General features: G+C 41.3%; 1 protein-coding gene and 1 pseudogene across 2 annotated transcripts; one reads left to right on the plus strand and one right to left on the minus strand.

Annotated features, from left to right (window-relative positions):
- Positions 1–357: 357 nt before the first annotated feature.
- Positions 358–47,861, minus strand: SMAP2 (small ArfGAP2). Of its 2 annotated transcripts, none has more exons than XM_027108966.1 (10): positions 47,392–47,861; positions 17,800–17,933; positions 16,466–16,551; positions 15,416–15,494; positions 8,965–9,051; positions 7,840–7,921; positions 6,685–6,794; positions 5,508–5,664; positions 4,734–5,050; positions 358–1,692 (listed from the first exon to the last, which is right to left on the minus strand). In XM_027108966.1, exons 1-10 carry the CDS (start codon positions 47,492–47,494, stop codon positions 1,567–1,569), a joined length of 1,281 nt encoding a protein of 426 aa, XP_026964767.1. In that variant the 5' UTR covers positions 47,495–47,861; the 3' UTR covers positions 358–1,566. The 2 variants fall into 2 exon arrangements, with proteins under 2 accessions (XP_026964767.1, XP_026964768.1); XM_027108967.1 differs by lacking the exon at positions 47,392–47,861 and adding an exon at positions 40,691–40,795 and having other exon boundaries at positions 1,480–1,692.
- On the plus strand, positions 9,126–11,990 carry LOC113622357 (polypeptide N-acetylgalactosaminyltransferase 1 pseudogene; annotated as a pseudogene).
- Positions 47,862–72,089: the final 24,228 nt, after the last annotated feature.

Here is a 72,089-nt window from a genome sequence, read left to right on the forward strand (position 1 = left end):
GTACAGAAATCCAGAGTTCCCTCCCTCACAACTCTAGACACCCCTGGAGAAAGGCCCCCTTTCTGACTGCCTGGGCCTGGTCCTGGCCCCTGGGTATGTTCTGTACAAAGTTTTTTGTTTTTTAATGGAAACACAGTTGACTTACAATGTTGTGCTAATCTCTGCTGTATAGCAAAGTGACTCAGTTATATACATATATACATTCTTTTTTTATATTCTTTTCCATTATGTTGCTTATCCATCCTAAATGTAATAGTTTTCAAAAATACGGAAAGTGAGGGAACTGCCCCTGGAAAGCAGAAAACCTGCGTGGAACTCACCCTCCTCCAAGAGGGACACAGTGAGAGCAAGCGAGCGGTCCTTCCCTGCAATATTTATTAAGGAATTTACACATACACAGGAGAAAGGCAACCAGGAGTTGTGATTCCCAAAGATGAAATCTTTTAAGCAAAGTTTTCTTGTTTTAATTTTCAAGTAGGGTGAACGATGACTAAGAGGAAAGCTGCCCAGGCACTCTGCCTCATACACCTGGACAGGTGGGGACACAGAGCAGCCTGGACACACCGGCAGGAGAGAGCAACTGGCAGGGCGGAGAGGGGAAAGGAGGATGGGAGCTACCAATGAGATTGTACCTTTTTTTAACTAAAGAAAAACTGGCAACAGTTTTAGGCTGTTGATAAATTAACTCCTCTCTGTTGCAAACCTAAAACTAAAAAAACAAAACCAAAAATACCCAGAGCAGATGGGGAGGGAGTGGGAGGTGGAATACACACACACACACACACACACACACACACACACACAAGCAGTACACATGTTAAGCTCTGCATTCCCACGGGAGGGGTTGGTCCTCCAGCCACAAAGTCAGATCCTACTGAAGGCAGGATGGAGGCAGGGAAATGGGTGTGTGTTTTTGTGGGGAACCTTCGTAGAGTCTTTGGTGTTAATAAAGGCTGGCCGAAGCAGCAAGTCCTGAAGCCTCAGATCCAGAAAGCAATTCAGGGCAAAGTAGAGTCATAGTTTTGCTCGTCCTCGTAGGAGGGCGTTTGCCTCATGCCAGGGCTAGGGCCAACCTGCTCTAAGACTCAAGGAATATTTAATTTGATTTCATTACTTTCTTCATTCCCGTAAGTCAGGGGAGCATGATGCCTCTGTTTTCACCTCAAATTTAAACATATGGAAATAGCTTATCAGACCTTTCTGAGTCTGATAGGAGGTTTCACCTGGTGGGAAAGGTGCTCAAAGGTGTGCACATTGATCCTGCTCTAAGTGCCTTCTGCCAACAGTTGCTAAGGTGCTGGTACCAGGAGAGGACCAGGGCTGAGGCTGGGGAGGGAGTCAGGAGAGCTAGGGGACAGGCATGACAGAAAACAACAGAGAGGTCCGCGTGTTTGGGATGTGGCTGGGCTGGGCAGAATGCCAAGTCCCAAGTGACGGATTGAGCAGTTTCTAAACCAAACAGAGAGAGGTAGGAAAGGGGATGGGGGTGGGGGAGCAGCTGGGGAAAGAGGAAACACGGGGAGAGAGGCGGCTGAGGAGAGTGGTAGTCATCCAGGTGCGTTGTGTTTATTTCCACATCTGAGGGCTGAGAGTCTGATTTGCTGCCTGTCCGTTCCCGCCGTTCATGGACTGTCCATAGCTCAGCATGCCGTTGGCGCCACAGAAGTTCATCCCAGCCATCTGCTGGGTCATCTGAAAGGGAGAGAGGAGACTCTCAGACCAGGCTGTGGGCCTGTGGCCAATTAGAGCAACAGGCAGGGAAGGAGTCCTTCCGCCTGCGGGGAGGGGAGAGTGAGACAAAGGGGAGCTCTGTCGTGGTACATAACTGCCCTGAACCCTCTTGGATCATTCCGAGGATACCAGACCACGAAGATGAAGGCCTTTCCAGAAGGGAGATGTTGTCTGAGACTAGTGCTCAGTAAGGGGAAGGGGGAATCCTGGAGCGAGTCAACAAAAAAGCGGCATGGGAGGTTAGTCTCTCTCTCTTTTCCAATCTCTCATCCTGAAAAGAAGGGGCCTGTTGTGAACTGGCCGTGGCCAACCCTGAGAGTATAAAGAGAAGCCTCCACGCTGGTGCTCCTGTCTTATCTCCAGCAGAGTCATTACTGACAGTGTCAGGGAAAGTACTCCAGCAGAGAGAAGAAGAAGAAAAGGAAACTGGACGATTCAGAATGAACAAAGGAAGGCAAAAAAAAAAAAAAAAAAAAAAAAAGACCAACATGTCTTCAGGACTTCAGTGTATGAGAAGGGAAATTGCTGGGAGAAAAGAGTCGGTGGCATCAGGCCTGGGTGGGGTTGGGGCCTCTTTATGAATTCAATTGAAAGCCTGGGCTCTGGCAGTGAACAGAAGAAGCTATTTCTCGAAGAAAAATGCCTTAAATTTCCCAAGCCTGGTCCATTTTCTGTTTAAGTTCTTTTCCTTTAGGAGAAGGTATAACTATTTTCCTTCCGCCAGCTTTTAAAGAAAATTTCAAATTTACAGAAAGGTTGAAAGAATAGTACAATGAAACCCATATATCGCTCCTTAAATTCACCAATTGTTAACATTTTTGCCTTATTCTCTCTCTGATATATACATATGTGTCAGCTTTTTAAAATTTTTGATGGGCACTGAAAATTGCACATATCGTGACATTTCACCCCTTAATAAGTCAGGAGTCATCTCATAAGAAAGAATACTTTCCTAGAACCACATTACAACTAATATGTCCAAGATGTTTAATATTAACACTATATTCTAATATACATTACGTTTCAATTTTACATCTCTTTAGTCTCCTTTAATCTAGAAGAGTTCCCCCTCCATTTTTCCCTGACACTGTTTTAAGAGTCCAGGTTGGTTATTTTACAGAAAATACTTCAATTTAGATTTATCTCATGTTTTCTTATGACTGGATCCAAGTTAAATATTTTGGGCAAAACTTCTATGTAAGTGATAATGTGTCCTTCTTAGTATAAGATACCAGGAAGCACATGAAATTAATGTGCCCCACTGTTGATAATTCTATGTTTGATCACTTATCTAAGGTTGTATCCATCATATGTTCTTTCACTGTACTTAATAAGTAATCTGAAGGGTATTTCTTTGAGAATGTGTGAATACCCTGTTCTTTCTACAATTATTAGTTGTCACTCTTCAGCAAAGAAGGCTTTCCCTCCTTCTATCCCACACCCACTTTTAAAAAATATCACTATGGACTCATGGATTTTTTTTCTTGTCTACAGAGTCTAAAAGTTTACTGGGATATGTTAGAGTTGACCATTCTGAGTCAATTTTTCCAGATACACAGTGGGTTCTTTCAATACTATATTCAAGTCTTTTATTTCTAAGAATGGTTTGTATTATAGTTTTAAATATATTAATTCTGTTCCACTATTTTGTCTTTTTCTTTGGGAGTCTCCAAATATATTTATGTTAGGTCTTCTTTGCCTAACTTCTGCATTACTTTCTCTCTGATTCTTATTACAGCTCTCTATATTTAGTTCTCTTCTCTGAGCTGTTTCATGCCTTTCCTCAATGCCAAATATATTTTCAGTTGAATCTATTCTCCTTTGACTAACTTGTAATTCAGTCTATTTCTAAAATAATTGTGTCATTTTTCAATTTGTTTCCTGAGTTCAGTGAACTTTCACTTCACAACTTCCACTTTTTGTCCATTTTGCTTGTAAGTTTTTAAATTTCTGATTCAGGCTGTTTTGTCTTATCTGCAAGTGTTTGTTATAGGACATTTAATTCAGATTGGTGGATTGTGTAACAGTTTTCTTCTACTTCGTGACTGCTTTTGGGGAAGAATTTCCACTTCCTGAAATGTTTTGATTTTTCATTTTCTTCTCATGGTAGTTTTGTACGAATGTCATCTGCCACTTTCTGTTTAGTTTGTAGTGCTCTGTTTTTCCAAATCAGCAATAATACAGACAAGTGAGAGGGTCTGGGCAGACTACTAGATTTGTTAGTACAAGAGCGCCCTCTTCTGTTAGTATAGTGAAATGATTATTTGGTGTGAAGGAGAATGGTGGATCTTCTGATTTTGTGATTCTCTTTTCCACTTCTCATTTCTTACTTCCCCTTCGCCACCAGGTCTCCAAAGAGCACCCCCTCCTTCTAGGTCATCCCCATCTCTCCTAGACACATGCTTTTCCGAAGCTACCACCCATAAACCTATATATTTCAAGTCCCTTGTTTTTGATTCTCCAAGTAACCAGAGTTCTACTCCACCACGTATCAGACCTCTTCTCAGCATGTCTCTAATCAGGACAGGGCCTTCCCTTTCTAGGGGGTGATTTTATCTATGCTCTGTCACCTCTAGCCCCCTGCTCCCTCTCCTCTTTTCACATGGTCTCTCTGTGATGCTGGCTCTGCTGGATTTCGGTGTTTATGTGCCTACTGTCATGTAGTTTGAGGTTTGTAGTATTCTATTAGATGCGGTAGTCGTGAGTTATGGGTGCTTTTATCTGCACTCATTGTTTCTCTGTATAGGTTGTTTTGATGAATGTGTGGAGAGTTTTAGAATTAGGCAGTTACCCTTATTCTACAGGAACCCAAAATGCCTTAGAAAGTCTGAGGTTAGACAGATCTTCTGTTAAAAAAATAAATAAATGAAGCAAACCCGAGAATGTCTCTGGCAATATCTCATTTACACTGTAAGGATTCAAAGGGTAAGGGAGAGACACTAAGTGAGACAGACTTGAGGGAGGCTCAAAACTCTTGTGCTGAGTGAAATGGAGCCGCTTACCTGAGTAAGGTTCCACTGCAGCTGCTGAGCTGGCTGAACCCCATACATAGTCTGGGGCATAGCTGCCATGCCTGCCATGTAGCCAGCCTGCTGGGTGGTCATCATTCCGTTTGGCACACCCATCATGGATGCCTGCATGCCACCCATATAGCCTGCAGGCATGGCCATGGGGGCAACCATACCAGAAGCTCCTGGCTGAGCTACCATGCCTACTGGTGGGGGCATCATGCTCCCCATTAGGCTGTTAGGAGGTGTAACCCCAGGGAAGCTGGGGTAGGCTGTGGGATATGCCATCTGAGCAGGAGCCATGAACATTGCTGCCAAGAAAACATACATACAGATCTGTTAAAGAGGAACGCGTACAAGGTGAGTCCAAACTCTCACCGGCTGCTCCTTTCCAGCTAGAATTCCTCAGGATTACTCAACTCAGAATGCTCTTTTACACAGCACAACGGTTGGACAGAGCCCCTACAGGACTTGCTATGGCTTCCAGCGGGCTGCTGACCCAGCCACTTCCCCTTTAGGGTCCAGATCCGGACCCTGGGTCAGACCCCACAGAGCTGTGATGCCAGACCCCACAGAAGTATGGCTCTGAGTTACGTTAACCTCTATCTCCTGATACTTGGTAGCTTCACAAGGAATGTCATGTTCAGGTTTGTTTGGAGTGTGATGTCCTGGCCCCCAGAGCAACTGCCCCTGTCACAACAAATGATTCCTGCATGTAAGGCCTCACGTCTCTGTCCGGCACATTGCCATGACCCCCATGAACTCTACCTTGGGCAGGCATCTGAGGCGTCTGGGATCCATACAGTGAAAGGATGGAGTCTTTAGAGAGCTGCTTCTTGCCTGTTTCTTCTGATTTGCTCCCTGGCTCTGGAAACAGGTTTAGGTTTTCGGGAACACTCCCCGCGGTTGGCATGGAACCTACAACCTTAGGGCAAAGAGGGAGGGGGGTGGGGATTGGAATGGTCCTCATGGGGGGTCTCTGTAAGGACCTCCCGCATCTCTCTGTCGCTTCTAACATTTGCAAAAGAATTTGTGGCTCGAGTTAATAGCTTCCTGACACTTTTACCATACAAATATCTGGAAACACCTGATAGTTAAGCTCTGGTACAATTCTTTGTTCTTTAGCAAAACAATGTGATTTGGTGGAAAACTAACACATAAACAAAGAAAAATGACCTACAACCGATGCATCCAGAGAGAACTGAACTAAGATCCCAGTGCCACCACTTACTAGTTGTGCAACAAGAAACTAGTCACATTAACTTTTCTGAACTAACATGTCCTCATCTATAAAAGATCCATTTTGCAGGGCTGTGGTGAGTATTTTAGTCTTTTTTTTTTTTGCGGTACGCGGGCCTCTCACTGCTGTGGCCTCTCCCGTTGCGGAGCACAGGCTGCAGACGCGCAAGCTCAGCGGCCATGGCTCACGGGCCCAGCCGCTCCGCGGCATGTGGGATCTTCCCGGACCAGGGCACGAACCCGTGTCCCCTGCATCGGCAGGCGGACTCTCAACCACTGCGCCACCAGGGAAGCCCTGTGGTGAGTGTTTTAAATCATAAATGAAATATACAAAATGAGACACAAAATCACCTAGCACTGTGCCTGTTGTACACAGCAGGTATTCCACAAACGGTAGCCATTAAAGGTTTCAAGTCTTTCCTACTTACAAACTCTCTGGCAATAACTCAGGCTGAGGAGCTGACCTACAGGATCAGCCTTTACAATCTGACACACCTTCAACAGAAGTCCACTCAAAGGGCCCACTCTTTTGGGGCAGGAGACAACATGGAATGAATAGTAATCTTAGGCTGTAACAGAGATGATAGCGTTAAGGGAAGAATCAAGAAAACCAAAGTCCAATTCCACCAAGGAAGCATGACTTGGTTCCATGATTAAGTTATCAAAATCACCCTTTCCAGAATGCCCTTTAACCCACAAGACTCACCTTTCTGGAAACCGAAGAAGAGGGAGATGGAACAGAGGCCAAAAGATCTAAATCCTTCTCTAGGGTATTACTGGTCTTACTATTTGCAATGGAGCAGGACACAGGAGCATCTGGAAAGACAGATCAAAGTTAAAACGTAGCACTGCTCGTGAAGCCCATTCCTTCCTTCTATTCTAGACACAAAGCAGCGAAGGCCCACATGCTCCATCGTGGACCCAGAAATCTATGCTCTGGAACCACCCAGCTTGGATGGGGCATCTCACAAGAGGCCTCACCCCACATTCCCCAGAACAGTCTGGAGAAGCCTGTAGCCCAGCTTTCAGGCAAAGGACAGCAGAAACCCAGGCTTGAAGGCTACGTTAGCACCACCACAAGGGGGCTGGCTGGCTCCTTTCGGGCTATTTGAGGAGCAAAGCTGTGTAGGACTCATTTTCAGAGAGAAATGAAAAGTACAGACATTAGAAGCCGAAGTAGCCAATAACCTAAATCAGCAGGAATGGACTGAAACAAAGTACAGCCATCAGTACTGTGAAAGGTAAGAACAGGCTCTTATTTCTGAAAGGGGTAGAACCACTAGCTCAGGGTTTCAAAAGTTTGGAGGAAAATCATGATCACAAGGTAATGGGCCGTCTCAGAAACAGGATGCACCTGGAAAATGAGAGCGATGGGGGCAGGGCTCACAGGTGCTGGTTTAGTGAAACTTGCTAACGTTTAATGAATGCTTAGTTTGTGCTGGGCAAGGAGCTAAGAGTTTTAGAGGCATCATCTCTTTTAACCCTTCCAACATCATCTTTGAAGTAGACTCGTATCATCCTTACTACATAGGTTAGGAAAGTAATGTTTAGAGGCTGAGTAAGCTACCCAAGGTCACATAGATAGTAAGTGGCAGAGCTGGGACTTTGGCTTCAAAGGCCATGCTCCACCACTACTGTACTTAACCACTACTCTATCACTGTACATTTTTCACAGTACAGTGAAAAATGAAACACCTCTTAGAACAACTGCTCAGATGTCAAACAACAGGAAGAACACGAGGGAACAATCTTAGTGACGAAGCCACCAACTGAAGAGTCCCATCTCTACCTATCTTCCCAGGATCACAGAGAATTCATCAAAATTTGTATGATTATGGGAGTGGAAAAGTCTAACTCTTACCAAGGCCCAACAAATCCATGACAGGTGCTGTGGATTTCGGGGAACATTTCCGAGGTAGCTGTAGATCTTCTTTTTTCTGTGGCTAAGGTGAAAATACGTTACAGAAAAAAATAAGCAGGTGTTTTTGAACCTTCTATTCTCCTCTCTACTGTAAAGCCACAGGGATTCTTGTGGCATGGTTGCTGTTATTCAAAGAGAGTTACCAAAGAAACACAACTCAGGAAGTATCGTGTGAAGAAATCAAGTCAGCAGGCACAGGGCAGAAATCAAAGCTAAAGTGAAAACCAAAGCTGTCATCTGTGCTTATTTGGCTTTCTGGAGAGACAGACCTTTCTGAAACCAAGACAACCACAGATCAGGGTATCCAACAGGAGCAGCAGTTTCTGGTCCCAGGAAAAGCCAAGAATAAAGGCAGGTGTCTGACGGTACAAGAGCCAGCACATCTCCCAGTGATTAGAAAACCTTTAATACCGAAAAGGAGCTCAGTTAAAGGTTACCTAATTCACTCTGCCAGTATCACTAAGGAATGTGTTCTGCAGACAGTGCAATTCAGAATGATGATAAAAGACTCTTCCTTAAGCAAACAGTAAAAAGTCCTCTTTCCCAAGAATCTAAACTCCTATAGTGGAGCATCTACTACCACTGCCACAATATGTCCTGTGGGAAAAGAAAGGTGTCTACTTCCATATGACAGAGAAAGAATACAAGAAGGGATGGTTTAAAATGGATGAGGATAGCCTGGCTTCTGGACTGTCCTTAACCACAACAGGAAAACGAGGTAAAGAAGGTCTAAGGAGAGAAGGACTAATGTAGCCTCTGCTCAGAAGGTGTCACAGAGCCTTGGCATTCTGCCATGAAACGTGGCTCTTGCTCAGATGGGACAGATGCATTTCCTAAGCTCCCATCTGGACCCCAAAAGAAGTGTTACAGAGCAGATCAGGCAGCAACAAGGCAATGAGAAAGCAGCAGAAATGTCAGCGGGTGATCTAACCCAAACGTGGCCCCCCTTTAGTCCCAGGTGCAACGGTGCGATATGCTATCAACACCACCCCACCTGTCCCCTCCACATGTGAACACGCCATGTGAACAAGGCCGTCCACACAGTGCACATACTTCCCCACTTACCATTTTAACTTTCTCAAAAACAACAGGTTCCATTTTTTTCTCCGGAGCTGGTTCGCTCCCTCTTTTCCACTTGTCATCTTTTTCTTTCTATGATGATTTAACAAAACAAGACAAAGAACAGGCCCCATGGTGACTAACAGTTCAACAAATTATAACCTCAAATGGCCCAAAAGGACACAAATATCCCTACTGAATCTGATGTAGGAGTCTGACAAACTCGGGGTTTCTTGGTGTGGGGCATGAGGGTTAGCCTCTTCCACCCTGGCCTCAAGACTGCAAGAGGCATCTTTCAAATTTCTTAAGCACCTCCCTCCTTGTTCTGTCTAACACACTTATGACCGCTAGTGTGCAGATGGGGTTATCTACAGGGGTTAAACCATTTCACCGGTTTTGCTGCCCCCTTTTGACCCTAGTTTAACTTGCTCAACTTGGCACAGGGGTGAATACTGTTCATCTTACTCGGCATACAGCCTTTGTGATTTTCTAACTTCCATCAGAAGTTTTCTCCCACTTCATCTCCTTTTTTAAAAATAAGAAAATAAACCAAGCTTAAAGATTAGAAAAACAAAAACCAAGAAAATAAGGCAAAAATGAGTAAAAGGATTCAAGTATCCCTTTTAGGGTGTCCTGAATGCATCATCTGTATAAAACCAAAAAGCACATCAAAACCAGAATATTAGAAAGTCTTTCTCAGTTTTTGTTACTTTCAGAGGCAGTTTCATAATACTTTCACAGATTATACCGTTACTGGTCACATTTTTATCATCAAATCTCAATGCATAACAGAGCCACAAAGTAAACAAGAACACAGGCATATAAAAGGAAGTAGAGGCGGCGGAGGCGGGGCTCGCGTCGGGCGAGCCGCAGGCAGTGGTCGAGGAGGCGAAGCGGCGGACGGCAGCCCGACAAATAGCGCCCGCGCTGCGGCCCACGGGACCGCGCCGCGACCTCCCGGGCCGGCGCCGAGGAGCGCCCGCCGCCGCCGCGCGCGTACCAAGGTTATGAACGTGATTTCTGATGAAACTGGATTGGAATAATTTTCATGATTTTTGTGTATTTATATATATTTTAAAATTTTGCATTTGACTTAAAGTGCCGTGAGAAAATCTGCGTGTTGCAAGGTGGTGCTAGCCACCTCCTTGATTTGGGTGCTCTTGGATGTGTTCCTGCTGCGTTACTTCAGTGAATGCAACAACTGTGATGAAAAATAGAGAGAGGACTTCCTGCTGGGGATGTTCTAGAGCCAGTACAAAAGCCTCATGAAAGTCCTGGAGAAATAGGGAAACCAGTCGTCATTCCTACTAAAGAGGGTCAAGAAAAGATGAAAGACATGTTTAAAATCTATCAGTTCAATTTAACGGCAAGTGAGATGACTGCACTCAACAGATCTTTACCAGATGTTAGGTTAGAAGGGTGTAAAACAAAGGTGGATCCAGATAATATTCCTGAATACAAGGAATATTATCACAACAAGTGTGGTGATTGTTTCCCACAATGAGGCTTGGAGCACACTTCTGCGAACTGTCCATAGTGTCATTAATCGCTCACCAAGACACATGCGAGATGAAATTGTTCTAGTAGATGAGGCCAGTGAAAGAGACTTTTTGAAAAGACCTCTAGAGAGTTATGTGAAAAAATTAAATTACCAGTTCATGTCATTCGAATGAAGCCATGCTCTGGATTGATCAGAGCTAGGTTAAAAGGAGCTGCAGTGTCTAAAGGCCAAGTGATCACCTTTTAAGATGCTCACTGTGAGTGTACAGTGGGGTGGCTGGAGCCTCTCTTAGCCAGGATCAAACATGACAGGAAGACAGTGGACTATCCTATCATTGATGTGACCAGTGATGATACTTTTGAGTACAAGGCGGGTTCTGACATGACCTATGGCGGATTCAACTGGAAGCTTAATTTTCGCTGGTATCCTGTTCCCCAAAGAGAAATGGACAGAAGGAAAGGTGATGGAATTCTTCCTGTGAGAACACCTACAATGGCAGGAGGCCTTTTTTCAATAGACAGAGATTACTTTCAGGAAATTGGCATATGATGCTGGAATGGATATTTGGGGAGGAGAAAACCTAGAAATTTCCTTTAGGATTTGGCAGTGTGGAGGAACTTTGGAGATTGTTACTTGCTCACATGTTGGACATGTGTTTCAGAAAGCTACACCCTACACGTTTCCAGGAGGCACAGGGCAGATTATCAATAAAAATAACAGATGACTTGCAGAAGTGTGTATGGATGAATTCAAGCATTTCTTCTATATAATTTATCCAGGTGTTACAAAGGTAGATTATGGAGATATAGCACCAAGACTTGGTCTAAGACGCAAACCCCAATGCAGACCTTTCTTTTGGTACCTAGAGAATATTTATGCAGATTCTCAGATTCCACATCACTATTTCTCTTTGGGAGAGATACGAAATGTGGAAACAAATCAGTGTCTGGATAACATGGCTATAAAAGAGAATGAAAAAGTTGGAATTTTTAACTGTCATGGTATGGGAGGTAATCAGGTTTTCTCTTACACTGCCAACAAAGAAATTAGAACAGATGACCTTTGCTTGGGTGTCTCCAAACTTAATGGCCCAGTCACAATGCTCAAATGCTACCACCTAAAAGGCAACCAACTTTGGGAGTATGACCTGGTGAAATTAACCCTGCAGCGTGTGAACAGTAATCAGTGCCTAGATAAAGCCACAGAAGAGGATAGCCAGGTGCCCAGCATTAGAGACTGCAATGGAAGCCAGTCCTAGCAGTGGCTTCTTCGAAATGTCACCCTTCCAGAATTCTGAGACCAAATTTACAAAGAAAGAAAACAATAAGGATTGACGGGGCTACCTCAGCACCCATTTCTGCCACATTCTTAAGTAGCAAAAAAGGAAAAGTGCTTTCCTCCTGTAGGATGTAGGGTTTATCAGCCATTAAAACTTAGACTGCTCTCGCTTTCACTAGCTGTGAACCGGCCCTCCTGTCGAAGGACATGAAACTACGTAGTAGCAAGACTGTGCACACTGATGTTTACAAGATTGGAAGAGTCTTCCATCAAGAATCATTGTAAAGAATATTCAGACTGAAACAATCTACGCAATGTGATTTCCAGAGAGCTGTACCTTTTATGGTTTGCTTGCACATCAGTAATTTCTGCTGAATATGCTGTTATAATGAAGAGATGTCCAAGATTTTTTTTCTGATTAGAACTGGTAGCCAGTGTATTAAATATTGATATAAAAAAATGAAAAAGAACTGGAACCAGATTCAGAATCATGAAAACATTTTTATAACAATTAAAAAAACTGTATTAAACAGGGTTTAAAGGAAATTAAAACAGAACTATGAGAAGTACAATTTGTTATAGTATCAAATTTCTATATAGATTTTATACCTCAGTGGGGAAAAATAACTGATTCTGATGACATTCATTCTGTTTTCACCTGTGATAGTCATGGATGCTTTTCTTTTCCCTTGGGGTGCTGAAATTGAGCTGAAAAAGTGGCTCTTTGAACATAGTTTTAATGCTTTCTACAGTTTTTTTAATTTAGTTTGTGGGCTGTTGGAATTGTAATTTTTAATTGCCTTCAAAATATGGAGATTTAAAATAACGTCTGGTCTCACTGAACAAGTTTGATATCTCAGTTGCTCTTGGGTCAACTGGCTTATAGACCTTCTCTCATACACACAAATTTCTTATTAGATTTTCAACTTCCTAACTTGATTCAACTGATTATGCTTAATACCCAAGATTCATACTACTGTACTACAGATTTTTCGCAATAAATCTTCTGTTCTTTGTTTATGATTCCACTCAACAAAAGGCCTGTAGAAGTGATTTATTATTTGGGTATTTGGAGATGATACATTTGATGTTTTTTGGAAAACTTTTTTCACTCCATACTCAGATGTGCTTCATTGTCAAGTGCATATTTACATTAGGTTCTTGAATTGTAATGTTGATCCGCTGCTTTTTTAAAAAATAAAATTTGACTAAAAACAAAAGGAAGTATAGCATACACATGAAAAATGGTCAGCCCTGCTAATGATCGAAAAGTGAAATTTAAAATTCATTTTGGGGGGAATTCCCTGGAGGTCCAGTGGTTAGAACTCTGTGCTTAACATTGCTGAGGGCCCATGTTCAATCCCTGGTTGGGGAGCTAAGATCCCTCAAGCTGCAAGGCATAGCCAAAAAAAAAAAAAAAAAAAAAGCACTTTTTGAGGGAGAAAAATCTTAATGATAATATCTAATATTGGTAGGGATTGAGTAAAACTACCACTCTTACCCAATGCTGAGAAGACAGTATAAAATAGCACAACTTCTAGAAAGTATATTGGTAAAAGTACAAAGAGACAAATACTGAAACCCTTTACCCTAGATAATACAGTATTTTGTAATGTATCTTAAGAAAATAATCCAAAACATGGAAAAGGTTATATACACCAAGAACTTCATCCCAGAATTTTATATGCTGAAGAAAAACTTAACCTTTATGCCACAGGGGAGAATAGTAAAATAAACTGTGATCTAGTTACTCACTGAATAAGATTCAACAATTACAAGTTGTGAAAATTAACAAGTAACGTTACAAAAAAAATGATCTGTTAAGTCGAGTGAAAGCAGGAGACATTCTATATAACTGTATTATAATTACGCCTCCAAAAAGTAGGAGAAAATGGGGGAACACACCAAAACGATAATCATTAGTAAAGATAAGAGTAGGCATGGATTTTCCACTTTAACTTTCATATTATCTATAAAGTGGTATTATAATCATGAAGAACACATGCAGCTATGTCTGTTTCATGCATAGTGTAATGCTTTAATACAGAACACTATTTCTTGAAGTTAAAAATGTCTTATCTGTCCATTTAAAAAGAATACCCTTTAATTAACAAAGCCAGTTTCTTTTAGATTTGATAATAAATGCCTTCACTTAGCAAATATTAATTCTTGGCATATAAATCTTTGCAAGAGTATTTTTTAAAAATCTAAGTACATCAAATAAAAAAGTTTGAAATAGCTCTTTGGCACATAGGAAATATTTCCTTCCTAAATGAAAACATTCAGTGAGTAAAACAGGCTGCTTTCATGGGTACGGTACACCAGCAACCTAATTACGAATGAACACTATCTATCTCCATATAGCTACTCTTTCCTCTTCTCCCACCTTCTGAATTATCTCAGATACCTTTTTCTGACCTTGTCTGATTTCATATGGTCTGGTACAATGAATAGAGCTAAGGAAACAGACCATAGTTTTCTACAAGTGAAAGGAAACGTTTGTGCTTTGGTTTCAAACTCTTTTTGATGATGCCATCCAAGCCATAGCTGTGCACTGGGTTAATTCTTTCTTGGGACAGTTACAATAACTTCCAGGTCCCTTTTCTGGATGACTGTGAGGTAAGAGTCCTTCATACAAAGTTGAGAAGGAATTATCTTTACCTAACTACACGTATTACCCTGCACTTGCCTACATTGAAATTCACCTCCCAGTTAGTGTCCCTTTTCACACAAGCTCAAAAGATCAGTCTGGAGCTGATTCCAATTAGCTTGACTTTAAATTACCTGGAAGGGCTTAGAGCCCTGTGTAAACTTAATGATTTCACTGGCTAGTACATCTTCCATTAAAATAAATAACAGATAGAAGATAGAGGATAGCTAGATAGGTCCTTGGCTAGAACTGGAGAATCCCATATTCTCCATACTTCCTTGGTTAGAGAAACAGTTAATTATTCCAAGGCAAATTTACTATAGAGTCTTGTCAAAGGCTTTTTGAAGGTCTAAATAGTCATATTGATTGGTTCCACTCTAGTTGTCATTAGTCAGGCATATTTTCTTCTTCCAGAAACCGTGTTGTATTTCCTCCCGTATGTTATACTTGTCCAGTTATCATCACTGTATTTCAGATTCTAACTACACGCCTAGGATGAAAAGTGTACTTGGCAACTGGGAGTCTCCTAAAACCCCCTCTCAAGAACAAGGGTCCCATTGGCAGTCTGTCGACACACTGGAAATAATATGCTGGTCAAACTGAAGGAAACTCTGGTGCTTTAATTACACCTAATTTTGTTGACGGCATTTACAGCAAAAAAATGCACGCACACACACACACACACACACACACACACACAGACACACACACACAGACACACGTGTATATACATACGCACACATATTATTCTGTTTGGTCTAGTATGCCCAACATGTCCATTTGAAGAATTTGGAACTGGGAATCACTAACACCTAAATCCAAATCATGGTAAAGAATTCACTGGTGGTTGGTCCATCCCTGCGGCAAAAGTTTGCTCCATGATACCTCATGGTCTTGATTCTATAGCTGGCTTTTTTTTTTCTTTATGGACTTAGAGTATTTTGGTAGCTGTTCTTCAAATTCCCACCTGGGCTGATTAATAAGCAAATTACTTATTATGAACAAAACTTGAAAGATTTACAACCAACCCTAAAGGCATTGATGTCCAGACTTCGGTCCATGTATTTCTTCTTCTCATATTTATCTCGAATAAATCCCTCGACAGCTCTGCAAAAAGCTTATTAAGGATAAATCAAACAAATCTTTCTCATGGAATGACTATAAAAGGTCAATTTGTATCTCATGGAACATTGTTCTCCTCTCTCCCTCCTGCCTGGTTTCCCCATATGGCTCCTGTCTCTTCATGTGGGGTTTCCCTGACCAAAACCTTTAAATGCCTCCTTCGTGGTTACTGCAGGGAATCACCATTTCCTAGGATTTTCCTTCAGAGCAATGATAGCAGAAAATGGGATCAATCTTCATTTTGACATCAGTGGAGGCTGTGGCTGTTCTAGAATACAGGTAAAGCAGTCAGTTATCTATTTTAACAAGTCTTAAACAAAGGCACCCGAGTGCCCCTTATAACCTCTTGTGCCCCACTGCCAGATTCTGATCAGTGGATCCTCTGCAGGGCCCCAAATCTGCATTTAACAGGTTCCACCTACACCCACCAAAAGCAAACTCTAACAAGATGGTCTACAAACCACATTTTGAGAAGCACTGCGTTCAGGGGGTTTGGTTTTGTGAGCTGGGTGCTATCTCCTTTTGAGGGGATGGGGGAAGAAAGTTATGGATTAACTGGTCAACAACAGTTAATTCTTTGAGCTAGGACATAAAAAGGTGTTAAAAATGAATGGTAGTTTTGCTAACTCAACATAGCACAATAAATATTCTTTTTATCAAACAATGGTTTCAGAGATCCAAAAATTATTAGAGATGTCACTTTATGGAAGAATTCACAGTGAACCACTGCAGTCTTAATTCCTGAACAGTCTTCCCCATGTGACACCACCATTCTGACATTAGACAGTATATGTGGACTTCCTGTGTGTCTCGGTTGCTGGAGAGAGGAAAAGCCAGACTTTGACTAATCCACATATAAATATGGCCCAGTCAGATCATGGGTTCTGAGTCTTGTGTGACTCTCCCAAAACACCAAAAAAACCACTCAGCCTTCTGAGTTGCTCCAGAAAAGATACGGGTCTATTTGAGGTCGCCGAAAGGTCTCAGGTAGGTAGGCTTCATAAAGTCGGTTTGCCTTTCCATTCCCCATCTCTTGCATGCACTGCAATAAAAAAGATGTGGAAACAAGGAATGTCACATCAGGAAAGAATTGAAAAACTTCTCACCCAATTGTACCATTTTACAATTGAAGAACCAACCTAGGGAGTGGGAGAACTGAGATTTAAACCTGTCTTCTGGTTTCCAATCCATGATTCTCTCTGCTCTACTCCCAACCATTTACTTTCACAGCTGTCTTTCCTGCCACCCCTCCTCCTTTTATTGAAAGACTTGTCTGACAGGATACATTTAATTCAATAATAATTCAAGATCCCATGTGAAAGTCCAAGACATAGCTGCCAATCAAAATGTCTACTTGGCAGGCAATAATCAGTGCCTAATCAGGCAGGCAATAATCAGGAACAACTACAATTCTGAGTTTATAGCAGTAATTAACCTATTCCGTTGTAGTACCAATAAATGTGCTTCTCATTAGGCTTTTGAAAGACTCCTTAACACTTGTGAGAGAGAAATTCCAAGATTTTAAAAAATCTTCAAATTCCCAAATACCTCCATGGCATGTAATTTCCTTCATAAGATACAGTAAAGTGTAACTGGAAAATATAACTAACCTTTTAGTCCTTTAGTGAATCCATAAAAATAATCTAAAGTAACTTCTAAAGCCATTTTCTGTTAGGAATAACCTCTTATTTCTAACACCAACTTTAGCAACTCGTTTTGTTTGGAGCTTCTTTCCCCCCAAACAAAGGAAAAAAAATTTTTTTTAAAAATTACTTTAACAAGTTTCAATGCGGGAAGAGAATATAGAACAATGAAGCCACATCGAGGTGCAGCTCTTGGGCCAGGCTGGACTCACTAACTTAAGCGTCTCATGCCCAGCCCACCAACCTAACAGCAAGCAAGATTCATATATGCATTTCTGCAATAAAACACTATTATAAGTCTATGTGTTGGAGGGTTTTCTTCTTTTAAGTGAGTATCTAAAACTATAAATGTTAGATCTGCAAATGCCAAGGCCCTTAGAAAATAATCCAAAGATCCCCCTTTATACCTTCACGGATCCATGGGGTCCTAGTCCATAGACTATTAGTGCTTTGAAGGAAGCAAAATATAAGTAGAATAACCTGTGTCTTAAATACAAAGATTAAAAATGTTAAATGTGACATAAGTGTTTAACAACTAAACTTTCCTTTACCTTCACCTTTATGCCCAGTTTGACTGAAATTCATCCGGAACTACTTTTACATGGAAATATGGGAGCAGTTGACTCACTCTTGGGCTGTGTAAATACCTGGATCTGTTCCTGAGTCCACTGGTCGAGGTTAACTGATTTTACCCTGGATATGTGCACCCCGAGATTCCTGTGGATTCCAGCACATCGAATGCAGATGAACACACCAATGTTCCAGGAGGCCCATCGTGGTCCTGTGAAGGTCAGGAACAGGGCAATAAAGTACCAATTAAAACAACATTCAAGACCCAAAGTGGAATATTTAGGTTATCAGACAACATTTCTGCTAGAACATAAGTGAGAGAACTGTTACCACAATCATCTTTAAAAAACTTTTTTTTAGATTTTCTTTTTATTTTTTTGGCTGTGCTGTGAAGCTTGCAGGATCTTAGTTCCCCAACCAGGGATTGAACCTAGGCCCTGGCAGTGAAAGTGCTGAGTCCTACCCACTGGACTGCCAGGGAATTCCCATAATCACCTTTCTTTAAAAAATTGATTTTGTTCATTCCTCCAAGAATCAGCTTTCTTTAAGTTTAAATTTTTTTTAAGTGTACAACACAGTGGTTTTTAGTATTCTCAGACAGTGGTACACCATCACCACTATCTAATTCTGGTGATGGTGTACACCCCAAAAAGTAATCTCAACCCCATTAGCAAGCAGTCCCCATTTCCTCCCAACTTCCCCCCACCCCAGACCCAGGCAACCACAAATCTACTTTCTGTCTCTGTAGATCTGCCAATTCTGGACATTTATATAAATGGGATTATATAATGTGTGGGCATTTGACTAGGGAGCAGCTTTTTACAGTATCTGATAATATAAGTGTTGAAATGCAAATATTATAATACTGTTACTCATGGTTTTTAAAAATCCCAGGAGAACAATGGGAAGTCATGTCACATTCTATTTAGTATCTTACACGAACAGCCCTCCCTCAAGAAACATTTCAATGGTAGTGAGACCTGGATTCAGTTTTCCTACCAGGAAAAAAGATACAGACATGCCATGCCAGCTCAAGGCTCAGCCTGAAATTTAAAACTTTGTTTATCTTCCCCTCCCAACCAGGCCTATAAAATATGCATCCAGATTCACTTACTAGGATCCTTTCCCCTCGGGCTGATGTCCCTACTTTACCCAACTACAGAATTATTTAGATTCACAATTGTCAAATAATAAACACACTTATAGCAATAAAAAAGAAATCTCAGATATGTATTTCAGTAAAATTCTGTTACATAATCTCCCATCCCCTGCCAACTTTGCTCACCCTAATAATCACTCTGGGAAATTTTCAAACTCTTCATAATTTTTATACAGGATAAAACTGACTTACTTTTATATGACGCCTGCCAAACACCTGCTGAAAAATCACTAATATTTCCTCTGCCATCATTCCACTAAGCAGAAATTTACCACATAAAGAAGGATGATGTCAAAGTTAGAGGTTTTGATAAAGAGGTGAAAAGACACTAATTGATTTTCTACAGAGATAAAGAGGACCTGCATTTGGAGCAACAAAGGACATGAGGTTTCAATTCTGCTGGACACAGATAATAGTTTGGCTGGTCTAAGGGTTTTGGCAGCAGTTTTAATAAGGGAATGCTAAAATCATATGGCAGAAAATTATTCTTAGAAATTTGAATCTGCAATTACTATAAGTAAGAATGTAATTTTTGGACAAAGATATTACTGATACTATGGCAAAAACTACAAATACAGAAGGCTCAAGTCCTCCTTATAACCACCAGGTGGTGTTCTCTGCCTCAAATTTTATCCCAATACCCTCTTACTGCTCTAATCTTGCTAGGCTCAGATTTGTCTTCTAAAAAGACCTTCAGTCCCTTCAAATCCCCAGATTTGCACAGTAGATCTGCTATGTAGCCAATAAACACACAAATGATCCACACACTTCTTCCAGTGGGAGTTAACATAAACACAAAACAGAAAACCTAAATAGATGTGAATGAGGTTCCTTAGCGTGCTGTATGTCTATTTTGGGTTACAGTTTTCATAAAGGAACTCAGATAAAATCTAAATTATACAGGATTTAAAATGGGACCAAAAGTTAATATTTCATGTTTCTTTACCATTTTCCCTTTGCTCGAGATTCTAGAACTCATAAGATAGTTACATTATATTTGTTTGCTAACAAAATCAGAAGCCAAAAACACTAATTAAAAGGTAGCTGTGGGACTTCCCTGGTGGTGCAGTGGTTAAGAATCTACCTGCCAATGCAGGTGACATGGGTTTGATCCCTGGTCCGGGAAGCAACTAAGCCCGTGTGCCACAACTACTGAACCTGCGCTCTAGAGCCCACGAGCCACAACTACTGAAGGCCACACGCCTAGAGCCCATGCTCCACAACAAGAGAAGCCACTGCAGTGAGAAGCCCGTGCACCGCAATGAAGAGTAGCCCCTGTTCACTATAACTACAGAAAGCCCGTGCTCAGCAACAAAGACCCAACGCAGCCAAAAATAAAATTAAAAATTAAAAAAGTAAAAAGTTACTGTGGAATGTTATGCTATTTGCTTCCTGACCCTAAGTCTGGAGAAGGTGATTCCCAAACATCTAAGCTACTGTCACAACTGTGGAATTTCTCCAGATCCCGTTCCAGAGTATTTAACGTCTCTTTGCCTTGGAGGAATACAAGACTAAATCCTGATATTCTGGAGCCACTAACAAGGCCTCAGTATAGAAACATAGGCAATGAAAGGTCATGAAAGGTCAGAGGAAGCCTTCTCTGCTCCCCCTCCCACATCCCTCTTAAAACCTTTTCCCAGTGAAACACGGACAATTCTATCTCAGACACTCAGCCTCCTTTAGTTTTAAGCCACTAGATTTATTAATCAATAACTGCACGCTCCATAAAGGATTCTGAAATTGAAGAAAGGGAAAACACAGGAGAGATACTTCTATGGCTGAAAATATGGGAAAATGGTGTTGTTATTAAAAGCATAATCTTTGCAGCCAGAAAAAAACTTACATTTCGAAGGTCAGCTTCATCAATGATTAGCTGTGTGACCTTCAGAGAGATACTTAAGCTTCCTAAACCCCAGTTTCCTCATCTACAAAATGTGCACAATAATATTCACCTCACACTGCTGAGAATATGGAGGGGTAATAATAAAAGAGAGCTACATATAAGAACATGGCATAGAATGAGATTTCTGGAACCCATTTCCCATTCATCTCCTTCATGATAAGAGCATGTTTTGTTTTGTTTTTTAATTAATTTATTTATTTTTGGCTGTGTTGGGTCTTCGTTGCTGCGCCCGGGCTTTCTCTAGTTGCGGTGAGCGGGGGCTACTTTTTGTTGCGGTGCGCGGGCTTCTCATTGAGGTGGCTTCTCTTTGTTGCAGAGCACAGGCTCTAGGCATGCGGGCTTCAGTAGTTGTGGCACGTGGGCTCAGTAGTTGTGGCTCGCGGGCTCTAGAGCGCAGGCTCAGTAGTTGTGGTGCACGGGATTAGTTGCTCCGTGGTATGTGGGATCTTCCCCGACCAGGTCTCGAACCCGTGTCCCCTGTATTGGCAGGTGGATTCTTAACCACTGCGCCACCAGGGAAGTCTGATAAGGGCATGTTAATGAATTCATATGTATAAGCCAACACTATGCAACACCACAGAATGCTGCTTGTTAGACAGGAATGTGAGTTCTAGTCCTTAAACGCCAGAATCAAAATCAACGGACTGAAGAGCAGAAAGAAACTTATCCTCGATACAATTTCAAAGTCTTCTAGAAAACATGAAATTTTAAGCAGCTTCTTTTATCTCCCTCAAAATATTCCTTGAGAATATACTACTTAAACCCCCAGCTGTTCCCCTTTTCTGTTATACGCCCCGTCCTGCCCTGGTGTCCATACACGCCTCCACTGCACACACAGAGGAAGGTGGGAAGCTGACAGCCATCTGATGTGCCTGGATTCCACAGTACCTGGTACTGTTGCTACAAGGCCAGCCTACTTAAACACGGGATACATGCAAAGATAATCCAATTGTTCCATACACATTGGCCATGGCAACCAGGGAGAAAATATAAAAGATACCATTTTGAAGTTGAAAATGGAAAGAGACTCTGAGAGGCAATGTTTCAAACCATTTTGAAAGCAAAGAGGATGATAGACAGCGACATAAACTGGTAGTGATTAGCACAACATAAGAGCAAGGTCATGGCTAAGTGAACATATTCATCAGGGGCCTACAAGCAGGCTCAGGAAGCATTAAGCAATATTAAAATTAATAAATAATCACTCTGCAATAAGGGATCAGTAAAAATGAAGAAAGTACATGGATCTGGCTAATCTGCCAAGCAATCAGCTCTAGTAAGTACCAGCCCAGTATCAGGGAAATCTGGGCTTACACTGACTAGTTACACGCCTTTTGACAAGATTCTCCAGGGCTTATTTCTCCATTTGTAAAATGGAAAGCATATAAATAAATCCAATTTACATTCAACTACTGGATGGCTTCTGCATAACCGAGTTAACTACTGATGCCCAGCTGCAAATTTTTCTTGCTGCTGAAACTTCCCCCATCACCAGAGCTACTAGGCCTAGGAGGGTTCTCGGCTTGAGAAATCAGCAGAGAGAAAAGAACTAGAGTTACAGATAGCTTGAACCTACTATTATAATAATTACAACTTGTTGATCTCTAACCTATGGAGTTCCAAAAAATAAATATTAAGGGGGAAAAAAAAAACATTGCTAAATCAATGGATACCCATAAGTTAGACCTGCCAGCATCTTGGAGCTGTTGAAAAACTCTTCAGCAGGAAGGGTCAAGGAAGGGAGAGAAATTCTCTTCCATCTTCCATCCAAGCCCTGTTGAATCTACCTTGGAAACTTTCCCAGAATCTATCCATTTCTACCTAGACCTTCTCATATCTCACCTATAAGCATTCATTTTTTTAAAATGGGCGTAAGATTTTCTTGTTAGCTCTTCTTTAAAAATTTTTATTGAAATATAGTTAATTTACAATGTTGTATTAAGCATTCATTCTTTTAATATTATTTATTGAGTACCTACTATGTGCCAAGCACTCTGCCTGCTAGGTACCAGGAATACAAAGGCAGAGACAATAAAGATGAGATCCCCTATTTCAAAGAGCTCACAGAGTAACAACTAAACAGACTCCCACCAGAATAATCTCTCCAAAACACAAATCTGTACAGATCAGGCCCCCAAATGTAAACTTTTCATGTAGTCTCAAATATAGAGGTGAAAATGTAAATTGGTGCTAATTTTCTGAATGGCATATTCCAAACTGAACTCTCAATCTCTTGCCACAAAACCTGTTCTTCCTCCATTCTTCTCCATCTTAATCAATTACACCTCCATCCGTTCAAACGCAGCAGTCAGAAATTTATAAATCATTTTCTTTCTTTTTTTTTTCCTGCGGTACGCGGGCCTCTCACTGTTGTGGCCTCTCCCGTTGCGGAGCACAGGCTCCGGACGCGCAGGCTCAGCAGCCATGGCTCACGGGCCCAGCCACTCCGCGGCATGTGGGATCTTCCCGGACTGGGGCACGAACCCGTGTCCCCTGCATCGGCAGGCAGACTCTCAACCACTGCGCCACCAGGGAAGCCCTATACATCATTTTTTATACCTCTCTTCTTCAATCGCCATATCTACACCATCACCAAGACCAAATATCTCTCAAATCAGTATCTCCTCTCTCCACCTGCAACACTATTTCTCTAATCCAAACGCACCAGATCTCTTGGACTAGTGCGATAACCTCCTAATTAATGTCTCTCTCTGCTTTTACATTCCCTTCTCCTCCAACACCAAACCAAAACCATTCTCTGCAAAACAGTCAGCTTGAGCTCTTAAAGAAGCAAAAGTGACCTTGTCACTCAGCTGCTTAAAACCTTTCTAGGGAAGCCTGCCTTCTGTCACTGTTGGATTAAAGAACAAAATCCTTAACGTGGTCTCCAAGGTCTTATATGATCTGGCCCATGGGTACTTCCCCAGCTTCTCAACTCCAATCACGCCAGCCTTCTTTCGTTTCCTCAAAACACCAACATGTTCTTTACTTAGGGCTTCTGGCCTTTGTACACGCTGCTCTCACTGCCTAAAGAGCTCCTTCCCCAACCACTATCCACCCCTTGTAGCCTGGTCAACTCCTATATATCAGCTGAAAAGCTTCTTCCTCAAAGGAGCCTTTCCTTGGTCCCCCAATCTAAACCAGATTATATTCTCTCTTCCATCTTTTCTTCTGGTTTTTACATTTCGTTATGGAAAATTTCAAACACACAAAAGCCGAGCATAATTAACCAGCAGCTTCATCAATTATCAACCTCTGGCCAATCTTACTTCAGCTATACTCCCACACACTCAACTCCCAACCTTGGAATATTTTGAAGCAAATCCCAAATATCATACCATGCAATCTGCATATACTTTGGTATATACCTCTAAAAATAAGGACTTTTCAAAGGTTATAGACTTTCACTTATTTTACCCTTTACTTTTTCTTTCTAAGTTGTACCATATTTTATCATATATTTATTTATGTGATCGCTGAACATGTCTTTTCCACTAAACTATAAGTGCCACAAGAGCAGGCAGATCTGTGATGTTCACTGTTACATTCCCAGGACACAGCACAGTTCCTCGCACACAGCAGGGAGGCAAAATTTGTTTAAAAATTAATTGAGGGCTTCCCTGGTGGCACAGTGGTTGAGAGTCCGCCTGCCGATGCAGGGGACACGGGTTCGTGCCCCGGTCCGGGAAGATCCCACATGCCGCGGAGCGGCTGGGCCCGTGAGCCATGGCCGCTGAGCCTGCGCGTCCGGAGCCTGTGCTCCGCAGCGTGAGAGGCCACAACAGTGAGAGGCCCGCGTACCGCAGAAAAATAAAAATAAAAATAATAATAATTGAAAGTAAGTAAATCCTTTGAAGGCCACCCACCCCTGCTGTAAGAATTCATCAGGGAAACAACAGGTCAAGTACACAAAGAAATATATTAAGAATGTTCAGTAATATATTAATGTTCCAACAAAAAACATCAACAGATTCCATAAAAGGACTATGATATCACTACTCAGGGAAAAGAAAATTGTAGCTCTTTATTTAATATAGAAACATGTCCATGTTATATTAATTATAAAATACAATTTTAAACAGTATAAACAGAACAAATCAAACCATTTTTGTCTAAGAATGTGAATAAATGTATATGTATGCACAGAAAAAATTGTCTAGAAGAATACATGTAAAATATTAAAAGCTATTATTTCTGGGTAGTGGGACTGTGAAATATTTATTTTCCTATTTTTTAACATACTCTCTGAATTGTTTGCAATGAACTTGCATTACTTCTGTAATGAGAAAAAACAGTACAGGTATTTTAAAAACAAAACAACAGAGCCATCCGTGGCTCCTTACTGGCTGAAAGATAAGTTGAAACTCCTTAGCATGATAATAAAGCCCTTTAAGAGCCCGTGCTTTACACAGGATGAGCAAGTCATCATTCTGAAAAATGTCATGACTCACGCCTCTTTGCCTACACCTTCTTCCTACCTGAAATGGCTTTCTCCTTCATTCCCTGCTCGAACACTTCAAAATCTAGTCCAATGTCACCTCTTTCTGTGAGGCCATCAAGGGAATAAATCTTGACCTTTGCTATGGCTAAGAGTCCATTGCCTGCTTTGCTCTTCCAATACTTAATATCTTATCACAATTAGTTGCTTACGAAACTTTCTTGCCCTAAATAGACTATCAGCTCTGGAAGGCAAGGACCTTGTCCCTTTATCATTTATCCCAAACATTTACCACCATACTTGCAAGTAGTACATACAAAATAAGTATTTGTTAAATGAAGTCATCAATTAACAAGATAAAAAGCATACAATTTTTTTTCTGTCTTGTAAAATGAAGGGAGAAGAACTTTTCAAACACTTTCAAGGCAAAGATATTACCCAGAAAAGGGATTAGGTTACTTTGGTGAGGCTCCAAAGGCATAACTAGCACCAGTGAGTAGAAGTTGATTTGGGAACACTCCGGGGAAGAATTTCCTAACTCATAATTAAGGTTGCGTGAAAACAAATGCAGCATATCCAAAAACAGTGGAATCCCAGTAAGTGCAAGTGTTCAAGAAAAGGCTGGATGATCAACTCTCAGGGATGGTGGAGAAATGATCCCTGCACAGTGGGTGGGGTAAACCATGAGCTGTAAAGTCCCTTCTAGTACCATTGTTCTACTGGCTGATTTGTAGGAAATTTTCATGTCCCTTCTTGCTTGAAATTCAGTGGTTCTGAAGGTACAATGTGAAATAATCTATGAAGATGTTAGGTCTTTTTTTTTTTTTTTTTGGCCGCATCATGAGGCATAAAGGACCTTAGTTCCCTGACCAGGGATCAAACCTGTGCCCCCTGCAGGGGAAGCACGGAGCCCTAACCATTGGACCTCCAGGGAATTCCCTGAAGATGTTAGATCCTGATGAGTCTAAAAACATGAAATCAAATTCAGTTCATGGAGCCTATGATTGGCACTGAAAGCTGGTTTAAACGTGATAGACACATAAGGAAGAACCTCCATCAACACATTCTGATTTGAAAATAGAAGCAAATTTCTCCTGAACTTAGCCTGTCATTAACTCCAGCATGAAATTCGAGAATCAAAGCAAAGAAGCAGCAGTATTTGTTTTAAGAACAATTCTAACGCTAGGTACCTCAGTTCCACTCATTATATCCCTTCAACCCTTGATTCACTACAAAGAAGAATACACATAAACACCAGTGGCATCTTGGAGAAATTAAGTAGGGCTACTAAGAGGTATGTTTATCAGCCTATTTCCATCTACACAAAAGAGAATTCACCTAGTTCCCTATTCCAAAATAACAATAAACAGTAACTTTGAACCTCTGTAAGTACAAACATTTTAAGGAACCATGAGGCCAAAATAAAAGCTTACTCAATCAACCTCTGCTCTGAGTACGCTCTGCAAGAGAAGTAAGTCCCTTTCCATCCGGTACATCTTGTAAGAATGTTGTTTCCTTTTGTCAAAAAGAGACACTGTCCACGTTCATATATTTGAAAAAGCAGAAGTTAATCTTTTTTTGTTTTGTTTTTTTTGCGGTACGCGGGCTTCTCACTGTCGTGGCCTCTCCCATTGCGGAGCACAGGCTCTGGACGCGCAGGCTCAGCGGCCATGGCTCACGGGCCCAGCCGCTCCGCGGCATGTGGGATCTTCCTGGACTAAGGCACGAACCCGTGTCCCCTGCATCGGCAGGCGGACTCTCAACCACTGTGCCACCAGGGAAGCCCTAAAAGTTATCTTCTTAAATGTTTGAGACAAAACAAATTGAAAGATTTCTGAGATTGATTAGAGAATAAAGGTAAATACTACACCAAGGAATTTAAAATTGGAAAATCAGAGGTGGAAAGAATATTAGAAGTCGGTGAGTCTAACCTTCTCATTAGTCATTGAGATCCTTTTATCTGGTTCCTCCCTAAACAGCTCTGGTACTAAGTCAGTTATGTACCATTTCAAAAGGAAGGCCATTCTACTGTTGGATGGCACTGAATACTAGAGATGCCTTCTTTACACTGAGTCCCATTAATCTGCCTTCTTACCATTTTTACCTCCTGGTGTTACTTCTATACTACTCCCATATTTATATAAAATAACAAAAAATGCAAGATACAGATAGAGGTTTGGAGATTCTAGAAGAAGACAGCAGCTATTCTACACTCAACTAAAATACAAGCCAGTTGAGCCAACTTAATCCAGGAGGTCAATGACAGAACAGATGTAGCAAACAAACTGCTATGATATCCATGGAGACAAAGCAAAGCAACATTATCCTCCTACCAGGTAACCAGAAAAAGGTGGTTAGTGAAGTAAAACACTGCTGAGCACTCACTGATGAAATAATTAGTTAGTCTACATCTAAACCCATTTCAGCAGATAACTTAAAATGGTCTTTGGGGCTTCCCTGGTGGCGCAGTGGTTAAGAATCTGCCTGCCAGTGCAGGGGACAGGGATTCGAGCCCTGGTCTGGGAAGATCCCACATGCCATGGAGCAACTAAGCCTGTGCACCACAACTACTGAGCCTGCGCTCTAGAGTCCATGTGCCACAACTACTGAGCCCCAGTGCCACAGCTACTGAAGCCTGTGCGCCTAGAGCGTGTGCTCCGCAACAACAGAAGCCACTGCAAGGAGAAGCCCGTGCACCGCAATGAAGAGTAGCCCCCGCTCGCCGCAACTAGAGAAAGCCCGCGCGCAGCAACGAAGACCCAACTCAGCCAATAAATAAATAAATTCTTTTTAAAATAAAATAAAATGGTCTTTCTCTAAAGACATTAAAGCTTGTAACACTAGGAAATCAACAGGGAAGTGGAATGGGGGCTAGTGGGAAAAAAGGAGGAGACATTGTTAATCTTTCTCTCACCGTTAGCAGTGCTTACAGACAATGGATTGGCCTTGACTTTGCTCTGCTCTGGAGCGGGGGTGGTGGTGGAGAAAATTAAATACAATTTTTAAAAAGCCTACAGAAAGTAATAAAACTAAAACAATAAAACAGCCAAAGGGCCAGCGCTAGAACAAGGCACATGTCTACTGCTGGGGGCAGCAGCCTTCTCAGTTTCTCTATACACTGGCTATTCATTTCCTTTAAATCCTAGGAAAACCGGTACTTGCTCTGAATTAGTCCAGTAACATGCTTGTACATATCTCATGGTATTTACCTGACCCCTGCTAGCCACAAAGCTATGGGCTAAAAGATAATAACTGTATCTCTAAAATTAATTAAACTACTCTGAAAAGACTGAAGGAAGGGCAATTAACTTTTAGTAAATTTAGCTCCACATCAATCTTATTTGCCTTATTTATTATTGGAAGGTAAAGATTTATTGCAGGTTAGGCTCTAACTCTTCCTTTCTGGCTATCCCAGCAGTGGACGGTAACTAATGTATACTTAGGTGATGTTTCTGGTAATAAAGACGACCAAATCAAACAACCTGTATCTTTATTACTCAACTCTATTTCCCAGAATACTTCAGAAGGGAAAGGACCAGGTCCTAGTTTGAGCTTTTTTTTTTTTTTTTTTTTTTTGCCTCTGAAAAGGACATTCTGCCAAGGTATGTGCTGATAATGTCACTGCCCCATTTGAAGACATGTAATTTAGACCCCCACTGTCAACTGAACTCCAAACTAAGTGTGGCTTAAATTCTTCCATGACCTGGGCCTTTCTAGAATCAATTCTTGTTATTCCTCTTCTTACTTCTATACACCAACAAAGACATCACTTCCTCTAAAACGGTGTGTGTAGCTGCCAGCTGCTAGGTTCCAGCCACACAGAGAAATCTGAGAGGGTGACTCTCACCCACAGACACCCAGAGGCCTTTCTCTGATTTGGGAACAAGAGGCAGACTGAGGGACTCCCGGACAAGGTGAGTCCCTGATTCTACACAGAGGGCCTCTGACTGCCACAGAGGTGTCTTTCCAGCCAGTCCTGGAGCAGCAGCTGTGCAGTACTGCTGGCGGTGCTCTCTAAAAGCCTGAGACCCAAGTCTCTTGGGGTTTCCCTGGGAGGTTCTGGTATGTGATGCTATGATTGTTTTCATAGTAGAGAGCTGATATATTTTAAAGAGGGGAAAAGAGCTAGCTGAAACATCTTCTGCCCGGGTTGAAGAATCTCATAAAGTCAGTGAGAAGATTAGACTGCTTACACAAGCTGATGCCTGCAGCAGAGGCCAGTCCTCTGACATTACAAACCTTGAGTATGGCAAAACGTAATAATCTAAACATGTCCACCTCTTTACTTGAGAACACAGTAGATTTTCTTGAAAAATAACTAGAAGTGAGCCCCTAAACTTTCATTTCATGGAGGGATGGTGGCTTGCCTTCAAGGACATACATGGTTACTCAAAGATATGTCAAACTCTCTCCAACCCTTAGTGACTGGTGCCAAAACACCCTAAAAGCGCCTCAGAAGAATGCAGAACAACTTCAGAGGGAAAGAATGGATGGTATGGTTGAAAACACTCATTTTCAGGAAAGCCTAGGATTGCTTTCCCGAGAAGCTGCAGGATGGGGGCAAAGAGTGTGGGAAGTGAAGAAAAAAAAAGCTTGAAAACTCAACTACACGGGTGAAATAGGTTGTAAATCATAAAAAGAGCCAGCTAAAAAGATCTATGACAAAAACTGTGCTGGAAAGGACAAATTTACCTGCTCTCTTTAGAGATTATGTGGATGACGGCGATTTGGGATTAGACAAAAAGAATGGATCAGAAAATGGAGACCACCTAGACTATGAGTCAGAAGTCGATTCAAAGAAACTCATCCATGCTGTTACTTAACTGTTTCCTTAAAAAGGCTCGAAGGAGAAAAGCAAGGAACATTTTAAAAATTATGTGAAGATGGGTTCCCTGGTGGCACAGTGGTTAAAAATCCGCCTGCCAACGCAGGGAACATGGGTTCGCACCCTGGTCCAGGAAGATCCCACGTGACGCAGAGCAACTAAGCCTGTGTGCCACAACTACTGAGCCTGCGCTCTAGAGCCCGTGAGCCACAACTACTGAAGCCCGCATGCCACAACTACTGCAGACGAGCACCTAGAGCCCGTGCTCTGCAACAAGAGAAGCCACTGCAATGAGAAGCCCGCACACCACAACAAAGAGCAGCCCCTGCTCACTGCAACTAGAGAAAGCCCAGGCGCAGCAATGAAGACCCAACGCAGCCACAAATAAATTAATTAATTTAAAAAAAAATTATTGAAGACAATCAAATGAAAAGGAGCTTACAAGTCAAATGAGAAATTTCCAAACTGAGCAACCCTCTTTGCAATTTGAATATTCACAGCTTGAAAGTGAAATTCAAAAGCTTCAGCTTAAACTTCAAATAGTGACTGAACTACATCAACAACATATAATGAAACTTTGCACAAAGTTTATCAAGGAGGGAATTTACTGCTTAGAAGAACAAACTTCCCAAAGTGTACGAAAATATCAGCAGTGTACTCCCCAAGTGCAACTCCTACAGAAAGCTGGCCAAAGACCTAGAGAGAGAATTGGAAAGAAACATTTCCTTCTATCAAAGACGGATCATGTCCCATGAGAAAAAACCCTCAACAAAGTTGGCTGGCATCTCTGTTGACTGAGAGAAAGCTCAACAAGCTAAGAAAAGAAATGGTCACAGGAGACAAAATTGGCCAGAGCAGGGTTTAAATTCCAGCTTTCCCCCAGGGGCTCCTCTGCCCTGCTATTCAGCAAGCAGAGGCCCGAGAGGGTCAGGGAATCCCTCTCCTTCATCAGGTTCCCAGGGAAGAAGGAGGTCAAACCGTGAGGGCTGAGGGACCCAGGGTCATGTCCAGGTTTAATTCCAGAGCAGCCACCTCCTAAATATCCACAAGCATAGTAGGACATCTGCCTAATGTTTTCTGTCTTTAAACGTCCTCTTGATTTCTCTCTTTAGTTAATGGCTGTTATTCAATTGATGCTACATTTGCTTTTACTATAATTCCTAAGATAGGGTTTAATATAATGCTTAAGAATATATTATTTCCACTTCATTGGACTCTCTAGAATTAGACAGCATACCTGCTATACTTTGGCTGCAATAAAAGATCCTCTATTACTTAAAGCATCAATTGAAGTTTGATGTGACCAGGTGGAGGCATTTGAAACAATACAGGAAATGCAACAAGCTGTTATTAAAAATCTATACAAGTAACAATATTTATCCCTATAAATTTTGATTGGTTTTAAAAACAATGTAAAAATAAACAAAAACTAAATAACAACATCCCCAGCTAATCTCAGTACTATTTTTATTGGTTTAGCCCTAAATGCATAGATTAGGGGAATTGACATTTTGCAATTTTTTGTTTCTTGCTTTTAAATTTCTCTTTAACCTCTGTTATTTTGTTTAGCAAATGCTTTGCTGTTTAAATGTTTTAAATTTTTATGAAGTCAAAATAAAAGTTTTCCCTTCTAAAAAAAACCAGTATGTTCATAGCTCTTGTTAAATAAATGCTCCCATGAGAGATCAGTATGAAAGTTGTGGTACACAGTGCTGGGCCTCCAAGTGGGAAGCCCCTCTCTTTCTGGAGAATCTTGAGTTCAGCCTGGAGGATGAGGTCTCTGATTATGCCAGTAACCTTAGGAAGAGGGCTGGATGCCTATCCACTGAGAAATGAGTAAAAGAGCCCTAAGTGCGCAGCAGCACAAGAAGGCTAGTTTGGCTTTATCCTCTGGGTCAAGTTCTCTAGAGAGAAAATTGCTGGTGGTGGGTCCTTAGACAGTACCTTTCACATGCAGGAGGACCTGGTGCTGAAAAAAAAAAAAAAATCAAGCAAGGTAACTAAGAATCTACACTGGTCCTGTGAAGCTAAGGCACGTGACCTCAGGATTCTGAAACAGAACAGGGACTGGGAACAAGCCGAGCGAGGTAGGATCAGAAGTTAAACCTTCAAAGCAAAGGGTGGCTGTTTTTTAGTTTCATATATTTTGTGACAAGTTCCCTTTTTTGTTCCCTCTTTGTACTCAAAGTTCTGAATGGTGTTAACAGGGCTAAGGGAAAAGAATCAAAGGAAGTGATTTGTGTCTATATATGAGCCAGAGCTTTAGAGCAGAGGCAGCAATACGATGAAAGCAATCGATAATCCAGAAGCAGCACCCAAAGAGGGAAAGAGAAGCAGGACACACTGGGGCCACCTGGGCAACTTTCTATCTCTACCTGTGGATTCTCTTTCCTGAATTCATGTTTTGGAGGTTCACAGGTTTGACAAATAAGGAAAACTGGACTACTTATACTTTCTGGATCAACTTAATATTGCTCACAAATAGCTCTACGTGGGCTATTACTTCCATTTGCAAAACCTCATTTTGTGAAAATCTTGCTGTCTCCATCAAGCCTTTTTTCCTTCCTCTTCTGACTCTCACAGCACTGTGTCATTCTCCGGTGGCACTCAGCTATGCTTGTTCTGTCGCTGGGTTTTATATTTGTTTTTATTTTGTGAGCTCCTTTAGGTAACAACTGCCTAAGTTAGCATACTTTTTAAAAACCTAGAATGAGTATTTTTCTTATGTGGACTTGAGGTTTGAATCCCTTATTACTCAGAAAACCACACAAAGGTGATTTAAATATCCTACATAGAAAATTAGGAGGAAGGGTGTCCTTAATGTTCCTTGTATCCTGGTTAGCTCGGATATTTTGGCTCTAGCTAATTTCCTCTGCACAAAGACCCTGCTTAAAGCATTCATGAATAAGCGAGAAGAGTGGTAGCTGAGGCATGGCTTCTCTGAAAAGGGGAGGGAGGAAATAAAAAATAGCTGCTTTCACTGGGGGCAGGAAGGAGATTATTTCATTAGGAGCCAAACAGTGAGACTATCTCAGTACAAACAATTGTTTGGCTTGAAGGCTCCATGTGGCCAATTACTCCGGCAAAGGCTCAGCTGGAATAGAACACAGAGCCTGCCAGGACTGAGGGATAGAGACTGACACAGGCTCAAGTGTCTCAGTCATGGCTCTGGGATCCCAGAGCATCCCAGCAAGGATGCTCATAGAACACACTCTACCCCAATCAGCAAAGAGCATCATTCTGCACCCAACCCAGTCCAGAATGTGGATTGAAAAGAGATGAGAAAAAGATGACCAAAAAAAAAAAGAAAAAGATGACACTGGGGACAATGTAAAGTAATTCAACCTAAAAAGAACATTTTGGGGGTGGGGGAGAGATAAATTAGGACTCTGGGATTAACATATACACACTACTATATATAAGATAGATAAACAACAAGGACCTACTGTATAGCACAGGGAACTATATTCAATATCTTTTAATAACCTATAATGGAAAAGAATCTGAAAAAGAATATATATATATATATATATATATATATAAAACTGAATCAGTTTGCTGTACACCTGAAACTAACACAATGTTGTAAACTAAGTATACTTCAAAAAAAATTAAAAAAATTTTTAATATAAAATAAAACCAACATTTTGTAGCAAAAGCAATAAGGATAAAACCCAGATCTTATAAGAGAGCTAGAACATTTCAATCACTACCTCAATGGCTTTCATCAGGCTGGGGGTTGGAGGTGTGTAGAGATGGATCGCTGAGCTAACAGCTGGGCAATTATTTCAAAGTTGGCCAGGTGGACCTGATATTTCAAAACTTGACATTATAATTAAACTAATTTCCTATCACTCATGACCTCACTTCAGGAAACAGATGTTTAACTCGATTCTCTAGAAGTTATTGTCTTCACTCCCTGGGGACATTTAGTTCTTTATGTTTTTTAAGTTACTTCCCGTTAAAGCCTTAGCTTCCTCTTTGCAACAACCAATAGCTTCTCATATTCTGAAAAAAATACTGAAGATGCAAAGTAAGCCTGCCCACTGAGGGGAGGCATATCTTTAGAAGAAGCTACCAAAGAAAGGTGATAGAGCTCTTGACCAATGAGACTGCTCTTCATCCTCCAACCCAGGACAGGTAATAAGCAGCAGAGGACCAATATGAAAATAGATATTAAAAATAGCCACATTCAAACAGTACCACTCTTCTTTCTTTAGAGCTGTGCTTCTCAACTGAAGCAATTTTCCCCACAAGTGGCAATGTCAATGTCTAGAGACATTTTTAGTTGTCACAAGTGGCAGAAAGTTGGGGTGCTACTGGCATCTAGTAGGTGAGGCCAAGGATGCTGCTTTACCTCCTACACAGGACAACCTCTCAACAAAGAAGTATCCGAAACATCAATAGTACTGAGAAACCATCTTGAAGCCACTTAGTTTGAAGCATGTGAGACATAAGAATATGCCAATCCTGTGGAAAAGCCGTTTCTCTTGTTCTGTAACAAAGAGATAAACATTTTGATACAGAATTCCCAAACTGGAAAGAACCTTAAGGATTATCTAGTCCAAGCACAGCTGGAGAATCTAAGGCCCGGGGAGGTCAAGTCATTTACCCAAGTTCATAGAAGAAATCATCAGCTGGACTGGAATGAGAATCATCTTTCTACACCCCAAATGTGTGTTATACATAGCAGATGCTCAATAATAGTCCCTAAATTGATATCCTATTCTTCAGGGGTTCTTTTCTCCTCTCACACACACATTCTCTGCTGCTGGAAAGCCCAAGGCCTGAGCTTGTGTGTGAAGGCTCATCCACACCCCTTCCCAGCCACGTTCCTCTTCCTCAGAGGAAGCCCAGAAGTGGAGGAGAGCGAAGAACAAGAAGCCAGGCAGAACTCATTTTTCACTTGTTTGAAGGGGAGCTCGTGCTTTTCACACAGGCAGAGAGAGGCTTTACACAAAACCTTCCGAGTCAGCAAATGAACTCTTGTACAAGACCACAGACATGTGAACTTCTTCCTTCCACGACCGTGTGCAGCTTTCCCAACACATCAGAGGAGCCCCAACCAATGGCAAACAGATGGAAAACCAGTGAGAGTTTAACTGAATCACAACCGTATCCAAAAGCTAGAGAACTTTCATCGCTACAGAAACAGCAGAATAGAAATGAATTCTGGGACCAAAATACAGATGGTTAGTCCAGGGACACGCAGAATGTTAGTCATCAAAACAGCCCTGGCTTAAGGGAGCAGAGCAAAAAGTGGAGATTTGCCCTTTCAAAAGAAGATATTCACTATGTTTCAAAAGCCAGGTGTTTCAGAATTGGGTATAATGAGGTACGGGTCGGAAGGTATGGTGCAAGTGGGTGGCGCAAAGATGCCAGCCGTGTGGATAGAAAGTTCCTACAAAGGGGACATTACGCAGAGGAACTCAGAGCAGGTCTCTTGGGGAAAAAAATCGCGGCTTCGAAAGAGCCAAAGTAAGGTTCTTCAAATTAGACAAACCTGTTCCAGCAGGAACAAGGGGAGCTTCTAAAAGTGTTGCAAGGTTATGATTAATCTCTATGGCAGCTGAGGACAGTGTCTAAATATTTACTCCCAGCCCACAAAAAGGCTAAAGGACTGCTATTTCAGCCTCCCGTTTTACACTCCCTGCTCCATTTCCCCTAAAATGGTGTGTCTCACTGAGACCTCCTACGGAAAGGGCAGAATACCAGCTCTGTGACTGGCTCCAGCTTTCAAGGTGGTACAGATGCCAGAGCACACAAAAGAGATGGTGCACAGAAGCAACTGCCACAGAGCAACCTTGAGATTCACCTGCTCGGCTTCCTGCAACGTCACAGAGCTTCAAATCTCTGAGTTAAAGAGTATGAGGGTGACTTTCAAAAAACTAAACAAGATTATGATCTGAACACGCATAACTAGAATAGTGTTCACGACGGAGACACAGACACTATGTACCCGATGCTGTGCTTTAGCTAACAGGAAAACACGGGACTCAGTCCCTCTCCTCATGGAATTCACAGTCTAAGGAAAGCTTTGTAAAACAAAAACAAAACACAGTAGCTGTTATTCCCCTTTCCACCAATGTGGGGCTTCTAATCTTCCTTCTCAGTGGACTGAGTTTAAGTGAAGGAGGCCTGTATGAACAACATAAGATGCTGATCAACGGCCCAACGGTATTTCCACATACCAAGTATATAACGTGGAAATTGCACGTGAGATATAAGAATATATCTTGGCCCATCTTGCTGTGATCATGTCCCATAAATCTGTTCCTTACGGTCAAGCCTGGATTCTCCCCAGCTCTCTGTGCTCCTTGTCTCAAATGTCCACTGCCATGAGGCAGTTCAAAATGAACTGCCCCCACGGCAAGGCCATCTCTACATGGGCTCAACCCAGAGGACTCCCTGACAACTCCTTAAAATTAGAGGGCCCACATAACTACTCAACTCTGAACACATAAATAACCCATTAGTTTCACAGCAACACAAAAATTCACAATGTCTCATTACCTTATAACACTGAAAAATTAAGACCCAAGGGTCCAACAATTGGGCAAGAGTTAAGTAATGATATATTCAAACAATGGAATACAATAAAGGCATTTAAATGTTTTTAATGTCATGAAAAATGCTTATGATAAATGTTAAGCCAAACAATAATGATACAAAATTATAATAGTATAAGCTGAAATAAAAAATGGGTGATAAGGATTATATGAAATACCTTCTGCATCATACTTTTTCATACTTTCCAATGATTTTCATCACAAATATGAATAACTTTCATAATGAGAAAAAATAAAGTTTTTGTTCTTTAAAGAAAAGCATTTAATGATGTTTAGCTAATAAGCACAACTGGTCTGGGAATCTGTTCCTATGGTAACAAATTTTTTTTTTTCTTTTTTCTTTTTGGTCATCCAGCATGTGGGATCTTAGTTCCACGACTGGGGATCAAACCCCCGCCCCCTGCAGTGGAAGCGAGGAGTCTCAACCACTGAACCGTCAAGGAAGTTCCTTTTTTCCCCTTATATGCATAAGAAGTCTAATGAAACTGAGCCTTATTTCTACTCTGCCCTTGATTTGAGTCACTTGTGCCTGGTGCCTATTCACAGACTAGGCTCAAAACCAAGTCAGAATGCTCAGAGGAGGTGATTTGGAATCTTCCTGATTCCAATGTTGTATTTAATGATGCTTCCTTTCTCTCACATAAAAGCTAGTAACGTTAATAATAGCACTCACACTCTACGAAAGACCTTTGCTCAAAATTCTCCTCGGTCTGAAACAGTTTCTCCAACCCAATCCCTCACATCTACCTTCAGAGAGACAAAGTCCCCAGTCCTTACAGCCATTATTTCAATAAAAATGCTTTCAGCACAGCAGAAGAGCCTGAATCTTTTCTTTCTTTCTTTTTCAAATCAGCCGTCACACAAATTGGTTTCCATTAGGTCCGTTGTTGCCAGCTATTTTGAACACAAGCATCATGATAAGAACAGGGAATTTCCTTCCTATTTCTCATCAGAGGGCTTGGGTCAGTTATAACCCAAGTGGTAAAGTATCAACAAGAAAAGACACCAATGCCTCTTCCCTCACCAGCATATGATATTACCAGTTCACATGGAAAATTCTGTACGAAATTATTTTTCAAAGGCATTAGAACAAAAACCGTCTAAACAATATTAAGACAAAGTTTTTAACTCAAGGCTTGAAACACTAGAGATCTCATTTCTAAATACACACACACACAGAGGGGACTTCCACTAAGACAAGAAAAGAGGAAGAAGTTAAAATTTACTTCGTGTGCACTTCAGGAAGTAACATTGTAGGATTAACATGTAAACTCACATCTAAAGGTATAAGCTCTGAGACAGAGGCATGGGGATTTATGGTCTTCCCATCACTAGCAACTGCTGTGAAAGACAGTATGGCTATTTGCAATAGAGGAAAAGAAAAGGTGCTCTATTTTCTCACATCTCTGTGCTGGGACAGGCTTATCAGCTACAGCTGACAGTAGGTCTCTCTTCCTCCTGTATTTGCTCTACTATTTTCAACACATGATAAAATGAGAAAGTTACACATTTGTTTTTTGGGTGTAGAGAAATGACATGAAGCCTGAGGGATCCAGTTCTCATTGTTTCCGATTAAGACATTTCTTTTTGAAAGTTTTGACTTGAAATTAAATAAGGATCAACAGAGCATTTTCCAAGTGGGCTTATGAAGTCCAGTACTTTCTAAATAAACCATATCCTACAGGTATGTAAAAATCAAACCAGAATATCCATAGGAAATATACAAATGGGGAAAAGAGGGCTACGGTCAACAAAAATGGTCAGAAAACTACTTAACATTACTTGAAAATGAAAACGAGCAGCAATAATAAAATCCCAGCAATATGTTACAAAGGTGGGATTCCAGGGCGTTTCAGCCACACAGGAGGGAGCATGGGGGTCAAGGCGAGCGGTGGACAAACTGAAGACAACCTCCAGGGCAACCTTACACTGATGGATGGCCACAGATGAAGGCGGATTTGGCTCATCTCTGGGGTTTTTCACTGGGAAGGGACCTGCAGTTCAGCCATCAATGGACCAGCATCCACAAAGCCTGTGGGGAAATATAGGATCCAGAAGAGTGGGGTAGGGAAGGAGAAAGTTTGGAAAATGGAAGAGTCAAATACAGTAGTGAAATATTGTATTTATTAAACATGAGGCTTCAAAAACGCATAGATGTACCTCTTAAGGTAAAATGGACTGCATGGGAACAACTGGTACTCTGGGAAGCAGGCTGATACGCTTTTTACAATACCAAATTACATTTCAATCACATCTGTGAATTATAGTAGTACCTGCTAAGAGGAAATTAATTTTTGGAGAAAACAGAAAAACAATGAAACCTATGCAATTTTTTTTTTTTTTTTTTTTTTACCGTTGGTAACTTTACTCAATGAAGGTTCCTTATCCATAGCTTCTGTGGAAAATAACAGCCTAAAAGCAAACATACTCACACTCCACTGAAAAGCCCTGTTGGCCTAGTTCCACCAATTCCATTAACGTGGCAGGCGCCCAAAGGCAGGTGACCTGATTGACAAAAAAAGCACTTCTAGAAAGTGCTAAACTTGTATCACGTAACTCATTAAACACTTTATAATCAAGGAGAAAACTAGTAGCCATAACTTGAGAAGCTTTGTCTTTAAATGGAGCAGCAGCAACCCTCCAAATAAGACAAAATATTTTTTATTTTTCAGGTTCAGTATAGAAGATAGTATGTCCAGTGATCTTACCTCTCTCACCCAGTGGTAACTGGACTGAATCAGGGGGCGGGTGGCACAGGCAAACCGATCAAACTATTTAAAAAAATACGTGGCACAAGGAAAACTTCCTTAACTATCAAGGAAAGTCTAATCTGTACCACGTTTTAAGGCTGCAATCCTCAAAACTCTCTTTGTACATCTTAAGTGTTACTTTGTTACTCAAAGCTTTTAGTTGTAGATGGGACAAGCTCAGTGCATACACATCATGCTTAAGGCTTCCCAGAATTAACAGGGTGAGAACTTATTTTCTGAGTAACCAAACGATAAATTGTCCTGGTGGAGACCAAAAGTCAAATACAGATCCCACAGAATCCGCACATCCTAATTATATAGGCAATGCCTATATAAAACTTACATTACTTGTTACGTGACTATACAAAGTTACATTACTTCCCAGGACTAATTACTGTTCTGGCAACAGTTAAGATCCTAGATCCTTTTGAAGCACAAGAGGTTATCTGCCTGAAAACCCTTCTTATTGCTTGTCCAAAATAACTGTTTACTTACAAGGAGAAAGAATTACATCTTGGAGATTTAAGTGCCTTTGTGCCTTTGCCTGTCTCAGCTTGGATCCTCCCCTTGCTCTACACTATCACAGGGAACTACATCCCCCAGGCTCCCTTGCCAACTGATTTATGAGTAAGTTCCACCAATGGGAGGCACTGATGAGGAAAGGCAGGAGAAGGAGGGAAGCCAGGGTAATGCTCTCTATCTTACTTGGTCCGAGTTCCAGCTGCCACCAGACAGCTCTTCTTTCCAGGCTTCTAGCTCACAGCAGATGGCTCAGGCTTCTAGCCTTTGGTGACACCAGCACCTTCTAATTTCCTTAGGGGCCTAGGAGCTCCCAGGTGTTGCCAATCTCTGGGTTGTCTCACCACCCCATTGACCTTCTTGGCTCTTGTATCACCTACGGAAACTATTCCATATTAAATTCCCTCTGCTTGTACTGCCTACAGTGCTTTCTGTTTCTCTGAAGGGTCCCTACCTTTAAAATATATTTTAAAACTTAGCTTTCCTAAGAATTACACAAACATTCAGATAACATATAAAGGATTTCTTCTAATAAGAAACAAAGGATTTATACTGTTCAAACAAATACTTACTGAGAGCCTGACCTGTGCCAACCATTGTTCTAGGTGCCAGGAATACTATAGTGAACAAAACAGGCATAAAACCCCTGCCCTCATGGAGCTTACATTCTAGTGGATGTGTTAACTGTAGCAAGTTACAATTTTAAGAAGTTAACTAGCAGAGGAATATTTCTTTAACAATAGAGGAATTTGGTAAAAGTGAATTAACTTTAAGGGGTTCTACTCTACATAGACTTGGTTCCTACCTTTTCAATGTGGTATGCTGAACTGTCACACTCCAGGGGCCAACACAGAACTTCTTCAAAGTTAGTATCTACTTAAACTGGCCACTTGCTCAAACAGAAGTATAACTGTGATAAGGATTTAAGCAGACACAATGACAAAAGTTAGGCACTGTATGCTTAGAATGTAAAACACATTTGTGTTTTATGCAGATTCTTGTTGGGCATCTTTTTCACAGGGGATATCATTTGGAGGAATTGAGTCTGAGTCCACTTAATAAGTCACTTTATCTCTTCCTTATGGCACAGGTAGCTTTCAACATAACATACAACGCCAGCTGCAATGTTCATAATGAGTAACATGTTGTGGTCTCCAGCTGCATGACATTATTTCCAAGATGGAATTTTCAGGCAGAACAGAAACCGACAATGACTCATGTGGTGAACAGTAATATAGACAACTGTGCCCAAGAAAGCTGCCACCTACATACCATAATGACATCAGATGAAAAATGCAGAAAGAAGGAAATTCTCTGATTTATTTAAAAGCAATAGATTTGTTGAAAGGTATACTGAGAGATGTGGCTGCAACTGCCTGTTTACACATCCTAAGCACTGAACAACCAAGGGCACACTCAAATATTCAACACTCTTAGACTGCTTGAGTATGAGAGCACGCTCAGCCTCAGAATTCAACGTCATCAACTCCAGAAATGGCATGACATCTACTGCTGACATTTCACTAGACTTCTCTAAGATAGTTTAATGTACTCATGAGGGTACACTTCCATGGAGATCTAGTGGGCACAATACTCAGACCTTCCTTACTACTCAGCAGTTAGAGAACATTGCATGTTTGCAATATTTATAATTCCATTTGAGTAGCAGGTGGGCTTCCAATACTAGGGGCTTCTTACACAACAGGGAGTCTAAAGCATATTCATAATCTCAATGCCATACAGCAAGTCAACTACAGAGCTAGGATTTTAACCTTATGGGTCTCTGCCTACCTTATCCCTTGCCAATCCCCAACATGTAGTGAGAATATACTAAAGAATCACACACACACACATACACATACACACACACACACACGGTACAGCACATCTTGCCTACTGCACATTCTGCTTCCTCTGCCTGGAATGCCCTAAATTCACCTGACAAAGTCATGCTTATCATTCAAGACATAGCCTACTTGACTCTCTGAGCCATGACTTCCTAGGCAGACTTTCTTGCTTTCTTCAATGCTTTCATTTCTCCCTGTACACAATCCTACAATGATAATTACTACATTGCATCATGTATCTGCTTACACATCTACTTGCCCATTAGACTATAAAATCCTTGAAACCAAAGGCCCTATCTTTTAATCTACATGTCTTGGTACAGTGTCTGACACAAAGCAGGTGCTTAAGAACTATTTTCTGAATGAATATATATAGTGTGGGATTGTACTCTCAGGCTTGCAAAGAGTTCTTAAAAGATAAGGCATTTTGTACTCTCTATCTATCCCACTGCCACTGGATAATGGCAAGGAGAACGAATAGGAAAGTATCTCCCAGGGAACAGGTTTAACAAGTTAATATTAAAAGACAACCTAGTATGTACATAATAATTAAATGTTGAAATTTATGAACTACTTTTATGAATTTAGATAATTTTTAAATATTGTTAAAATTTGTTGAACTAAAGAGTAATGTAAATAAAATAATTCATGTTTCAAATGGAAAAAAAAAAAAAAGACAACCTAATGGGGACTTTTATAAATTACTTTCAGTAAAACTGTGTCAACCTGACTACAACCGTCAGAGTTAAGGTACATTAGCTGTAAAAAGCCAGAAAGTTATTTGATTTTGGCTGGAGAAGGGTATTTAACAACTAGAGATGGAAGGAAAATTCCTTCTGTTGTCCAGATCTGATGCAATTTAAAAAAATCTCTTAAGAGGTGCCACAGATACAGCTAAAATAATTAAAAATTGATAGGAATGTTCATTTCTAAGGAATGATATTTAACAAGCAATGATTTAGCTATTGACAGAAAACAAAAGTAAAGCAAAGCTAGAGATTAATTTACCAGAGTTAAAATTTGGGACTAATATTAAAAAAAAATGTCTACAGAAAGATTCCCTGGTCTAACCTTTCATACAACTTCGAAGAGTCAGGAAATTTCATCCAGAGACCATCCTCAAGGGTACCATAAAGTCCTATAGGAAATGGTTTTGGCTTAAAAACTAGGTGGTTTTTTATTTGGTGAGTTATTCAGTGAGTCATTCTAACTGTGGCTTCCAGTAACTAGAGTATTTAAGGGAATAAAGTCTGAAAGTGAAATGAATAAAATCAAGATAAAATAAACAAGTTCAGCAATGGTAATAATAAATAATGCCTACATTTGTGTAACACTTTAGTTTACGACACATTTTTATTTTTCAAATGAGGAAAATTAAACGGAGAAAGGTAGTGTGCTGAAGGACACAAAGCTAAAATAATCAGAGTAATGGAGTTTAACTGTATGTTCCAACATCAAAAGTCTACAGCTCTGATTCTTTGCCACCTGAAAGGTGAGCCTACCTGTGCTATGGATGGGCCTAGGACACTCTCTAAGATGACTTCAATGAGAGTAGCCATTTCCAAATCACTTACGCATATCTTTCAACTTAATACCCTGAAAGAATGGGGACGCTCTTTAATGTGCATGGAGAGGGAATATCCATGCCCTCCACGTTATACTGTGGACTGAAAAATGCCAGGTGCCATGAACTGTGGGTAACATGCTACTATTTGCATAAAAACACTGAAAAGAAATATATTTAAATGTAGTTTTTTTGTCCATGCATATACTATCTCTTAAAAGTCACATAAGAAATTACTAACAGTGGTAACTTGCAGAAGCACTGGAAAATGATGGCTAAGGGATCAGGGACAGGAGCACAACTTTTCACTGTACATATTCCCTTTTGAACTTTTTGAATTTTGAACCACATGAAAGTGGTTTTGCAAAGAGTGAATTGAAATTTAAGAATACATAATGGGAGTTGGAACAAAGGCAATGGTTAGGTGATTCAAAGTGAAACATTTCAGAAATGGGATGTAGCAGAAGAACAGAGAAGTAAAAAGGTATTACAAAGTTTTTGTCAGACTCCAGAATTCCGTGTGGTATTTCACAGTTAGAAGTAAGTATTCCTCAAGACCATCAAACTTCTTCCATTCTAATTCTTTGCTCATTAAACAGCTCTCAATTTTTCACTAACCTTGATACTGAGAAAGGAGTGTCCCAACAGTGTATATAAGTATTCAGGTCATCAGAAAGGTAGATCCTTTCATCGTAAATAAGATAGTGTCCAGTTTAAACAAGTCTTTTGTTGTTCCGCGGAATGTGGGATCTTCCTGGACCAGGGCTCAAACCCGTGTCCCCTGCATTGGAACGCAGATTCTTAACCACTGTGCCACCAGGGAAGTCCTAAACCAGTCTTTGACAAGGTTGATTAGGGGTTATTTCAGGCACACTGATAAAATACGCAACTGCAGAGCTAAAGACTAAACCTTAGACCAGTATAACCCTACCAAGGGTCTATCCAAAAACGGGACCTGGCCTCAACTAGATGGAATTAACCATTAACATATCTGAAATTTCCAGTATGTTTGTCCTCTGTTCTTCCACAACTTAAGTCAGTCCAAAATTTTACCCTAAAGGTCACAATAACTTAAGGGTTTTGGGTGATGAAACCACATCTTTCAGCCTAAAGCAAGTCACAGCATTTTTTTAAAGGCAATACCAAAGCAGCCTCCGTTCCCACACAGAAATTATTTCAATGCATTAGAGGTACCGGAAACTGGTGAGTCTTATGCTCAAGAGAGTTAAAAAACCCCAGGACCAACAAAACTTGTAGTATACAAAGAGAACACATGTTTATTCTCTATTCTGATGTTCAAATTACATATCTAAAGATAATATCATTCTTAAATCAGTTTAAGATTTTTTAAAAAAAGATTTATTGCCAGAGTTATTTTGGAACATTACAAAAATACCTGCTCAAAGGTCTGCAGTTCAGGGCTACATCATCTGATTTTATATTAATGGATTAGCAAGCAGTCACTCACCAGGTCCTATACAATTAAGCTCTCAGTTTTCTAAGGAAGAAAGGACATTAGACCTACAGATAAATACTCAAGTACAAACCTTATTTTAGCTTACAGCTTTAAAATTCCTCCTCCCACTAAGTGTATTATTATTATTTATTTTTACCAGAGCTTAACAGCTAACTTAATCTACAGATGCAAGTGTCTCTTCCTTCCATGGTCTGACATTTGTCCACATGATGATTACAACAACTAAAATCAGGAAAAAGGAGATGGAAAATGAGTAAAAGGAGTTGAAAGAGTGGAAGGGGCTAGCTAATTCACAAACTGGATAAACTGAGGCCACAACAAATGTCTTAACTGAAAGATGACTGACTGACACATTGTCATCTCCTTTTTAATACAATGGCCGAGTCACTGAAGCCACCAAGCCAAAATGTAAAGCTAATTTGTGAAAAGAAATTGTTTCAGAAACCAGAATTCTACTATCAAGAGCAGTTAATAAAGTTTACAAACCAGCAGTTACTAGCTCTCATTAAGAATGAATTGACTAATGTTTTATTACCTGATTCCCAGTAATTCTGTTGATAAAGAGCAACGGAAAATTTGGAGGAAGAAGTGATGAATCAACCTCTCTTCCATGTGTTATATTTTATAGGAATATGAGTAAGTATAAGAGTGGTATGCAAAATAGGGGATGGGGTGGTACTAATCATCAGAATGGCATCTGACTCCCCAAATGTAGCCATGCTCACTCCAGTGGGTTGCTTCACTGTGACTTAAGATCTGTCAACTGAGGACACAAGGGAATTTGAGTAAAACCAAGAGATATACTCTTAAATTTTAAACCGAATCTTCCAATAGATCTAGCACAAGATCTCACAAGAGTCAACTATAAGAAATTAACTTACTCAATGTAAATTGATTCTAAAGTACTTTTTAAAATGAATTATTGCCAATGCAAAAATTCAGGAGAGAAGTCTGGGGACCTGCTTTCCTAATGGCACATGTCATTTATCCATTGGTAAAGGTACTAAAATATCCTACGAGGTGTCCAAATTAAAGTATCTGTCTCCTGTTCTCCTTAAATAACGTTACTTCTCGGACTTCCCTGGTGGCGCAGTGGTTAAGAATCCGCCTGCCAATGCAGGGGACACGGGTTCGAGCCCTGGTCTGGGAAGATCCCACATGCCATGGAGCAACTAAGCCTGTGCACCACAACTACTGAGGCTGCGCTCTAGAGCCCGCGAGCCACAACTGCTGAGCCCGTGTGCCACAACTACTGAAGCTCACGTGCCTAGAGAACGTGCTCCCAGCAAGAGAAGCCACCACAATGAGAAGCCCGCACACCGCAACGAAGAGTAGCCCCAGCTTGCCGCAACCGGAGAAAAGCCCGCGTGCAGCAACGAAGACCCAACGCAGCCAAAAATAAAAACAAAAAATAAAAACAAAACCTTACTTCTCTAAAATAAAAGGTAATTAAGTGAAAGCGTCAATTAAGCATGTACTTCCTTTCTCGATACTGATAAATACAATTGAACCTTTGTTGTGTACTATACGCCCAACACGCTATATGGCAAACAATCCAGGCAAATTCACTGCATTATGAACAAAAGTAAATTAACAATAGCTCCCAAAATATATCCCTTTCTACCCAAACCAAAAAGGAAAAGAATTTTCCCAACTTCTCCAATTTATATTCCAAAGAATTCAGAAAGAAAATAAGGAAACAAAATATTTATAATCTATCAATTTCGAGTGCAAATATTTCACTAATAACCAAGCTTTCGTAGCATACTGATTTGTAATTGTATCAAATCATGAATCTTTGAGGGCACAGAAAACAAAGACTAAATGGCTCTGCCAATCTACAATGGTCATATTTCACCTTTAGAAGGGTGATGGCCATGAAAGCAACAAATTCGATGTATCCCTTGCTTCCTCCTCCGCACTGATTAAACCAATCCTGCACTACAGACACAGTCTGCTAGTTTCTGCCACCACACACACATCAGGCCTCCAACACACTCCACAAGCCAGGGCTAGGCTGTCTAGAAGTCCGCACTGTGTCACTGCATAAGGCAGTTCCCCCTCCACACATCCAGAAAGAGGAAAGCCACCTAAGCGCTCTGTCAGATCTCAGCAAGGCTGTAAAATGACAGATGGAACTACTAACCAAATAGCAGGCAGCGACGCTCACCACCTTTAAAAATCATTTAAGCAGTTTTCCTCCCCGTCATCTCGCTTCTCCCCGCCCCCACCCCCACCCTCGCGCGCACCACCGCAGTTCGCCCCCAGCTTCGCAAGCGGAAGGCTGCGAGCTCTGGGCTGCCTCTGGACTGACAGTCGGCCCAGAACTCATTCAGAGCCCTGAAATACATACATTCTCACCTGCACACACCACGCCACTTCCACCCACACCACCACCGCCCCACCCCCCAACCACACACACTCGCCCTCCCAACCTCTCCCCACACCAATCCCGGCGCGGCAGAACACCTAGCAGCCTCATCAGCAACGGTAGCACGCGTTACCATTTAGATGATTCGGGCCACCTAAGCTCCACAGACCGCCCCCTCACCACACAGGCCGCCTCCCCCGCGCTGCCCGGAGGCTGGACCCCTCGCCCGCCAGGAGGGATGCGCTACCTTTAGACTGGCAGTCCGCACAAAACTTGTTATCCTCCTCCAGCAGCAGGTTGGCTAGGACCGCCTGGTACCGATCCACGTCCTTCACCGATTTGCCCGTCATGGCCAGGGTGCCGGCGGGGGCAGAGGGCGACGCGCCCTCCTCGCCCCCAGAAACCCCTGCCTCAGTCCAGGGGTGAGGACTCCTGGTCCCCCGCCCAGGGGCACCTCCTGAGCGGGGAAGAGCCCTCTCCCACCGCCCGGCCCGGCACCCCTTCTCGGGTCAGCCGCGCCCGCCCCCCACTCTGCAGCCCCTCAGCGCGGCGCCCCCTGGCGGGCTTAGGGAAAGACCCGGGTCCCGACGACGCTGCCGGACCAGGCAGGGACCCTCAGCCCAGGCAAGGGGGGCGCTCAGGCCTCCTGCGTGCCGGGCGCAGAGACGACTCCCAGGCCTGCCTGTCTGTGAGCCGTGCGTCCCGCGCCTCGGTTTCCCTGGCAGCTGCTGCCAGCCCTGCCACCACCTCTGCCGCCTACTTCCGGCAGCTCTTCCTCTCCTCCTCCACCCCTCCCAGCCCGCGCATGCGCCCCGCCCCCACCGCTTCGGACTGGGCTCTTCCCTCCGCTCCGCCTCTCAGGAACCAATCGGGGCAGAAGTGAGGGGCGGAGCTTGGGTGGGGCGGAGGGGGAAGTGGGCCCGCCCCCTGCATGTCCTTGGAAAAGAATGAATGGAGCCGGAGGAAAGCGAGTGGAGAGAGTAGAGGCAAGCGAAGGGAAACAACAATTAACATTAGCTGAGCTCTTACTATGTGCCAGGCGCTGTGCTAAGCGCCTTATATGCATTATCCCAATATAATCCCAAAACCTCTCTACGAGTTAAATATTTACCATCCTTATGTAACGTGGTGGTTGTGGATACTCCAAAGTCCTCCAGCTTATTCTTTCCTTCAACAGCCAAATAGAAGGGCCCAACCTCCTAACCCAGGATAAGAGGACATCACAACCTCCCCAGCTTTTCAGAGGATTCTGGTTACCTCTCACTTGGAATGCATGCTCCTGCTGAATTCCTGGTCCCCCTATTCATTAGGTCTTCTCTTGTGATTACTGACATCTTTGGGCATTGTTTTGCCTGGTGCCTAGATACTTTCTTGTTTCATTCCTCAGTCCTCCCAAAATAGTGCAGTTTTGTGCAGCAGACCTTTACTGAAGGTTATTTGGGGAGGTGGGGTGGAGAGGAGGGGTAATTACAGTAAAAGAAGAGGTAACTACTTTAAAATGATTATTAAACACCATTGTCCAAAGCCACCCTCACTACAGAGTGTAGTAAGTACAGAATTTCTCAATGGCTGTCCTTTTCTTTAGGGACCCACCTGCCATCTGGCAAATGTTTTTGTTCACTCATTCCATTCATTCATTCGCTTAGCAGATTGTTACTGAGAAACTTCTAAGTATCAGGCACTGTCCTGGGGGGAAGGGGAATAACATGATTCAATGAGTGGTTTTAAAAGGTCACTGCTGCTATGGGAAGAATGGTTCAGGGAAGCTGGTAAGACCAGATGCTCAGAGTTATCTTATCTCTAGGCAAACTCTCCTCCATCTCTTTACTTTCCCCCAAACATCAGGATGCCCTGAAAACTTTCATCAGAGAAAAACTAAAATTTTCTATTACTTTATCAATCAAAACAATTTGATTCTCTGTCTAAAGCTCTTTCCTTCTAAGCCATGCCTGAGGAGATTTGACTTTCATAAACAAAAAAGTTCATTAAGGTATTTTTCCTAAACAAACTCTCAGTTCTTTCTCTAGAAGGAATTCTGCCTTCCTCCTAAGCTAATTTTCTCAACCTATATCCCATTTGTAATAATTTTCCTTACTTTAACTTACTTAAATTTTCTTATTTTAACACATATTTTACAAATGAGCAAACTGAGAGTTAGAAAAATAAACTCCTTCATCTAGGGAGTAGTAGAGCTGGGATTTTTAACCTAGATCTCTATGATTCAAGAGCCTTAGTACTATCAGAGTTTTTGCTTATGTTACATATTATAATCCTCAGAAAACCCCATCAGGATAGGTATTAACATAATCATTTTTCAAAAAATGATATAACAGAGTCTCAAGTTGATGAAAGAAAGGCTCAAGATTACCCAGTTAATTGTGATCATTGTGCCTTTGTTCAAATTCTCATCTTCATCCCTGCACTATGCAAATAGCCTTCTTGCCTTATAGTCTAACCTTAGTTAATTTGATCCTTCACCCCACTTTTTGGAGAGAGCTTTCTAAATGGCAAATCTGGTTGACTAGCTCTCCTGATTAAAAACCCTTTAGTGGCTCTCCATGATCTATGACAATCCTTCTCAAAATTTCCCATCTAGAGAGAGATTGCCTAGTCTGGTGGTTAAGCACACAGACTATGGGACCAGAATGACTGGATTTAAATCTTTTAAAGCTTTAAAAGAGCTTTACCACTTACTATCTGTATGACTTTTATCATGTAACTTAACCTCTCTGTGTAAAATGTGTATGATAATGATATTAAATCCACCTATTTCATAGGATTTTTGTGAAGCTGAACTGAGGTAATGCCTGTAATATATTTAGAATAGCTCTTGGCACTCAGTGAGCAATAGACAATTAATGCTCTTCACTAAGTATCTCTGGCTTTCTGCCTTCTGGGTGCGTGGTAGGGTTTTATTTCATGGCCCTCTTAAGGTTGGATGTGGCCAATGAGTTTGAGCAGAAAGGATATGTGTCACTTCATGCCTGAAGCATTTATTTACTGCTTTGAGACTTCTCAGATTCTTTTTCCCTCTGGCATGGAAACCATCAACGTTCAAGATGGTGGTTGTCTTAGTACCATAACAGAATACCATAGACTGGGTGGCTTATAAACAGAAATTTATTTCTCACAGTTCTGGAGACTGGGAAGTACAAGATCAAGGCACCAAAAGATTCTGTGAGAGCCCGCTTCCTGGTTCACAGCAGGGGACTTAGCACTGTGTCTTCACATGGTGGAAGGGGCTATAGAGCTCTCTGGGGTCCCTTCATAAAGGCACTAATCCCATTCATGAGGACTCCACCCTTATGACCTAATCAATTTCCAAAGGCTGAACTTCCTAATACAATCACGTTAGGGGACAAGATCTCAACATATGAATTTGGGGAATTATGGACTTAAACATTCAGTCCATAACAGTGGTTGCTCTATTATCCTAAATTCCTGAGTAGCTAATAAGTGAGAGCCCGCTGCCAACCCATAAAGGATATGTAGCATGAGCAAGAAATTAGCTTTCTTTGTGTTAAGCCACTGAATTTTGTTTACCCCCAGGCATAACGGAGCCTATCCCAACTGATACATCAAGTATTAGCTGCTATTATTATTATTATTAATAACAGAGGAGAGAATTCCCTGGCAGTCCAGTGGTTAGGACTCCATGCTTCCATTACAGGGTGCATGGGTTCGATCCCTGATCGGGGAACTAAGATCCTAGGTGGCGTGGCAAAAAAAAAAAAGCAGAGGAAAGTAAATGCATATCCCAGGGTCTGAGAATATGGCCAAAGCAAACTTCTTCTCTCCCCAAGGACATATATTTGTTTTTGAAGTCTTGAATTTTTCCTCGACAATTCTTGCAAAAATGTTCCCTCTATTCCATAATCTGACTGTGTTATCTTGTTATAAAACTATTTCACATTAGCTACTGCCAGAGCGAAGAGTTCCCTCTCTGTCTCAGTGGCTACTGGATACAGTTTGTTTGCATTATACCTATGGAATTCAGAAAATTGGGATGAATTGAAGAGACCTGACACCACATATATTCAACTGCCAGGTGATTTCTCTTCTTGATCTTTATATCAGAATATTTTGAAACCCCAACTCACATAAATAAAAGTACAAAATAGAAACTTGTTTTTAAACTGTTATATTAGAATAGTCACTGTGGTAAAATGCCCAGAATACTACCAAAAAAATGGTATGGTGAATATTTTGGGACTGTTGCTATGGGAGAATATCATTAGTATATCTTCTTGCTAAGAGATCACATCTTCTGAGTCACATATTGAAATAAAGTAGTTTCTAATCCACTGGTCAGACACTTTACCAATTCAGGGTAATACTCAATAAATGACTTTCATCAAGAAAGCTGAGATAACCAAAAGGACCTACAGTACAGCACAGGGAACTCTACTCAATACTTTATAATAACCTATATGGGAAAAGAATCTGAAAAAAAATAGATATATGTATATGTAAAATGAAATCACTTTTCTGTACACCTGAAACTAACACAACATTGTAAATCAACTATACTCCAATGTAAAATAAAAATTGAAAAAAAAAGCTGGATAATTAGGTTCTCCATTTTATTGCTAGCTCTGTACTATTTGTCACATGTAAATGAACTAAGGGTCTCAAGTGAACTCATAGTCTATTCAATAACTCTCTTCAGCCAACTCTCAATTTTTTTTCTCAGTATAGAGAACTTGTGATTATTTAAAAGCTTCCCCTGCCTTGCAGTGGATTGCAGATCCACTGCCTTGCAAATGTATATCTGCTCCATAAGCCAACTCTGAGCTACACGCCCCTCCTCTCCTGCTCCACTTCCCATTTGTCTATTTCTACAACCTGAGACTTTAGGAAGAGCCTCGATTTTCCATTGCTGATGGAGCGCACTGTGAGAAAGCTGTGTCTCTGTCAACAGCACTATGTCTTGCTGTCCATAGCATTTCTCAGGACTCCAGGTGATCAGTGGTGGTTCCTTGCAAGGACAGAGAGGATGGCCTCTCCCCAGCTCCGTCACACATTTTCATCTGGGCCCCATATGACTGGTGTGCAGTCTCACAAAGTCTTTCTTTTCTTTTTTTAAAATTTATTTATTTATTTATGTTTGGCTGCGTCGGGTCTTCGTTGCTGCATGCGGGCTTTCTCTGGTTGCAGCGAGCTGGGGCTACTCTTCGTTGCGGTGCACAGGCTTCTCACTGCGGTGGCTTCTCTTGTTGCAGAGCACGGGCTCTAGGCTCGCGGGCTTCAGTAGTTGCAGCATGCAGGCTCAGTAGTTGTGGATTGTGGGCTCTAGAGTGCGGGATCAGTAGTTGTGGCACACGGGCTTAGTTGCTCCGCAGCATGTGGGATCTTCCTGGAGCAGGGCTTGAACCCATGTCCCCTGCATTGGCAGGCGGATTCTTAACCACTGCATCACCAGGGAAGTCCTCACAAAGTCTTTCTTAAAGGCAGCTTAGCTTTGAACCTCTCCCTCTAACCTAAGGGCTCAGGCCCATTGCCCAGGGACCTGAAGAGTCTGAGGGGAACAGACTTCAATGCCATATAAACTCACCATTTTCCTCAAGACAACTTGAGCTCCCTACTGCTACTAAACATCTCTGTTCTCCCTTCTCTCTCTTAGTTTCGCAATAAAACCTCCCATGACTACCAACCAGTATGAATCTGGGAGGGGAGGCAGAGTTGTCTGTACTAGCAGTGTCTGAATCCCAGCCTAACTCACCATCACTACAATCATGCTATGTTGCCTGCAGGTGCATAACAGTGACCAGACATCACATGTGAGCAGTTGCATTGCAACTATGTAATGATGCAGGGGAGTGGGCACAGATATTCATATTTCTTGCATTTTCAAGGCCTAGGAGGGATCCAGCAAGTATACCTGGCCTGGCCTACTCTGTGGACCCTGTTGTATAATAACAGAAACTTACCCCTCATCAAATAGCAGAACACTGGGGCAAAGAGAAGATCATAAGTTTCCAGAAAGGAAAAACAAGTCACATAAAAAGGATCAAGAATCAGGATGGCACAGAGTTCTCAACAGCCACTCTGACAGGGAACAATGGAAATTGCCTCCCAATTCCCAAGGAAAAGGAGTTGACAGCCCAGATCCACCAGAGGGCAGACAGCAGAAGCAAGAACTACAATTCTGCAGCCTGTGGAAGGAAAACCACACTCACAAAGAGATAGACAAAATGAAAAGGAGAGGACTTTGTACCAGATGAAGGAACAGGATAAAACCCCAGAAAAACAACTAAAGATGACACAGGACCTCAAAAAAAGAATGGAGGCAAAAATCAAGAAGATGCCAGAAATATTTAACAAAGACCTAGAAGAATTAAAGAACAAACACCTAGAAGTATTAAAGAACAAACAAACAGAGATGAACAATACAATAACTGAAATGAAAAATACACTAGAAGGAATCAATAGCAGAATAACTGAGGCAGAAGAATGGATAAGTGACCTGGAAGACAGAAGGGTGGAATTCAGTGCTGTGGAACAGAATAAAGAAAAAAGAATGAAAAGGAATGAAGACAGCCTAAGAGACCTCTGGGACAACTAAATGCAACAACATTCGCATTATAGGAGTCCCAGAAAGAGAAGAGAGAGAGAAAGGACCCGAGAAAATATTTGAAGGGATTATAGTCGAAAACTTCCCTAACATGGGAAAGGAAATAGCCACCCAAGTCCAGGAAGTTCAGAGAGTCCCAGGCAGGATAAACTCAAGGAGAAACATGCAGAGACACATAGTAATCAAACTGACAAAAATTAAAGACAAAGAAAAATTATTGAAAGCAACAAGGGAAAAACAACAAATAACATACAAGGGAATTCCCATAAGGGTAACAGCTGATTTCTCAGCAGAAATTCTACAAGCCAGAAGGGAGTGGCACGATATACCTAAAGTGATGAAAAGGAAGAACCTACAACCAAGATTACTCTACCTGGGAAGGATCTCATTCAGATTCGATGGAGAAATCAAAAGCTTTACAGACAAGCAAAAGCTAAGAGAATTCAGCACCACCAAACCAGCTCTACAACAAATGCTAAAGGAACTTCTTTAAGTGGGAAACACAAGAGAAGAAAAAGACCTACAAAAACAAACCCATAACAATTAAGAAAATGATAATAGGAACATACATATTGATAATTACCTTAAACATGAATGGATTAAATGCTCCAAACCAAAAGACACAGGCTCGCTGAATGGATAAAAAAACAAGACCCATATATATGCTGTCTACAAGAGGCCCACTTCAGACCTAGGGACACATACAGACTGAAAGTGAAGGGATGGAAAAAGATACTCCATGCAAATGGAAATCTAAGAAAGCTAGAGTAGCAATACTCATATCAGATAAAATAGACTTTAAAATACTGTTACAAGAGGCAAGGAAGGACACTAGATAATGATCAAGGGATCAATCCAAGAAGAAGATATAACAATTATAAATATATACACATCCAGCATAGGAGCACCTCAGTACATAAGGCATCTGCTAACAGCTATAAAACAGGAAATTGGGCTTCCCTGGTGGCGCAGTGGTTGAAAGTCTGCCTGCCGATGCAGGGGACACGGGTTCATGCCCTGGTCTGGGAAGATACCACATGCCACGGAGCGGCTGGGCCTGTGAGCCATTGCCCCTAAGCCTGCGTGTCTGGAGCCTGTGCTCTGCAACGGGAGAGGCCACAACAGTGAGAGGCCCACGTACCGCAAAAAAAAAAACAGGAAATCGACAGTAACACAATAATAATGGAGGACTTCAACACCTCACTTATACCAATGGACAAATCATCCAGACAGAAAATTAATAAGGAAACACAAGCTTTAAATGACACGATAGACCAGATAGATTTAATTGATATTTATAGGACATTCCATCCAAAAACAGCAGATTACACTTTCTTCTCAAGTGCACATGGAACATTCTCCAGGATAGATCACATCTTGGGTCACAAATCAAGCCTTGGTAAATTTAAGAAAATTGAAATCATATCAAGCATCTTTTCCAACCACAATGCTATGAGATTAGAAATCAATTACAGGGAAAAAAACCGCAAAAAGCACAAACACATGGACACTAAACAATGCATTACTAAATAACCAAGAGATCACTGAAGAAATCAAAAAATACCTAGAGATAAATTACAACAAAAACACGATGATCCAAAACTTATGGAATGCAGCAAAAGCAGTTCTGAGAGGGAAGTTTTTGGCAATACAAGCCTACCTCAAGAAACAAGAAAAATCTCAAATAAACAATCTAGCCTTACACCAAAAGGAACTAGAGAAAGAAGAACAAACAAAACCCAAAGTTAGTAGAAGGAAAAAAATCATAAAGATCAGAGCAGAAAGAAATGAAATTAGAAACAAAATAAACAATAGCAAAGATCAATAGAACTAAAAGCTGGTTCTTTGAGAAGGTAAACAAAATTGATAAACCTTTAGCCAGACTCATCAAGAAAAAGAGGGAGAGGACTCAAATCAGTAAAATTAGAAATGAAAAAGGAGAAGTTACAATGGACACCACAGAAATACAAAGCATCATAAGAGACTACTGCAAGCAACTCTATGCCAATAAAATGGACAACCTGGAAGAAATGGACAAATTCTTAGAAAGGTATAACCTACCAAGACTGAACCAGGAAGCAATAGAAAATATGAACAGACCAATCACAAGCACTGAAATTGAAACTGTGATTAAAAATCTTCCAACAAACAAAAGTCCAGGACCAGATGGCTTCACAGGTGAATTCTATCAAACATTTAGAGAAGAGCTAACACCCATCCTTCTCAACTCTTCCAAAAAATTGCAGAGGAAGGAACACTCCCAAACTCATTTTATGAGGCCACCATCACCCTGATACCAAAACCAGACAAAGATACTACAAAAAAAGAAAATTATAGAGCAATATCACTGATGAATATAGATGCAAAAATCCTCAACAAAATACTAGCAAACAGAATTCAACAACACATTAAAAGGATCATACACCATGGTCAAGTGGGATTTATCCCAGAGATGCAAGGATTCTTCAATATATGCAAATCAACCATATTAACAAATTGAAGAATAAAAACCATATGATCATCTCAATAGATGCAAAAAAAGCTTTTGACAAAATTCAACACCCATTTAGATAAAAACTCTCCAGAAAGTGGGCATAAAGGGAGCTTACCTCAATATAATAAAGGCCATATACAACAAACCCACAGCAAACATCATTCTCAATGGTGAAAAACTGAAAGTATTTCCTCTAAGATCTGGAACAAGACAAGGATGTCCACTCTTACCACTATTATTCAACATAGTTTTGGAAGTCCTAGCCACGGCAATCAGAGAAGAAAAAGAAATAAAAGGAATACAAATTGGAAAAGAAGAAGTAAAACTGTCACTGTTTGCAGATGACGTGATACTATATATAGAGAATCCTAAAGATGCTGCCAGAAAACTACTAGAGATAATCAATGACTTTGGTAAAGTTGCAGGATACAAAATTAATGCACAAAAATCTCTTGCATTCCTATACACTAACAATGAAATATCAGAAAGAGAAATTAAGGAAACAGTCCCATTCACCACTGCAACAAAAAGAATAAAATACCTAGGAATAAACCTACCTAAGGAGATAAAAGACCTGTACTCAGAAAACTATAAGACACTGATGAAAGAAATCAAAGATGAAACAAACAAATGGAGAGATATACCATGTTCTTGGATTGGAAGAATCAGTACTGTGAAAATCTATGACAAAGGAGGCAAGGATATAGAATGGAGAAAAGACAGTCTCTTCAATAAGTGGTGCTGGGAAAACTGGACAGCTACATATAAAAGAATGAAATTAGAACACTCCCTAACACCATGTACAAAAATAAACTCAAAATGGATTAGAGGGGCTTGTCTGGTGGCACAGTGGTTAAGAATCCGCCTGCCAATGCAGGGGACATGGGTTCGAGCCCTGGCCCGGGAAGATCCCACATGCTGCGGAGCAACTAAGCCCGTGTGCCACAACTACTGAGCCTGTGCTCTAGAGCTCATGTGCCACGCTACTGAGCCCACACGCCTAGAGCCTGTGCTCCACAACAAGAGAAGCCACTGCAATGAGAAGCCCGCGCACCACAACGAAGAGTAGCCCCTGCTCACCGCAACCAGAGAAAGCCCGCACACAGCAACAAAGACCCAATGCAGCCAAAAATAGAAATAAATAAATTTTAAAAAATGGATTAGAGACCTAAAAGTAAGACCGGACACTGTAAAACTCTTAGAGGAAAACATAGGAAGAACACTCTTTGACATAAATCACAGCAAGATTTTTTTTGATCCACCTCCTAGAGTAATGGAAGTAAAAACAAAAATAAACAAATGGGAACTAATGAAACTTAAAAGGTTTTGCAAAGCAAAGGAAACTACAAACAAGACGAAAAGACAACCCTCAGAATGGGAGAAAATATTTGCAAACGAATCAATGGACAAAGGATTAATCTCCAAAGTATATAAACAGCTCATGCAGCTCAATATTAAAAAAACAAACAACCCAATCCAAAAATGGGCAGAAGACCTAAATAGACATTTCTCCAAAGAAGACACACAGATGGCCAAGAAGCCCATGAAAAGCTGCTCAACGTTACTAATTATTAGAGAAATGCAAATCAAAACTACAATGAGGTATCACCTCACACCAGTTAGAATGGGGATCATCAGAAAATCTACAAACAACAAATGCTGGAGAGGGTGTGGAGAAAAGGGAACCCTCTTGCGCTGTTGGTGGGAATGTAAATTGATACAGCCACTATGGAGAACAGTATGGAGGTTCCTTAAAAAACTAAAAATAGAACTACCATAAGACCCGGCAATCCCACTACTAGGCATACAGCCAGAGAAAACCATAATTCAAAAAGACACATGTACCCCAATATCATTGCAGCTCTATTTACAATAGCCAGGTCATGGAAACAACCTAAATGCCCATCGACAGATGAATGGATAAAGAAGTTGTGGTACATATATACAATGGAATATTACTCAACCATAAAAAGGAATGAAATTGGGTCATTTGTAGAGACATGGATGGATCTAGAGACTGTCATACAGAGTAAAGTAAGTCAGAAAGAGAAAAACAAATATCGTATATTAATGCATATATGTGGAACCTAGAAAAATGGTACAGATGAACCGGTTTGCAGGGCAGAAATAGACACACAGATGTAGAGAACAAATGTATGGACACCAAGGGGGGAAAGTGGCGGGGGTGGTGGTGGTGGTATGAATTGGGAGATTGAGATTGACATATATACACTAATATGTATAAAATAGGTAAGTAATAAGAACCTGCTGTATAAAAAATAGATAAAATTCAAAAAGAAAAAAAAGATGTGGTACATATATACAATGTAATTTTACTCAACCATAAAAAAGGATGCAATAATGCCATATGCAGCAACATGTATGGACCTAGAGATTGTCATACTGAGTGAAGTAAGTCAGACACAGACAAATATGATATTGCTTATATGTGGAATCTAAAACAATGGTACAAGAGAATTATTCACAAAACAGAAATAGAGTCACAGATGTAAAAAACAAACTTATGGTTACCAAGGGGGAAAGGTGGGGGAGGGATAAATTGGGAGATTGGGAATGACATATACACACTACTATATATAAAATGGATAACTATTAAGGACCTACTGTATAACACAGGGAACTCTACTCAATACTCTGTAATGCCCTATATGGGGAAAGAATCTAAAAAAGAGTGGATATATGTATATGTATAGCTGATTCACTTTGCTGTATAGCAGAAACTAACACAACATTGTAAATCAACTATACTCCAATAAGAATGTTTTCAAAAAGCAAAAAAAAAAAAAAAAAAGAGTTGCCAGCCCAGAATTCTATACCAGCAGAACTATTGCTCTAGAGGCAGCACTGAGTAAAGACACTTTCAGATACACTAGATTTCAAAATTTTACCTCCTATGCTGGCTGTGCTCCACTGCACCCACCCCCCATATCCACTTTCCACCCTTCACCCTGCTCTGTGCCCGAAGAGGCAACCTCTGTGTATGGTATCAGCTCAGCTCCCCTGCACACTGGCTTCTGGTTGAATTCAGCCAGTTGGAGGCATGAGTGGGATATCAGAGGGCAGGAGTGAATAGAAGTTGAATTATTTATTTTCCCTGCTTTCTCCCTGCTGGCAGAACCACCACATTCCTAAGTGACAGCCAGAGTGCCTATGGGGTGGCTCTCTCCTGTGGCTGTGGCTCTCACCACCTTCTGGGAACACCAGCTCCTTTTGCCCCTTTCAGCTTTGAGGGTAGCAGCTTCCGGCTGTTGCTAGCCCCGAGGTACATCATGCCCCTTGAATTTTTTTAACCCTGCCCACATTTTGTAAAATGGTCCCTTCTTTAAACTCTTTTCAATTGCCCTCTTTGTGTTGGCCATATGCTTCCTGTTGGAACCTAACTGATTCACCTCCCGTGCATACTTTGTCCAAAATGACAGAGTAAATCAAGGAAAAGGGAAACACCAAATCCAAAAAAGAGAGAATTCAACAGGAAAAAGATAGAGGTTATTCCCAGTGTGATGGAGAAGGGAAATTCCAGGGTGACAGTTATACAGCAGAGTAGCTACCCCAGATTGGAGCAGTAGAATGGCCAGTGCCAAGAAAAATGAAATTTATAGATTAGGTGATGTGTTGGAACCAAGAGGAAATTCTCTTCTGTCAGAGGATAAGGGGTATGAATTAATCATAGATTCATAGAGAATTAAGCAAATAAAAAATGGAGCAATTATTGACTCCAGAGGAAAAAAAGTTTAGCCAGAAAAAATGTAATCAGTGAATACAAGGCTCAGCAGTCAATAATATTTAGTCATAATATGAGAGACATTGAGTATTAATTGAGCAAAATATTGTTATTTAACTATATTGGGAAGATGTGGGACAGGAAGTAGGTGGTGTGTGTGGGGGGGAAGGATATAGAAAAAGAAATCTAAATGCTCATCTTCCATAGCAGGACATGAATAAACAAAGCCAAAAAGATATATAATGGTAGTATAAGCATGTCATTTAGGTAAATTTGTAAATTCCAGAAGAAACAAGAGGCATTGTAAACGATTGCCAGGGACTTCCCTTGTGGTGCAGTGGTTAAGAATCCGCTTGCCAATGCAGGGGACACGGGTTCAAGCTCTCGTTTGGGAAGATCCCACATGCCACGGAGCAACTAAGTCCGTGTGCCACAACTACTGAGCCTGTGCTCTAGAGCCCGCGAGCCACAACTACTGAAGCCCGCACGCCTAGAGCCCATGCTCCACAACAAGAGAAGCCACTGCAATGAGAAGCCCACGCACCGCAATGAAGAGTAGCCCCTGCTCACGGCAACTAGAGAAAGCCCACGCGCAGCAATGAAGACCCAACGCAGCCAAAAATAAATAACTAAAATAAATAAATTTATTAAAAAAAAAAACGCTTGCCAAAAAAAAAGATAACCCCCCCCCCAAAAAAAACCCCTGAAAACAGTTGCCTCAGAGGAGTAGGAGCAGGGTGGGTAGGGGTAGGGCAGGTCATTATCATTTGTCATTATAAGCCTTGCATAATTAGACTTTTAATATATTGTAACATTTTAGTTTGATAAAAAAAAATTTTAGTTAACCTAACATTTTTTAAAAAACCACAATTTTACTATAATCATACCCATGGACTCTGAGAAATGTTTCAAAATATTTCCTGTTGAGGCGGTTTTTACTCCATGCTAAGTTAGCCTCAAATAAGCATCCTTCTGGATTTTTCTCTCCATCTGCCCTCCCCACAGAGTCCAGCTCTCTGTAAGTTCTGAATGCTTTTGAATGTGAGTCATAAGAAAGCCAAATAACCATGGCTTAAACAAACAGTGGTTTATTTTCTCACAGAACAAGAAATCCACAGGCGGGGCAGTTATTTACATTGATTAATCTACCTGACAAGGCCATCAACATCCAGACTCTATCATTCTGCTTTGCCCTCATTAGGCTATTGGATTCCCACTCTCACATTCAGTGGGTCTCAAAGAGTGGTCCCCAGCCCAGCAACATCAGCATCACATGAAAACTTGTTAGCGATGCAAATTCCCAGGCCCACTTCAGACCTAGGAATCAGAAACTCTGGAATAGGTCCCAGCAGTCTGTGTTTTAAGAAGCCCTCTGCATGATTCTGCTGCACACTCAAGTTTGAGAACCACTGCTCATGCTAATCACCTCATGGTCACAAAATAGTTGCCACAGCTCCAAATATCACATCATCTTTGAAGACAGAAAGAGGAAGAAAGAATGTCTTCAATCTCTTTTATCAAGAAAGCAAAGTTTTCCCCAGAACCTCCCAGCAGACTTTCCTTTAAGGCTCCTTAGCCAGAACCAGGCTGCATGACTCAACCCCTAACTACAAAGGTGGTGGGGAAAGTGTGTGACTGGTTTTCCAGGCCCTATACTGGAAAGCAACAGTAGAGAAGGGGGCTGGGAATGGCTGTGGACAGCCAGCAGATAGCATCTGCCACAGGGTTTATGATGGTCAGAGTCATAAATAACATCATTCCTGACCCTATCCTGGAAAAGCAGCAGAAGATTTTGTCACTCTTCTGCAAAAGTAGCCTTAGAACTTGCGAATCCTTCAGATGGGAGAATCTACAAGACATAGAAATCGAATTCTTATTAATATTATCTGCCTCTCATGGAATGGTGGTTCTGATCATAATTCATTATGCTGAAAGAATCCCTTTCCATTAGAAATAAGCTGGGGAAGGAATAGAGGAAAGAGGGGACAGAAAATCCTCTCCAGTCACACTGGCTGAAAGAAACACTGTTTTTACATGTTAACATGGAGATTTGACATAGTGACTCTTTGATACCATTGATCAAACAACCCATCAAAATGCCCTGTTTTGGTACCTATAACACACAAAAAGAAGTGCTTAACTCTGTCTTAATAGAGTTAGTTTCCAGGCAATCAAGCAGGAGGACATTCCAGGCAGAGATATACGTATTCATGAAAAGGCAGAAGTGGAAAAGGAGAACTGTGGATTGTTAGAAAGGGTACATGTGATGAGTGTTAGGAAAAGCTGGAGAAGGAGCAAAGGGCCATATTATAAAGGACCTTGTCTGCTGTGCTGAGGAGGTTGAACTTCACAATGTTCCTAATATCATTAAAGCTTGGAGGGTATCTTAACCTGGGTCCATGGATGGACTTTAGTGCCTTGTCAACCCTCTGAAATTATAAGACAAATTTCATGGGTGTGTGGGTGTGTTCGCTCTTCTGAGGAGTGGGTCCTAGATTTGAAAAATATGCATAACCCAAACAAGGTTAAGAATCACTTCTTTGAGGAATCAAAGAATTAGTCATTAAATTTTGTATGTATCACCAGAATAAATGCAGACTCCAACCAGATTCTAGCTCCAGGTTAACTAGAGAAGGACAGGGCTCAGACTAGAACCAGGGTTCTCTTTTCCTGTCCAGAGCCCTTTCCTGTGAAATCTCTGAAATGGTCAATCTCCAACAAATGCCAAGAGAGAGATGGGTACTGCTCCAGTGTGTGTGAAACATTTGCGAGGTCATAGAGTTCCTCCTCTCTCCATAAACCTCTCAGTCCTGCCCTCTATCACCTCTTCCAAATGATGGGAAGGGAGGAGATGGGACATCTATGATGCAAGAACCACTGCTCTCCACCAAAGCTGGGACACTCCAGAATGGCACTCCCTGCACCAAGAAGTCACCAGAAAAAATGGAACAGGAGTGGATATTTCCAAGGAGAGTGGGACAAGTGCAAAGGAACTCCTCATCTATGACTTGTCCCTGTGATTCCTGGTAAAGTGTAGGATCAGTTGGATCTGTTCCCTACTTTGTGTCTTCAGAAGTCTCTCAACTCTGGGGGCTTGCAACCATTATTTGTAATGAATGAACAAGCATAGTAGGACAGAATATTATTGCTTATTTTTCTTAAAGAGAAATGACTTTATAAAAAAATGTTTTAGAAGATGATACAGAAATGTTCTTCACATGACTAAACCTATTCGACAATGGTGTTCTTTTGGTTCTTTCCAATAAGTTCCTGAGTTTAAGAAGGCTTTTAGGTTCTCAGCCCTTTAAGTACCATATACTTGGAATATTCATCCAGGTAGACTCAACAGACCTCCAAATAACTTTGTCAGTACCCTCGAGTAAGGAATTTCCCTTGATCCTCCAAGGTGGGACCCTATTACCCAAATATATTATACAACTAGTGCCTGAATAGGAAGTAGCCCAGATTTGCAAATTGCCACACAAATTCAGTTTTTCACCAATACTACAGTCTTTCTCTTGGTTTTGTCTTTTACCAGGAAACAGGTGTATCACCCATTCTTGAAGCCCACTTTCCTCCGTTCTTGAAGTCCTCATTGATTCCTGGACCTCTTCTGGTCATGCTCTTATGGTGTCATGGAGTAGGGACCTCAGGTTTGTACATTGTCTTCTGTGCCTTTTGCTCATCTCCAAAACGGTGTGATGGGTCTGATCTGATCCCTACATATCTGGTGCTAATGTACCCTGAGGTACGGCTGGTTCTGTTTGGGTACCCTGCTGAAGGTCATGGCTGGGGAAGCTCGGGACTTCTCCCCTGGCTCCTCTGGCCTGGTCTCTGGTACTGAACCCAGCTGGGCAGCCACTCCATGGCTTCTTGAGACAGAGATCACATGGCCACACACCTGCTCCTCGTTACTGGTGGGGGATTTACCTCCACAGCCTCTGAGAGGGCTGGAGAGTACTGTCCACTCCACCAATCTTTGCCCTCTGAAAAGGCTGGAGACAGTTCTTGCTGTCTATCTGACTCACCAGCCCTCTGCTGTTTCCAAAAACCACCTACAAGATACCATATTGGACAAGGGGCTCCTGTGAGTGACCTTAGAAAGAATGGAAAATGGGTGCTTGGAATGCAGAGAAAATAACACCACACAAGTTGTCATGAGGATTAGAAATAATAAAGAGCTCTCCACTTGCTCTCTATGTGACCTCAACCTACTGTGCCTCGGTGTTCTTACCTCTAACATGGGATTAAAATGGTGGTTATGAACATTTGAAATAATATATGAGAAGTACCTAAGAAGCATCTGGGATATTGTAGGTATTTAACAAAGGGGGGGGCCTATCCTTTTTTTAAAAAAATGAAATTTATATGTTTTATTTATTTTTGGCTGCGTTGGGTCTTCGTTGCTGCACGCAGACTTTTCTCTAGTTGGGGCGAATGGGGGCGGGGGCTACTTTTGGTTGCGGTGTGCAGGCTTCTCATTGCGGTGGCTTCTCTGTAGTATAGCACGGGCTCTAGGCACACGGGCTTCAGTAGTTGTGATGCACAGGCTCAGTAGTTGTGGTTCATGGGCTCTAGAGCGCAGGCTCAGTAGTTGTGGTGCAGGGGCTTAGTTGCTCCGTGGCATGTGGGATCTTCCTGGATCAGGGCTTGAACCCGTTTCCCCTGCATTGGCAGGCGGATTCTTAACCACTGCGCTGCCAGGGAAGTCCCAACAAAGGGGGCCTATCCTTATTATTAACTATGAGCAGCAGGCCTATTTTTTGACCCCACTTTATAACTGAAGTCACAAAACTTCATGCATTAAATAACATAGCACCAACAAGAGGCAAAAATAGTAATCTAAGAAAAATTCAGAGAAATGCAATTGTGGGAGCATTTAATACATTAAATGTCCCAATAGAAAAATAGGGTAGGTGATATGTGCAGGTACTTCCACTAAAAAACAAAATGATCAATAAACATATGAAAAAAATTTGCTCTCACTAGAAATAAATACAAATTAATAGAATAATAAAATTGGTTTCACCTGTTATATTGGCAAAGATTTTAAAATTATGATACCCTCCTTTGGTCTAGGAGGTAGAAAACCAGTAATCTTGTATACTGCTGTGGGGAGGGGTACAGATTTGTTAACACAATTTTGGGGAACAATTCAGAAATATATATTAAATGTCTTAGAATATTGCATGTTCAGTCATGATAATTCCACTTTAATGAATTTATTCAAAAGGAATAATTATAGTTGAATGCAAGGATATCTTTAAGCACAATTTATAACACATTAAATCAGTTTTATTTATTTATTTAATTAATTTATTTTTGGCTGTGTTGGGTCTTCGTTGTGGTGCGCGGGCTTCTCATTGTGGTGGCTTCTCTCGTTGTGGAACATGGGCTCTAGGCACGCAGGCTCAGTAGTTGTGGCTCGCGGGCTCTAGATCACAGGCTCAGCAGTTGTGGCGCACAGGCATAGTTCCTCCACAGCATGGGGGATCTTCCCGGACCAGGGCTCAAACCCGTGTCCCTTCCCATTGGCAGGCGAATTCTCAACCACTGCACCACCAGGGAAGCCCTCAAAATGAGTTTTGTAAAGGTGACTATTTAGAGGCTGTTTCCATGGAATTATCTAAGTATGAAAACCATAGAAGATTTCACATGTACAAAAAATGTAAATCTATATGCTATAAAAATCATAAATTATATATAAAAGCAAGCAACAAGCTGGAAAAATATGTATTACAAAACTGACAAAATGATAATATCCTAATACTACACTATAAATGAATAAAATGCCCTCCAATAGAAAAATGGACAAAGAATCATTCAAAAACAATTCACAGAAAATGTACAAATGGTTAATAAACATAAGAAAAATATTTAACCTTATTAGTAATGAAAGAAATGCATATGTAAACGAGGTTTTTAAAAACTTACCAGGTTAGCAAAAGAAGTTTAATTATAATACCCAGCATTGTTAAAGATATAAGGAACTATGCATTTTCATTTACTATTGTTAGAAATTTAAATTGGTTTAATTTTTTTTTCTGGAAAACCACCAGCAGTATATTAAATACTTTAAAAAAATCAGACTTTTTTTTGGCCGAGCTGCGCTGCTTGCGGGATCTTAGTCACCGTGCAGCTTGTGTGATCTTACTTCCCTGACCAGGGACTGAACCCTCGGCAGTGAAAGCTCGGAGTCCTAATCACTGGACCACCAGGGAATTCCCCAAAAAATCAGACCTTGAGCTCCCATTCTAGCACTGTACAAAGGAGACAATCCAGTAAATCCACAATTAATTATGTATTGTAACTTTCTTCCCAGCATTACTATTTTTGCAAACATAGAGACTGGTTAAGTAACATATTTCTGTAGGGGCGGAGGGTGAGAGTAAGGGGACCATTGGCATTGATCTCATCATCTAGCTCGATGCATATTCTAGAAGACACCACAAATATAACAGATATAAATGATTTGATATAAAAATGATATAACAAATACAAAAATATACTGAGAGATATAAAAATGAGTTGAAAAGTATGACATGTGATAGAAATAACAGATTTGAAGATATTTTTCTAATATAATATGTAGAAGAGAAGGAAAAAACTCTGATGTCAGACTTTCCCCCACTCCTTTCCCCTCCAGCCTGACATAATTTTGGTCCTTCTAGGTCAGGATTCTTTTCCCCTCTGGATCTCCATTGGCTGGTCCCGCTGCCCAGAAGACCATGCCTTACTCCAAACCCCTCATCCCCACTCCATCCCTCCTCTTCACTTGGCTAGCTCCCACACAGATCCAGACCCCAAATCATGAGAGGAAACCCTGGAAACATAAAGACTGGTTATATTAAAAAACAAAACTGGGGCTTCCCTGGTGGCGCAGTGGTTGAGACTCTGCCTGCCAATGCAGGGGACACGGGTTCGAGCCCTGGTCTGGGAAGATCCCACATGCCGCGGAGCAACTAAGCCCGTGAGCCACAACTACTGAGCCTGCGCGTCTGGAGCTTGTGCTCCGCAACAAGAGAGGCCGCGATAGTGAGAGGCCCGCGCACTGCGATGAAGAGTGGCCCCCGCTTGCCGCAACTAGAGAAAGCCCTCGCACAGAAACAAAGACCCAACACAGCCAAAAATAAAATAAATAAATAAATAAAAATGTTTTAAAAAAAAAAAAAAAAAAAAAAAAAAAACAAAACAAACCCCTTTCAAGAATAATGTGTACGGGAGGGAGGGAGACGCAAGAGGGAAGAGATATGGGAACATATGTATATGTATAACTGATTCACTTTGTTATAAAGCAGAAACTAACACACCATTGTAAAGCAATTATACCCCAATAAAGATGTTAAAAAAAATAGTGTATAGGAAAAAAAAAAAAAAGAATAATGTGTACTACTGTTGGGTGGGATGGAGGGTTTGAAACCTACTAGCGTGTGTTCCAGCAACTGCCTTTAGAGAGGATAGGTAGATTTGGTTAAAAGTAGGGCTTTTGTTTTGCAAGTTTGGGCTAGAGTTGAATTGCTTAGGATAATGGAGGAGTAAAAGAATACTTCCCTCAATAGTTCTCCCTCTCCAACCTTCCCTTATACAGTATTCTGCTCTCAGTTGAATACATTTTGAATGAATAGTTAAAGACTATTGGCTTAAGTGGGTGACAAATTAGTGTTCTGCCCAAAACACTCAAGGGATCATCTAGCGTGTTTCTGCTCATCTGCAGGTTGTTGCCTAAACATCACTTTCACTGTTGTAGTCTCAGTTCTGAGCACTCAAAAAAAAAATTATAGAATGAATAGATTATGTGATGGAGTAGAATAGTGACATGACTGGTTCTTTCAGAGAAGCTTAAACTCGGAACCAGAGAAAGAAAACTGTGAAATAAGCCCATGTTTGTAACCTGGGGTTTTCTGTTTTCATGCAGCTGCTTCCTGCCATGGTGAGTGGGCATGAGCTAGAGGAAATAGTGTGGAACTGGGATTCAAGAGAGCTGATTTTCTTTCTTTTTTTTAAATTGAAGCATAGTTGATTTACAATGTTGTGTTAGTTTCTGGTGTACAGCAAAGTGATTCAGTTATACATACATATATATATTCTTTTTCATATTCTTTTCCATTATGGCTTATTTAAGGAAATTGAGTACAGTTCCCTGTGCTATACAGTATGACCTTGTTATTTATCTATTTTATATATAGTATAAACAGTATATCTGTTAATCCCATACTCCTAATTTATCCCTCCCCCACCCCCTTTCCCCTTTGGTAACCATAAGTTTGTTTTCGATGTCTGTGAGTGTGTTTCTGTTTTGTAAATAAGTTCATTTGTATCATATTTTAGATTTCACATATAACTGATATCATTTGATATTTGTCTTTCTTTGTCTAACTTACTTCACTCAGTATGATAATCTCTAGGTCCATCCATGTTGTTGCAAATGGCATTATTTCATTCTTTCTTATGGCTAAGTAGTATTCCATTGTATATATGTACCACATCTTCTTTATCCATTCACCTGTCAGTGGACATTTAGGTTGCTTCCATGTCTTGGCTATTGTAAATAGTGCTGCTATGAACATTAGGGATCATGTATCTTTTCAAATTAGAGTTTAAGAGAGCTGATTTCTGAACATAGTTCTGCCACTTGTGGTATACCTTTTGGGTAACTCATTGGAACAGTAGAGGTGTTGAAAATATTAGGTCTGTAAAATACTGGGTACAATTCTGATTAAAACATTTATATTCATAAACATAGAGTGAAAATGTCAACCAGATCAAAATGGTGTCATCAAAATGTCTGGCACAACCTCCCTACTAATAAAAAGAAAAGGAATTACTTGGCTAGCGCATGTTTTTCCTATCACGATCGCAAACACATGAAATATAGGTAAGGTCTGGTATTAGTGAGGGTGTAGAAAAATGGCAGGCTCACAAACCATGGTGGGAGCATAAAAGAGGTTACAAACTTCTCAGAAAGTGGTTTGATACATAGTTGGAGTGGTATTTAAATGCACGTACTACTGAACAAAGGACTCCTCTTCTGGGGATGGATCCTGCAGAAATAATAGCAAAAGCACCTTAAGATGCGTATTCAGTGGCATCCACTGTTTATGTAATCCTAACACATCCAAGGCAGTCCAGTCTTCACATGGAGTCACATTAAAAGATGTTCAGCAATCATGGATGGACCTAGAGATCATCATACTAAGTGAAGTAAGCCAGACAGAGAAAGACAAATATTATATGATATCACTTATATGTGGAATCTAAAAAATGATACAGATGAATCTATACACAAAACAGAAACAGACTCACAGACATAGAAAACAAACTTATGGTTACCAAAGGGGAAGGGGAGTTGGAGAGATAAATTAGGAGTATGAGATTAACAGATGCACGCTACTGTATATAAAACAGATAAACAACAGGGATTTACTGCATAGCACAAGGAACTATATCCAGTATCTTGTAATAAACTATAATGGAAAAGGGCTTCCCTGGTGGCGCAGTGGTTAAGAATCCGCCTGCCAACTCAGGGGACACGGGTTCGAGCCCTGGTCTGGCAAGATCCCACATGCCGCGGAGCAACTAAGCCTGTGTGCCGCAACTACTGAGCCTGCGCTCTAGAGCCCGCGAGCCACAACTACGGAAGCTCGCGCGCCTAGAGCCCATGCTCTACAACAAGAGAAGCAAGTGCAATGAGAAGCCTGCGCATTGCAACGAAGAGTAGCCTCCGCTCACTGCAACTAGAGAAAGCCCACGTGCAGCAGTGAAGACCCAACGCAGCCAAAATAAATGAATGAATGAATAAATAAATAAACTTATTTAAAAAAAGAAGAGTCTTTATGTACTGATCAAAGAAATCCATGATACGTTGATATGTTGAAGAAAAGCAGATTGGGTGTATGGTGGTGGGGAGAGAGAGAGAGCTTGAGAGAGAAAGCATTTTTAAGAGGTGGGAGTCTGGATGCTACTTACTATTTTGTTTTTCACAAAAAACAATAAAAAATAAAAGCAAGCATGAACCTTTAAAGCTGAGGAGTCTCCTTTCCATCAACAGAAGGGAAACTCCTTGACTACCCTGGGGTGTGACAGTTGGGTCTAGAAGTGTTGCCTTCTGAGCTGGCAATCAGCAGAAACTATTAGCGAGGCAACGGTCTGGCCACTCAAGGCTCTCACTTCTGCCTCTGTCATTCACAGCTCAGCATCACTCCCACGAGCATGATGATTGCCTTGGACACCTCTGCCAAAATCCTCCAGCGCATCCTGCAGTGAGAGTTCACAGAACAGAATGTGTGAGATGGAAGGAATCGTGTCCATTACTTCTCAAAGCAAACTCATGAAGAGCATATTTCATAGTGGACCCTTGCGGGGCACACATAGAGGACACAGCAATGGGGCAGACACAGTCCCTGCCCTCATGGAGTTTACAATCTAGTGGGGGAGACTGAAAAGTCCACAGGTCATTCCAATGCCATAGGACACACCCTGCCTTGAGAAACGTGCTGGAAGGTGTTGGAGGGAAACACCTAACACAGGGAAGGCTTTCAAGAGAGGATGATGCTCAACTAAACTCGATACTGAACTCAATGAACAATGACCTTGGTGGCAGCATGGGAACTAAGTGGCTGCATGAGGCTGTATTGCAGGGTGCTTGAGACAGAACTGCAGGGGAAGGTGAGAGACTGTCCAGCGGGTAAGGACGGCCAGATCACAAAAGTTGCTTTATAACAGCTACAATAGGAATTTGGTCTGTATCCTGAAGTCCATGGGGAGCCATTCAAGATTCATTTTAGGTTTGTTTTTTCAGTTTTTTAATTGAGGTATAACTGACATATAACATTATATTAATTTCAGGTGTACAACATGATATGTTTTCCCCCAAGACAAAACTCATTTAAGAATTTTAAGCAGTGGACTTCCCAGGTGGTGCAGTGGTTAAGAATCCGCCTGCCAATGGAGGGGACACGGGTTCGATCCCTGGTCCGGGAATATCCTACATGCCGCAGAGCAACTAAGCCCGTGCACCACCACTACTGAGCCTGCGTGCTGTAACTACTGAAGCCTGTGCACCTCGAGCCCGTGCTCCGCAATAGGAGAAGCCACTGCAATGAGAAGCCCGCGCACCACAACGAAGACCCAATGCAGCCAAAAAATAAATAATTATTTTTTTAATTAAAAAAAATTTTTTTTAATTAAAAAAATAAGAATCTTGGGGCTTCCCTGGTGGTGCAGTGGTTGAGAGTCCCCCTGCCGATTCAGGGGACACAGGTTCGTGCTCCGGTCTGGGAAGATCCCACATGCCACGGAGCAGCTAGGCCCGTGAGCCATGGCCGTTGAGCCTGTGCATCCAGAGTTTGTGCTCCGCAACTGCAGAGGCCACAACAGTGAGAGGCCCACATACCGCAAAAAAAAAAAAAAAAAAAAAGAATCTTAAGCAGGGAACTAACATGACTGAATTTGTTTGGAGAGACTACACTGGCTAAAATTTGCAGGGGCGTGGTAGGCAGAATAATGGCTTCCCAAAGATTTCCACATCCTAACCTCTGGAACCTGTGAATATGTTACATTACGTGGCCAAAGGGATTTTGCAGGCATGATTAAATTAATGCTCTTGAGATGAGGAGATGATCCTAGATTAGCCGATGGGCTCTATGGAAGTGGGGGGAGGGCAGGAGGAAGAGGCAGAGGAGATTTGCTATGGAAGAATGATAAGAAAGATGTATCATGGCTGGCTGTGAAAAATGGAAAAGGAGGGCCATGAGCCAAGGAATATAGGAAGCCTTTATTTATTTATTTATTTATTAAATAATGAACTGGGTCCTATTTATTTATTTAGCTACTCTTTAGTGGGGTGCAGAGGACTTATTGTGGTGGCTTCTCTTGCTGCAGAGCACAGGCTATAGGCATGCGGACTTCAGTAGTTGTGGCACGCAGGCTCAGTAGTTGTGGCTCACGGGTTCTAGAGTGGAGGCTCAGTAGTGGTGGTGCACAGGCTTAGTTGCTCCGCAGCATGTGGGATATTCCCGGACCAGGGATTGAACCCATGTCCCCTCCATTGGCAGGCAGATTCTTAACCACTGAGTCATCAGGGAAGTCCTAGGAAGCCTTTAGAAGGTAGAAAAGTAAAGGAAATAGACTCTCCTC

This window comes from Aethalodelphis obliquidens, unplaced genomic scaffold (assembly GCF_003676395.1).
Source record: "Aethalodelphis obliquidens isolate GAN/ISIS:26980383/991018 unplaced genomic scaffold, ASM367639v1 scaffold9, whole genome shotgun sequence".
Lineage (NCBI taxonomy): Eukaryota > Metazoa > Chordata > Mammalia > Artiodactyla > Delphinidae > Aethalodelphis > Aethalodelphis obliquidens.

Excerpts from the sequence above, each read along its gene's own strand:
- SMAP2 (XM_027108966.1), bottom strand. The coding sequence starts at position 47,494 with ATGACGGGCAAATCGGTGAAGGACGTGGATCGGTACCAGGCGGTCCTA. Across the intron at positions 9,052-15,415 it reads TGGACATCAATGCCTTTAGG|AAAGAAAAAGATGACAAGTG; the intron begins GTTGGTTGTAAA and ends AAATCATCATAG. Across the intron at positions 7,922-8,964 it reads TTTTTGAGAAAGTTAAAATG|CCACAGAAAAAAGAAGATCT; the intron begins GTAAGTGGGGAA and ends TTTTCACCTTAG.